The following is a 72,089-nucleotide window of genomic DNA, read 5'->3' as shown; positions in this document are numbered from 1 at the left end:
TGTTTTTTGGTGCTTGCATCATTTAGTGTTTATAATCTGAACTACTTTGGATCATTAGCTGGTTTTCAAAGTGCATGTAGCTTCACATTTCTCAAGTGATGTTGATTTCCGGAGTGCAAGTGCCTTCGTATTTTTTAAGTTAAATGTTCGCCCCTGGTAACTTGAATTCGTGGATCAACCACTGCACACAAATCATACACGAATGCCAGTACGAATGAAATGAAATGCAGGGACTTACGCTAGCTCGTTGTACAGGCTCACTGCAGCTCTGCTTGCGCTTGTGATGTTCCATGTACAAGTCCATGTTACCACTTGCTTGGATGTGCAGGCCTTGTGCTCCTTGCATCCCCCTCTGCATTTTTGACCCGGCGAATGGTTGATCAAATAAGAAGAATTGACCTTGATGTTGTACCGGAGGACAGATACTTACAAGGTTATACGGGTGTGCAGGATGTGTAGCAGATCCCGTAGCACCATCATGCTTCGCTAAAAAATGGATTTGCTTGTTTCAGATGATATCTCCAGAAGAAATAAGAGTTAAAGTCAGAGTTGCATAGGCGTGTAAGCTAAGAGAGCAGTGAACGGATATCCAAACATCGTCGGAACAGTGCACAAGGGAGTGATGTGTGGATACCTAGTTTGGGCCGGCATTTGGGCATGCTCGCCTAGCTAGAGTGCGGGTCACTTCAGAGCCGTTGAGGGTGATGCGCTGGCGTTGGCTGGCCGCGCACGGATGCAGATCTTGAGTGGCAGCGGAGCACTACGATGCGGTGGACGAGACCGTTGGTGAAGCCCCAACGGCCTCGGGGGGCAGAGGTGCGACGATGTGCTCGGTGAAGTAGCCCCGGTGAGCTGGGAGACAGCATCGGTGAAGCGCATCTGATGTGGTGGAACTCGGTGTCTGTGAGGCACGTCAGTTGCGGCGGCCGACGGTGTTGGTGGACCACCCGGTGCGGTGGACGAGGGCGTAGATGAGGTAGCCCCAGTGCGGCGGTGAAGCGCGACCGTCGTCTTCGTCGTCGTCGTCCGGCACAGAGGTGGGGAACGGTGGGGAAAGAGATGAGACGAGGGGCAATTTGAGGGATGGCGGCGAATTAGGGATTTGAGCAATCTGGGCGCGGAAGGGGACGGTGGAGAAGAGAGATTTTGCAAGGCTGGAATTGGGGCCGCCAGATATTTCAATCCGAAATGTGGAAGCGCGAACTTATATTGTCGTCGTCCTTTTTTTGGGGGGGAGGGGCTGGGTGGCTGGGTGCTACGCGTCCGCCCGACACACGCGACCACCCCGACAGGACTATGCTTCGGTGCCTTAAGGCACCTGCCTTTTTGTCCATGACATGTGGGCCCAACAAGTGGCTAGCCCACATGTCAGTCACCCAAGGGCAGTTGCATTTAAGGCACCGAAGCAGCGTCCACCCCGACATGACCCTGGTCTGCCTGGTGCGCCTACATTTGAGAATGCAAACGAATCTTTTTTCATTTACAAACAAATCTGTATGTATTACCATGCCCGTGTTTTCCTTGCAATAATTAGTCATTCGAAGCGAGATACTCCATCCGTTCACTTTTGTAAGTCGTTTCAGACAACTGTCAGGACCCCGACTCAATGCCACATCGATCTAGCATGTAACACCTCATATCACTTTGCGGCCTCACGCACGGTATTCCCACGGGTGTCGCCTTACCTTTGCCCGGAACCGTTTGCGCCTTTTGGCACACGTATATGACAGTGTCGCTAGCATCCATATGATAAGGAGCCCGGGCTGACATGGCTAGTCGTAAACCCAAAGCGGCACAGACTTACAGGGACAGGCATCCATGACCCAGCATCGAACGTGTTGGTCATCAGCGAGTGAATCCAGGCTGTAGCACTGGGCTAGCAGGACTCCGGTGAACCGGGCTGTAGCGGGCTAACAGGACTCCGGTATTCATCGCGTGACATTTCCCCGAAGGGACAGACACAGGAACGAAGAAGGACACATGCCGGCCAGCCTAAGTGTTCCGGAGCAGTAGCAAGCTACCATGGCTCAGTGAAACACTAGGAGACATTTCCCGGTAAGAGAGGCTACTAAAGATAAACAACTAGATGGTCAGATCCCACACATACCAAGCATTTCAATAACATACACACAATATGCTCGATATGTGCAAATACAACATGGCATCACAACATGACTCTACAAATCAAGTATTTATTCATTAGGCTCCGAGGAGCGAGATATTACAAACATAGGTCTCATGACCCAACATTCAGAGCATACCAATCAAAGCACAAGCGGAAGCTATCATGTCTGAGTACAGACATCTATAAATGAAAAAGGCTGAGAAGCCTGACTATCGATCAGATCCTGCCGAGGGCACAAGATCGTAGCTGAGGTATCAAGCTAAACGTCGAAGTCCACGTGGAACTACTAGTGAGACTGAAGTCTCTCTGCAAAAACATAAAATAGGCAAACGTGAGTACAAATGTACCCAGCAAGACTTACATCAGAACTAACTACATATGCATCATTTTCAACAAAGGGGTGGTGGGGTTTAACTGCAGCAAGCCAGCTTTGACTCGGTGGCTATCCTAAACTACGACTGCAAGCGACTCTTTTGAGGTGGCGCACACGAGTCCACATATTCACCATATCAATACACCACTATGGATCCGCTCCCGTCTCCCTACGAGAACGCCTTCCATAGCACTCACGCTTATCTTGCGTATTTTAGAGTATCCACTTTCACTTGTCTATGAACTGATATAAGCAACCCAGAAGTCCTTTTCCGCGGACACGGCTATTCGAATAGATTAGATTAACCCTGCAGGGGTGTACTTCTTCACACACGCTCTCACCACTTACCGCCGTTTACACGACATGTACTCGGCAACCTTCAAGCGGAAGCCCAACGTGGGTGTCGGCCACGACCTACCTAATCACCTAAGTCTCTAGTCCAGGTTTATCGCCTATTCGGGTTCCATCCATGAGGAGATCCGGCCGGAGTTTCGCTCACAGCCCCAAACGATGTGAACAGGGTTCCCGACACACCAAACGGGCGCCCGGTACACCGTGCCACGTGCCTACCGCATCACAGCCCACCCCTACGGTCAGCGCTGCCCACGGCCTCCAGCATACTACAAACACAAGAAACTACTTGCAACTCCTGGACAGAGGACAAGGGTGATCAAGAAGCCGAGAGGGTCCATTGGTTTCGGGCCCAATGCGTGGTAGTAGCTGAATCATGGATCACAAACACAGAACTCAGTTCCTGAGGACGGCTGCAATGAGACAACCCACCATGTACTCCTACATGGCCTCTCACCGCTACCTTTACCAAATCGTGTTCACACACTTAGCTCACACACAGTAGGACAGGTTCACACGCCTCTGATTCATCCCCGATGAATCAGACCTGACTCAACTCTAAGCAATAGCAGGCATGACAAACAAACATGAATGAGTAGGCACATCAGGGCTCAAACAACTCCTACTCATGCTAGTGGGTTTCATCTATTTACTGTGGAATGACAGGTCATGCAAAGGATAAAGGGGTTCAGCTACCGCAGCAAGTAACAGATGAATCGGTGTTGTCCTAATGCAGTAAAAGAGAGCAGGAGCGAGAGAGTAGGATTGTATCGGAATGAACAAGGGGGTTTTGCTTGCCTGGCACTTCTGAAGATAACATTGAGTCTTCATCAGTGTCAACGATCACATCATCGCCATCACGTCTATCGAGAGGGGACAAATACCGGCAACACAGAAAGGAACACAATCAATGCAATGCACAATATGATGCATGCTCATGACATGACAATATGAATGTGTTTTGAGCTAATGCAACTAGCAACAGATTAAATGAAGTTGGTTTGAATATAAGATTCAAATTCAAACTCCATATGTGATTATTCAAATGCCATTTAGTTGATTTGTGCTAAACAGCACCTATAAGTTGTTCTAACATGCATGAAAATGGTACAGATGGATTCCTTGAATTTTTCTGATAATTTTTCATATATAAATTATTTAATTTGGAGTTACGGTTAATTTTCTATGATTTTTAGAAGTTTTAGGCATTTTCTGGAATTTCCTGAATATTTAGAATTAAAATAATTCCAGAAAATGAATTATGGTGTCAGCACCACGTCACTGTGACGTCAGCAGTCAACAGACGCTGCTGGTGGTCAAACCTGACCAGTGGGGCCCACTGGTCAGTGACACACCGCTGGCATGAGTCACTGACGTGTGGGGCCAGTCAAAAGCCACGTCAGCAAGTCAAACTGACATCGAGGCCCACATGTCAGTGAGATAGAGAGCTAACAGGGGGTTATTTAACTTAACCCGTGTTTTTAACAGCAGCGGTCCCACATGTCATGCACAAGGGTTTAATTAACTGAGTGATTAGCACCTAACCTAATGCTCCACGTCAGCTAGTGACGCCGGCGACCCCGGCGACGGCGAGACCTCGCCGGAGTTGCTCGGGACGGCGCTACAGGCTGCGGTTGGGCACCCTGAGGGCACCAGGAGGGAGCCCGTGCTCCTGCGCATCCAGCGGAGGCAGCGGAAGGTCGCGGGGCGGCCGGGGCTGACGGCGGCGAGCTCGGCAGCGGCGGCCGGAGCTCGGGTTAGTTTGGGCTCGGCGTTAGGGTGCTCGGGAGGAGGAGCTGGTGGGATCTGCGTGCTCCTGGGAGGGCACCGAACGCGTTGACACACTCAGGCACGGGCTGTGGTGGCTAAAACGATGGAGGCATCATGGCCGGCGGCGATGAGCTCTCGGCTCCGGCGGAATCGAGCTAGCGGAGAGAAACAGAGGGGGGGCGAGCATAAGGGAAGATGCAGGAGCTCACATGGGGTCGGAAGAGAAGCTCGGCGGGCTCGGGGAGGCTTCTGCGCCGGCGAATTGACGGCGGCGATCTCCGGGCACCAGAGATAAGGACGACGATGCTCCGGTCGTTTTCGGCCTCCTCTGATCGCGTGCGTCGGTGGGTAGCTCCGCGGGGTCAGGGCGGAGCTCAGGCATGCGGAGAGGGGGCGAGGGGGGGGGTGGATGTGGCCGTGGTGTAGCTCATCGGAGTGGCCATGGCGGCTTCGGCCATGAGGGGAAAAGAGCAGGGGAGTGAGAGGGAGAGAGCAGGGAGGCAAGGGAGCGGACGAGGGGGTTCCAGGGGGGTGTCGTGGCATCCTCAGCCGATCCGGGGCGGGGCGGCAAGCAGGAGGTGGCTCGGGCGCGTGCGTGCGCGTGCTGGCGCGCCGTGGGCACACGCCCGTCCTTCTGTCCAGGGAGGAAGACGACGGGGAGGCTGTGGTGGTGGGCTGGGCCGCGCTGGGGGAGCCGGGCCGGGCAGGTAAGCAGGTAAGTAGCCCAGGTGGCCTCTCTCCCCCTTTTTTTCTATTTGTTTCTCTTTTCTATTTCTGTAGTTTTGTTTTTGATTTGTTTTAAAATATCAAATCATTTTATAAAATCCTGGAAATAATTATGGGTACTTTCTGAATTATTTCAGTGACCCTTATCAATTTCCAACATTTATTTGAGCATTTAAATTATTTATAGTATTTAAATGCCCAAAGTCAAATACAATATGATTTAATTCAAAAATCCAAAAATGACCTAAGAATATAATCATCATTTTTGGCAGAGGTTTCCACCTTAACCAGAAATCATGAACTTTTCTTAGGAACCTTTTGGGTTTATTGAAAAGATTTTAATTCACCCTAGTTGAGTTGATTTAATGCTAGGGTTTGAACATCCCCATTTCAATTTTAGGCAAAATTTAAACATGATGCAAACATGAAGTCTAGCCTAGTGCATACCAGAAGCTAGGGATGTGACAACAACTTAAAATGAACTGTTTTGCACATTGTCTGAAATGTCTTCAAGGTCTTATAAAAGTGAACAGAGGGAGTATTATAAATTAATTAATGAGGAGTTATTTGAAAAAAAAATCGAAACGGTACCCACGCTAACGTGGATTAGAGTGTGTCACATAATTAGTTATTTGAATTAGAGTGTGTGTCACGTAGTTAGTTATTTGAATTAGAGTGTGTGTCACGTAGCGATCTCCAATTCTAACGTGGATTTCGCATTTCACTATATCCATGCTACTTTTCTAATACAAATTCATATGTATATGATGAACACCATGGTAGTGAGAAAACTTTTGGATGGATTCAAACATATGACCTACAAAATAGCACAACAAATTGAGTCAATGTCAACTTTTCGAAACTTAGTATGGCACGAATTCGAAAGAATTACCCGTATGCCTGGTCCTCGGTTCAAATCTTACAATGTACACCGAATTGAAACATCGATATTAAGTCTCGTACTATGTACATTCAAATGTTGTTTTTAGCCCCCCCCCCCCGCACAAACGCTACATACTTCTTGTATCGGTCAATCTTCCTCTCCTAACCACCTTAGGAAGCTATCGGTTTCCAACACACGTTCATTCTTTCTCTCCATGTTTCGATCTATAAGTCTCTCAACTACACAACCCCTTTTTCCACCCTGTTACCAAATGTATTTACCTCACACACCAGCCATTGCACCCCATGTCGAGCTCTCTCTCTCTCTCTCTCTCTCTCTCCCCTCTCCCTCTCACCCTCGCACGCTAAATATATGCATTGCCTATCTAGCCCCCCAACCTCTCGTGCGCACGCATGCATGTTGTATATCTAGGTCACTCCCTCGAGACTGTCTCACTCTTTCTTCCGCACCGCGGGCCACACTCGCTCAATCTCGCTCTCTTTATATGAGTCTCGTTTAACCTTGTTTTTTTCACACACAAATGTATATCTCCCTGTTCGTGCCTCGATCGACATGCTCTATACTCTCTCACGCAGATTGTCTATCTAGGTCAGTCCATCCAAGCATGCTCACTCAATCTCTCTCTCTCTCTCTCTATATATATATATATATATATATATATATATATATATAATATGTCTCGATTGACCTCGCTCTTTCTCGGACAAAAATGATATATCACCATGTTTGAGCCCAATTTGACCTATTCACATTGTATACTCTCTCACGCACATCGTCTATCTAGGTCACTCTCTCCAACCCGTCTCACTCTTTCGATTGCACGAAGACCCTATGTGATCGGTTGACCTTGCTTCCTCCCACGCACAAAATATATATACACGTCTGTGACTGGATCATCTCCCAAGCTCTATCTTACAGCTCTCACCCTTGCCAAAAGCTCAATCGGACAATATCTCTCCGGAGCATATATATTTGTTCAATGAATGCCGGACCACACTCACTTTGTCTCTCTATCTATATGTCTCTCGATTGACCTCGCTTTCTCACACCGTATCTTCCACGCGTTGAAGCTACTACCTCTCCATCCCTCGCAAAGCCGGAGCTATTTACATTGCGAGGGGCTCTCCAACCTTGGATTAATTTGTGTAGGCATTTATTCTGGTCGGTTAGATTATATTTTCGTTGCATTCGGCCCACAACTACTCCAAGCACCGTTGCAACCCACGCAACTCCCCTAGTTGATTTCCCTCTGGCTCGGTCATCGCTCTCTCGCATGTCCTTTCTCGCCTTCAACGTTGCACCATGGTATTATTGAAAAAACTATGTTGTTCTCTTTAATTATTACAAATAATCTACAAAACTACACACCGATAGTCCACTTGGAATGGAACAAATTTCGACCCACACATAAAAGTGCTACAAACTACACACCGAGGGGCCCACATGTCATGAAACAAATTTGGACCCAAATACAAATTAAAAAATAAAGGACGAGGATCAAACATGCGACCGGGCCTTCAAGCCGCACGTCAATAGGCAACATACGTAGAACATCAATGTTTGTTGTACCCCCTTTGTTCACATAATGTTTTTATATTACCACAACCTAATTAATGGATAACATGTAATATTATTTTCAGTACTATTTGCCTTCACTTACTGGTGGGTTCCATGTGTGCCCTCTCTCTCTCCTCCCCTTCTGCGTTTAGATGCACGGGCAAACAGGAAGAACTCGCGGGCGTTGTTGCCATTGACCATATCTTGACGCGTTCACAAGTCACGACACTAGTTTCACGTACTAGCAGCACTAGTCAGTGTGTATGTGCAATGCACGTTAATTTGGAAGTATATTAAGTGCATGCGGATATTAACTACTAGGATATTATTTACGTGTTGTCATGTGATTAGCACTATTTTTGGCATGAAATTAACTGCACGCTAAACATGTTGAGTGCTCGACGTTGAAGCAGTCTAGGTCATTGGATGACAAGGAATACGTGTGCCTTGATGACGTTTTATATTTAATTTGATACGGCTCTAGCAGAACATTCAATCGATCAAACCATACATTTCGTTCAGTCTGACTCCGACTTTAAATTTTACGACGATCGATATAAAATAAATGGAAATGATAAACGTTCATATTTTAAGCATGGCAATCCGAACGTTTTGCATGGCAAATTTAGATTACGCGGAGGCGGCGGGGGCGTCTCGCGGTGGGAAGCGGCTCCTCTGTCGTTCTCTGTGTGTTGTCAGGCCACTAACCGACGGCGACGGTGGCGTCTTGCGCGTTGTTGGCGTACTCCTGGACGTTGGCCTAGCTTCAAGGAAGGCCAAAATGTTCTAGACTTCGGAGCGAGTCAACTAGCGGGAGGGTGCGACTGGCATTGGTGCAAGGAAGCGGTCGACGGCGGCCATCCATGCCGCTGAGGGGGGCACTGGCACCCGCGCGGGGACAGGCGCTGTCAACGGCGCGGCAGAGACATTCATGTGCACGGGCACCGGCACGGGCGCGCACGTCAGTGCATGCACAGGCGCATGCGCTGGTAGGTGCACGGGCACCGGCACGGGCGTGCACATCAGTGCACGCGCAAGCGCATGAACTAGCAGGTGCACGGACGCGTGAAAGTCGGCGGGGACCTCGTGGAATCCTGTGGCATCAAGCTCGGCGACAATGTGCGGCTCCCAGCTCATCAATGCCACAGGGATGGGCGCTGGAGCAGTCCGGGCGACGGGAGCCGGAACGGGAGCGGGGATAGGCGCGGCGTCTTCCCGCAAGGCTAGTTCAAGCTCGTCCCAAAGCGCCTTATGTTCTTGAGACTTCGGTTGGGTGTCTTCCTCATGAAACTGGAACACTAAGGGCACACCATCATGATGCGGCATGGCGTACGTTTAGGTCAGGCTAGTTGGAGGTAGACGACAGGAGAATCGGAGAGGAAGAGAGAGGATTGTAGCGATACCGGGTAGTGCGGGGTTGATTTTAAACTGCGGCGCCGATGACATTAAAAGTGGGAGCAGTTGGGACGACGGTGGGCGACGGAGCCTGGTCAAGGGGCTCACCTCCTGGCGAGTCTGCACAGCGGTCTACTCGCACGCCTCCCTGACAGCCGACGCAGCGGTCTGCTCGCACGCCTCCCGTCGACTCAGACGCTTGCTGGGACGGCACCTGCCGATGAGAAGCGGGGACTCATGGCGGCACGTAAACGCCCACGGTTTCAATAGTGAAAGCGTTCGCCTTAACGTGACAGGTCTTTGTTCCAAAATACCTTGGCTCTTCATTTGTGCAACTTGTAATAAGCAGCTTTTCTCGAATTGAAGAAAAAACTTACGAAGTAATATTTGTGCCATATCACGTGACCATGCTTAGTTTCAAGAATTTACGCTCACTTTTGGATTTTCTGAAATTTAAGATCCAGGATTCGAAACAATATCATAACCTGCATCATGCAATAAATTTTCAAGTCGTACATCTATCCTGTTGTATTTCTTAAGAAAGGATTTGGTTAAACATTTTGCTTAGTTAGACTTCAGAAAAGTTATATATGCAGAGTAAAAGGATAATCCCTCCGTACCAGTGCATTGCCTGATATATTAACTCAAGTACTAGGCACGAACAAACGGGGTCAATTCTGTGCTCATCTTGGTGTAGTTAGTAGTACTAGGCAATGCAGTTGACGGGTGACCTTGACGAGCGGCGACCGAGGGAATTGAACCATGCTCGGCACGGTAGGTAACGTTCTCTAGTTACTAAAGCATCCCTCTGTTGTTCATCGGTAGTCATTATGGACCGGGGACATGAGGGGAATTTCCTAGGGCTGGAATTCTGGCTGCCAGATATTTCGACTTGAAACACTGAGGCTCGACTCGTTGGGGTTGCCTAATGTTCTTACCACGCACGCCACCGAAGGACACGAGCCCATTTTTTTAGGATCAACACAAGCCAAGGTATGGCTGGTACGCCGTTGGGTCCTACCATTCGAGAATACGAAAGGAAGAACGAATCTATGTGTATTACAATACCCGTATTTTCATTGCAAATACTAATCTCAACGTGGTAATTGATTCATGACGAGTTGTTGAATTAGAGTGAGTTTGTGATATAGTGATCTCAACGCGGATTTCACATTTCATGGTATCCCTAGTAAGTTTTCCAATGCAAATTCAAATTTAAAAGATGAACAATATGGAGGTGAGAAAACTTTGTATGTATCAAGCATATGACCACACACAGACACACACGCACGAACACAACAACAATCCAATAAGTATAGTGCATCTATTTTTCCAAGCCATGCATGTATGACACGAATTCAAAAATACTCCTTCTATTCCTAAATATTAGTCTTTTAGAGAGTTCAACAAGTGACTACATACGAAGCAAAATGAGTGAATCTAGACTCTAAAATATATCTATATACATCTGTATGTGCCAGTCCATTTGAAGCCTTAAAATATGTCTATATACATCCGTATGTGCCAGTCCATTTGAAGCCTCTAAAAAGACTAATATTTAGGAACGAAGGGAGTAAAATGTAAGACATCCATGGTCCTCAGTTCAATATTTAAAATGAACATGAAACTGAAACATGAATATTAAGTCTAGTACTACAGTACATGCAAATGTTGTGTTTAGGCGGAGCTATGATTGTCGGGGGTCAACCCCTCGACCTTAGATAAAATTGTGGAGCTCTGTTTAGGGTTGTTTAGATTATATTTGTCCCCATCCTCCCAACCACCGATTGGTTGTGCACCCCCACCCCTCCTCCCCGGGAGAATATCATGTGCCCCCATACCTTAGATGCTATATGCCGATACGAGTTGCTTGGAGCTTGTAGATTTGAGATATAGCAGCTCACATGATGTGTCTTAATTTTTTTTGTAGGAAACCTTGATGAGTTTGAGAATTGCACAAAATTTGTACAAAAACTACTTAGATGCCCTTTGATCCCATATCCAACGACCTCGAAGCTCGTATCACCGTAGCATCTAAGATGAAGGAGGACATCATATTCTCCTGTATGTAAGAATATCATGTGCTACCACACCTTAGATGCTTTGGTGATACAAGCTCTTCGGAGGCGTTGGATTTGTGACCCAACATCTCCTCGGTGGTTCAAATGGTTTTTTTTGCAGAAAAGCCCCAAAAGAGTTCGGCCACTGCTTACAAGCACAAAGACTGCTCAGATGCCATTGGATCTTAGATCAAACGACCTCCAAGCTCGTATCACCGTAGCATCCAAGCTGCGATAGCAACTTATGTTTTCTCGCATGGGAGAGTATGAGGTGCTCCCGCACCGTAGATTCTATGGCGATACGAGTTCACTGAGATCTAACGGCCCACAGTAGCAGGTTTGAATGTTTTTGCAATATACAGCTGATAGAGTTTCGGAAATGCGTAGAAAGTACAAGTACTACACATGTGCCATCTGATCACTGATCATACGACCTAGATACTCATATCACCGTAGCGGGTAATTAAGCTACGGGGAACACCTAATATGAGCACGGGGGAGCCGTTGGATCAAAGATGCAGCGGCACACAAGAGGCCTGAATGTTTTATTTGCAAAAAAACCTTTGGAGAGTTTGGAAATTGCGCATAATTACAAAGACTACTCCCAAGCCATTGGATCTCACTTCCAACGGTGTAAAAACTCGTATCACCATAGTATCTAAGCTGCAGGGTGGATGTGATATTCTATGCCGCTGTCTTTTTTGTTTGTAAACTTGCAAAATACGTGTAACTCATGTCGTTACTTGTCTAACCGCGCAAAGTGTATGTTCAAAAAAACCATCCTATACTGAAATATCGGAACAACACACGGGGGTCCCACTTGTCATTAATCAAATTTGGACCTAAAACTAACAAATCTGAAATACAAGATTCGAACTGGCAACCTGGACTACAAAGCGTAAGTCGATAGCCTGAAAAAACGAACGGTTGTTGGCTTTGTCCCATAACTTGATTTTATACAGTACTTGCATTGAGTAGAGTAGAGGGAGTGCCTCGTCAACACGTGCATGACCGTTGTCTCACTTACTAGTGGGTCCCAGGTCTGTGATCTCAATCTCTCTTCTCTCCATCGTCTAACCTTTGCACAGGCACACACGAAGAGCGGCGCTAGCTTGCCGCGGTGTTATTACAACTAACAAAAGCTTGGAAAATAGAAAAATCGCCTAGAACAAGAGACGTTGTGGCTGGTTGAGACGGAGCTAACCACATCTATCCTCCGTGCCATGTTTGCATGATGAAGCTGTGTGGCTAGTCGGGTGTTTTCGACCGACTGGCTGGGTCCGGATGTCAAACCATAGGTACTACGTCTGATACAGTATATTTTTACACGCCCATTTTTCCTCCGTGCCGAGACGTGGCACACCCTACCGCGCGGTTTCGGGGTCCTAACATGGGACACCCTACCGTGCGTTTTCTGGGTCCTCCTCGGTCGTAGTGACGAAGCAAGTAAATGAGTCGTCAAATCACGAAAGACCACCTTTCCCGCCGAGTACATCAGTGAAGCACGGTGGCTAGCTAGCTGGGCTAGTTCAACCGATTAGCTAGGGCGCCGCCACATTTGTTTTTTCACCCCTTTTTTATCTACTTGCCGGCAGGTAAATTTAAATATCCACCGTGGCGTTGCTCTGGTGTTTGGGTGCGGCAGGATTTTTAATTTTTTGATTGACGGGAGCAGGCGCGGCAGGATTTTTAATTTTTTGATTGACGAGTGCAGGCGCGACAGCAATTAGTCACGATGACTCCGCCTATAAAAACCCACTGCTCCCTGATATGAGAAGTCGTCGACTGGTGTTTTACCATGGTGAAAACCAAAAGATTCCCCGCTCCTCGGCTGGCTCCCTCCGCCTTCCCGTAGATGGCATTGCCTTTCAGCTGTTTTGCCACCTTTGCTTCCTCTCCCCATTGCTTCTACCTGGTGCCATGGCGGCGCAGCAGATCGCGGAGTCCGAGGTGAGGCGCCTGACACCGGAGCTCCATGCCAAGGATGCGAAGCTCAGGGCCAAGGACGTGGAGCTCTGTGAGCTCAAGGAGGAGAGGAGTGCCATGCTCCTCCGTATGTGCGGGAGTTCACGGAGCTTCAAAAGCGGCAGGCGTCCACCACAAAGATGCTCGAGGCATCGGCGACGTTGCTGCAGAAAGCGGGAGATACGATAGGCCATCGGGGGAGCCGGCTGGAGCACGAGCGGGCCGATCGTGATGAGGTCCAGGATCCCCTCAGCCACTTGGTGAAGCAAGTTGCCACGCACGTGTTGTGGCTGCGCGATGCCTACCGTCGTGCCAGCGCGACGATGCCGGCCGTCGGGCTAAACCCGTTCGACCACCCGGTCGACTTCAACAAGCTGCGGCTTCCTGACCTAGTCTCCTTCTTCACCTATATCTCCGAGGAGTTGAGCCGTCTCCGCGCGATGGTGGGGACTGGGCTGGATAAGGAGGGGTTGCGGGCTACCGTCGCCATTGCCAGGCGAATCCTTTCAGAGCTCCGTCACCGGAATCCATTCGTGCCATTGGACGCCGTCTTTGACGAGCTAGCTCCCGTCGACCGGGAGCGGGCTCTGCGGGTGGTTGCACCCTGCATCACCAACATCATGCGCCTCGAGAAGCAGAGGGACGTTAGTGGTGTTTAGGCGCCCTCTGCATGGGCATGTCCATGTCTCGGCGCAACATGACCGTTGGATCAAACTTAGACGGTGCAGATCAGTCACTGTAGCACAAAGCATGTGGGTGTGTTCGGTTGCATTCTCATCTCAATATAGTTGTTTCCTCTTCGTGTATGTTTGTCAACCTACTAGTGTGGACTCATGCACCCTTCACGCACTCTACCAAACACCCAAAAGTGGGTCGAGAAGGGAACTTTTGCTCCCATCCCGTGCACCCTTCATACACCCTGTCTAACACTATCGGTGCTTCATATGGTTCATGTTTCGTGGAGTACTGTAGCACCGTACTCTCCGTGCGCTGTGGACCTAGTTCTGTTAACATTGATCTCACCGTTCATTCTCGACCGGACAGTTGAAAAAGCGGTACTATGTTATATATAGGAGTAGTTGACATGTGCACAACATCATTTGTTATCGTCATATCTTACTACACTAGCAATAAGATTGTGTAGTACTGACGTATGAACCACTGCACATGCCTAGTAGTAGGAGCACTGTGTATGTTCAAGTGGCTGCCGTGCTTCGCACTCCTCTGTTGTAAGAGTGGAAACGCTTGCTGTAATCATTTTTTTTCTTCAGAATGAAAAACAGTGGACACGTTCTACCGTGCAGATCCTCCTCTAGCCATGCACTAAATTACTCTCTTTCGCCGATGTGTGGGACAACCAGCACCTGGGTCCACCAGCCATGCACTAAATTACTCCATAGTAGAGTGACGGTAGACTACCCCGATCGAACAAATGCACTAATGCCCAATGAGCCCTCAAATCACAAAACCCCCCTCCTTTCCAGCAGTAAGTTGGACGGACGAAGCAACCATCATTTCACTCTTCTCTCTCAGCTTCCTCTCTTGAAGAAAACCCCCACTCGCTTTGCTTCTCCCTCATCTCGTTCCTCCTTTCACTCTTCTATCTCAGCTTCCTCTCTTGGATGAACGCCGGAGCACCGGCCGATGTGATGTCTATGGATCTGGCCAAAACCATTGAGGCTCATGGTACGAAGAAGCGCAAGCACCCCACCGAGAGTACTGCAGACAAGCTCAAAGCCATCGCCTTGTCCAAGGCCCCCTCTCTGCGATCCCTCATTAAGCAAGTCCAGGTAATGTCTCTTGTTGACGATCTTTTTCTCGATCTTGATCGTGTTTTTTCATCTAACACGCAGTACTAGTGCTGTTAGTACAACTTTCTGGGTGATCTTGCATGTGATTTTAGTGTGCCAAGTGACGGTTCTAAATTCCTCTTTTGACCAAAACATGCGAGAGGTTGACACTGATTTCTTATAGATTACTTTCAACTACTCCCTCTGTCCCAAATTTCTTGTCTTAGATTTGTCTAGATACGGATGTATCTAATACTAAAATGTGACTTGATACATCCTATCTAGACAAATCTAAGACAAGAATTTTGGGACAGAGGGAGTACTTTATGAACATCAATGCTACCTTTTAAGAGGGTATATTTGCCTCCGTAACTTGTGTTATGGATATTGCATGTAATCCCTCTGCTCTCATGCCTTTGAAGACATGTTCTAGTGTCTTTGTTCACTCATTTCTGTGCGTATATGTAGTCTTATATGGAGTATAATATTGAAAATCTTCTTACATTTCTGAACGGAGGTAGTAATAAAATATGTTTCTGTTTGAATTAGAACCAGGTCCGCGGTGGAGATGAAGTTCTCAAAGTCTTGACGTGTGAACTGGAAGACCTGATGATGAGTTCTACTACTGAACTATCCAGCTGCTGTGTCCTTGTCGCCACGTGTCCTGAACTAGTGTTTTCCTGTAGCATTGTTGTCAGGCGTGTTCTCGAGGCTGTACTTGACCACAATAATTTCCTGGCTGTGCCTTCGATTACGAAGGGTGTGGTTCTTGTAAAGCTTCCCAACAAATCTGATGCGGCATGTCTTCATCGTCATGTTTATGAGTGGAAAGACCACTCTGTTAGGTTCTCCAAGATTGACAAGATGGTGATGGTGCATGTAGACATCTCACACGAAGTCCATGGCCTAGTCAGTTATGCGGGGTTCATCCCATAGGTCGGTGGCAAGAAATAGTCTGTAGAGTTTAGTTAGTGCAACTTTGCTTGTCTGTAGTAAGTACTATTGTTCAGTACTTGATTTGTGTTTGTGAACCCTGTATTGTTTATTAGTACTGCCGCTTTTGGTGTGTGGTCAGTCCTGAGAACTGTCTATGTTAATGTCTGTCCACTCAATTCAGTCTGTACATTTTGAAGTATCCAGATCATATTTTTTGTGAGGACGGTTTATCAATTATGGTTACACTCCAATATCTGTATGCATTGTAGGGTTTATCGCACCCACCAGGATTTCGGTCCATACGATTTGTCACGACCTTTGGACTGTCCTTCTTGTGGGAGTAGGCGGGGCCCCTGCATGCCACGCGTAGTTGGACGATCAATCTTCTGTTTAGTACTTCAACATAGTGATTTCCTGGTAAGGATTCACTCGTGTCACATCAAGTAAATCTTATTGATTTACTGTCTAAATCTTATTGATTTAAGGTCATGTTTTCTTTCTTTTCCTGCAATTTTACGATGCAGGTTTTGCCATGTGACATTCATCACAAAATAAACTGTTTGGTTTGCTCTACGATGGCTATTTTTGCAGGTTTCACTTCTTATGTCGTGTCAGTAACGAAGGCACTGTCCATCACTTATATTACTGGAAAAAAATGGATCAATCTGTTGTCTGAGTACAAGCTGAATCCCTATGATGAACTGCAGTTTGGTTTAACAAAAACGCCACAATTAGTCCTTCTCGCGTTTAAAAGAAATGAAGAAAAAAACTGGATCACGGTCACAGATCCTAGTCAAGTTAGAAAGCTGATCATAGCAGACCAGGCATGATCGCCGCTGTCTCGCACAGATCGAGCACCGGCAGTTGCTCTAGCACTGACAGCGGCAGAAGCTCAGTCTGATCCACCTGAGGATTGGGCACCGACCGCGTTAGCGAATCAGTATGATCTACCAGAGGATCCGACATCGACACCGACACCTGCTCCAACACCGGCACCATCTCTACAAGGAGCACCATCTCCGGCAGCAGCAGCGGCTTCGGCACCTGCACCAACACTTGCACTTGCATCTGCTCCGGCCTGTGCAGTTGCACCGGCAACAGACTGGGCTACAGTTCGCACTTCATATACCAAAGTCCTTACAAAAACCGACATGTCCACCTTCTTGGTAAGCATTGGCCGCCCAACTGCTTCGTTCTTTTTTCTTTCCATGTTGTTTCACATGATTCACTATGTTGATCTAACTGTTTGGGTATGTCTTCTTATTTGCAAACAGAGAATTCTTAGAGCAACGAGGGAGTCGTTCAACAATCCAGGCGACCGCGGCCAAGTTTCTCTTACCATGTGCAGCCTTGGTGTGAATGAACCTGCTCAATATACCGTAAGTACAAAGGATGGTCGCATGATGATTGATGCTAAAGGATGGTCAAGGTTCAGATCTAAATCATATCTTGTGGTAGGGGATGATGTCAAAATCGAACTTTCTCGGCAAGGAGAGCTGGTCCAAATCATCTTTGAATTTCTTCAATAGCAGCACGCAACTACCGAACTGATCTATCCTCCGAGAGATTTTGATGTAATAATCTGGCATGGTGAAACAAGTGTCCTGTGTGTATAAGTAGTACGACATTATTATTTATCACATGGTATATCATTGACAGAATTGCAACTCTGATTGCTGGTTAGTAACTATCGTTCGATTTCATTCCAACAGCTGCCGTGCTTTATTCAATTTTGTGTATTCGACTTGCGACATCATCTAAAACCAGCGCCGTACCGATCGCTTGCAATATCAAAAGCGCTGAGGTAGAACACATGGCCCCCCAAACATGCAGGTTCAGCCTGCGGCCCATAGTCCAAAACTGTGAGCCTATCTGAGTATTATATTCTCAGTTGAACCCCCATAAAAAAAGCTGAACCCCCATAATGCCCGTGCGTTCAAAGGGAGTATATTTATTGGCAAGGTGAGCGTGTGATATAAAAGATTTGTATATTTCTTTACAGAGGGAGTATCTCTCTGTCAAAAATTATATTTATGTGTAACTAGTTACTCCTGTCTTTCTACTTCCTTCCGCTGATATGTGGGGCAACCGGCAACAGGGTCCACGTGCCATATGCACAAATTAGAGTGCACAACTTCACGGTAGACACACCCCGGTCGTAGCGCCGCAGTAATGCCCAATGAGCCTCAAATCACAACCCCCCCCCTTTCCAGCTAGTAGTAAGCTGGATGGACGAAGCGGCAATATTTCACTGGGCCTGAATCCCCTTCTCCCTCGTCTGCTTGTGTAGAGAAAACCCCCGCTCGGCGATTGCAAAGGGTTTTCTCATGGAGAACCAGGTACGAATTCTTCATCCATCCCCGATAAATCCAAGTCCCTTGGTCGCAGGTAATCCTAGGATGGCAGCCGCCGCCGTTGATGCATTTTTCTTCATACTAAATCTAGTGTGTTTCAGTTGCAGTGCCCAAAGTGCGAGTACCCTACAGATATCTGCGCCTTCGGTGAGACGCCACACTTGTTCCTTCTCATCCTAACACAACATTTCGAAACATGCATAGTATGTTCCTAGAATCCTCTTTTCTATCCGGGAGGGTGGGGTTTTTTTGAACATGTTGTGTTCTCATATTATTTTTCCTGCGGTGTATTATTTGCTCTGCCAGAACACATGTACTCAAGATGCTCGGCCTTGCCATAACTGAATAAACTAGTTTAATGGTCACAGTGAAGACAAGCCATGGATATTACTTCCGAGTTGGGTTCATGAACCAAGAAGATTGCTGCTTTTTTATGGCCGAACTTGGATAAACTTTCTCAAGTGTTACGGACTGAAAGTTGACGCACGAATGTTGATGGAAATAGTAGAAACTGGTCTCATCTTCACTGCGACCTTCCACCCCGACATCGTTCCAATTGTTCATCCATGTTAGTTTTGTATCTGGTTCTTGCTTGTTGCCTTGATTACTTCTTAATCCACCTATTCTGTCTAACTAATCACAATTTTACTTTAGAAGTAGCAACAAATCTCTCACGAAGATGCTACTTCTAACTAATATTTTCTTATAATTTGTGTCACGTGTAGGTTTTTTCAGAGTTAAGCAGTCTGCTCGTTTGTTACTCTGTAATAACTCGGCTGTTACTAATGGCACTGAAGTTGACTGGATCGACATCCACAAGTTCCTACACTTTATTGATCGTCTTGAGGTCCTTGTGGGGCGTTTCAATGGTCGAAGGCCATGTGGGATATGTGTGCCACTGCTGCACTCATTGAACAGGTCCAACTATGTCGAGAAACTTATGGTACGAGCTATTTTCTATTATAGATGTTGTTCATAAACTATTGCTTATACACAGTTTTACAGCTGTGGCCTTCTTGAAACAGGAACTGTCGAGTTCTATTGTTCCTATACAGATGCCTGACCATGGTCGGGTCAGACTTGCGCTTGGTCACAACATGATGTTTATGTCGACCTACTCAATTCCCCTTGGAGGTAAAAAGATACTCATTCATGGATGGTCTCAAATAATGAAGGCCCGTCCATCTTGGAGAATAGGACAGAAGATTATGTTCATGCTTTTCCATGGCTCTAAAGCGAATATCCTATTTATTGACCACGTTGCGAGATGAAGCCGCTTTTAGAAGGTTGTGGATGCGTGGGGTAGCGCTATTGGGGAACGTAGCAGAAATTCAAAATTTTCCTACGTGTCACCAAGATCTATCTATGGAGAAACCAGCAACGAGGGGAAGGAGAGTGCATCTACATACCCTTGTAGATTGCTAAGCGGAAGCGTTCAAGAGAACGGGGTTGAAGGAGTCGTACTCGTCGTGATCCAAATCACCGGAGATCCTAGTGCCGAACGGACGGCACCTCCGCGTTCAACACACGTACAGCCCGGTGACGTCTCCCATGCCTTGATCCAGCAAGGAGAGAGGGAGAGGTTGAGGAAGACTCCATCCAGCAGCAGCGCAACGGAGTGGTGGTGGTGGAGGAGCGTGGCAATCCTGCAGGGCTTCGCCAAGCACCTGCGCGAGAGGAGGAGGTGTCACGGGAGGGAGGGAGGCACCAGGGACTCAGGTGCAGCTGCCCTCCCTCCCCTCCACTATATATAGGGGAAAGGGAGAGGGGGGGCGTAGCCTTGGCCCTTCCTCCAAGGAAGGGTGCGGCCAGGGAGGAGTCCATCCTCCCTAAGGCACCTAGGAGGTGCCTTCCCCCTTTAGGACTCTCCCTTTCCCTTATCTCTTGGCGCATGGGCCTCTTGGGGGGGTGCACCAGCCCACCTGGGGCTGGTCCCCTCCCACACTTGGCCCATGCAGCCCTCCGAGGATGGTGGCCCCACTTGGTGGACCCCCGGGACCCTCCCGGTGGTCCCGATACATTACCGATAAAACCCGAAACTTTTTCGGTGACCAAAACAGGACTTCCCATATATAATTCTTTACCTCCGGACCATTCCGGAACTCCTCATGACGTCCGGGATCTCATCCGGCACTCCGAACAACATTCGGTAACCACATACAAACTTCCTTTATAACCCTAGCGTCATCGAACCTTAAGTGTGTAGACCCTACGGGTTCGGGAATCATGCAGACATGACCGAGACGTTCTCCGGTCAATAACCAACAGCAGGATCTGGATACCCATGTTGGCTCCCACATGTTCCATGATGATCTCATCGGATGAACCACGATGTCAAGGATTCAATCAATCCCGTATACAATTCCCTTTGTCTAGCGGTATTGTACTTGCCCGAGATTCGACCGTCGGTATGTCGATACCTTGTTCAATCTCATTACCAGCAAGTCTCTTTACTCGTTCCGTAACACATCATCCCGTGATCAACCCGTTGGTCACATTGTGCACATTATGATGATGTCCTACCGAGTGGGCCCAGAGACACCTCTCCGTTTACACGGAGTGACAAATCCCAGTCTCGATTCGTGCCAACCCAATGGACACTTTCGGAGATACCTGTAGTGCACCTTTATAGCCACCCAGTTACATTGTGACATTTGGTACACCCAAAGCATTCCTACGGTATCCGGGAGTTGCATAATCTCATGGTCTAAGGAAATGATACTTGACATTAGAAAAGCTTTAGCATACGAACTACACGATCTTTGTGCTAGGCTTAGGATTGGGTCTTGTCCATCACATCATTCTGCTAATGATGTGAGCCCGTTATCAATGACATCCAATGTCCATGGTCAGGAAACCGTAACCATCTATTGATCAACGAGCTAGTCAACTAGAGGCTTACTAGGGACATGGTGTTGTCTATGTATCCACACATGTATCTGAGTTTCCTTTGAATACAATTATAGCATGGATAATAAACGATTATCATGAACAAGGAAATATAATAATAATAATAACTAATTTATTATTGCCTCTAGGGCATATTTCCAACAGTCTCCCACTTACACTAGAGTCAATAATCTAGTTCACATCACTATGTGATTAACACTCACAGGTCACATCGTCATGTGACCAACATCCAAAGAGTTTACTAGTGTCGCTAAACTAGTTCACATCACCATGTGATTAAGACTCAATGAGTTCTGGGGTTTGATCATGTTTTGCTTGTGAGAGAGGTTTTAGTCAACGGGTCTGCAACATTCAGATCTGTATGTTCTTCGCAATTCTCTATGTCATATTGTAAATGTTGCTTCCACGCTCCACTTGGAGCTATTCCAAATGGTTGCTCCACTATACGTATCCGGTTTGCTACTCAGAGTCATTCGGATAGGTGTTAAAGCTTGCATCAACGTAACCCTTTACGTCGAACTCTTTATCACCTCCATAATCGAGAAACATGTCCTTATTTACTCCAAGGACAATTTTTGACCGCTGTCCAATGATCCCCATTTCTGGATCATTCTTGTACCCCTTGACTGACTCATGGCAAGGCACACTTCGGTGCGGTACACAGCATAGCATACTATAGACCCTACGTCTGAAGCATAGGGGACGACCTTCGTCCTTTGTCTCTCTTCTGCCGTGGTCGAGCTTTAACTCTTAACTTCATACCTTACAACTCAGGCAAGAACTCCTTCTTTGACTGATCCATCTTGAACACCTTCAAGATCATGTCAAGGTATGTGCTCATTTGAAAGTACTATTAAGCATTTTTTTATCTATCCTCATAGATCTTGATGCTCAATGTTCAAGTAGCTTAATCCAGGTCTTCCATTTAAAAACACTTTTCAAATAACCCTATATGCTTTCCAGAAATTCTACATCATTTTCGATCAACAATATGTCAACAACATATACTCATCAGAAATGCTATAGTGATCCCACTCACTTCTTTGGAAATACAAGTTTCTCACAAACTTTTGTATAAACCCAAAATCTTTGATTATCTCATGAAAGCGTACATTCCAACTCCGAGATGCTTACTCCAGTCCTTAGAAGGATTGCTGGAGTTTTGCATATTTGTTAGCGCTCTTCAGGATTGTCAAAACCTTCTGGTTGTATCACATACAACCTTTCCTCAAGAAAACGGTCGAGGAAACAATGGTTATTTGACATTCTATCTGCAAGATTTCATAAATAATGCAGTAACTGCTAATCCAATTCCAATAGACTTTTAGCATCGCTACGAGTGAGAAAGCCTCACCATAGTCAACTCCTTGAACTTGTCGGAAAACATCTTAACGACAAGTCGAGCTTTCTTAATGGTGATTCTTACCATCATTGTCTATCTTCCTTTTAAAATCCATCTGCACCCAATTGGCCTTACGGCCATCAAGTATTTCTTCCAAAGTCATGGATCCTTTCTCGGATTTTATGGCCTCGAGCCATTCGTCGGAATCCGGGCCCACCATCGCTTCTCCATAGCTCGTAGGTTCATTGTTGTCTAGAAACATGACCTCTAAGATAGGATTGCGTACCACTCTGAAGTAGTACGCATCCTTGTCACCCTACGAGGTACGGTAGTGACTTGATCCGAAACTTCATGATCACTATCATAAGCTTCTACTTCAATTGGTGTAGGCGCCACGGGAACAACTTCCTGCGCCCTGCTACACACTAGTTGAAGTGACGTTTCAATAACCTCATCAAGTCTCCACCATCCTCCCACTCAATTCTTTCGAGAGAAACTTTTCCTCGAGAAAGGACCCGGTTCTAGAAACAATTACTTTTGCTTCCGGATCTGAGATAGGAGGTATACCCAACCATTTTGGGTATCCTATGAAGATGTATTTATCCGTTTTGGGTTCGAGCTTATCACGATGAAACTTTTCCACATAAGCGTCGCATGCCCAAACTTTTGAGAAACGACAACTTAGGTTTCTCCAAACCATAGTTCAAACGGTGTCGTCTCAACAGAATTACGTGGTGCCCTATTAAAGTGAGTGCGGTTGTCTCTAATGCCTAACCCATGAACGATAGTGGTAATTCGATAAGAGACATCATGGTATGCACCACATCCAATAGGGTGCAACTATGAGGTTCGGACACACCATCACACTATGGTGTTCCAGGCGGTATTAATTGTGAAACAATTTCCACAATGTCTTAATTGTGTGCCAAAGCTCGTAACTCAGATACTCATCTCTATGATCATATCATAGACATTTTATCCTCTTGTCACGATGATCTTTAACTTCACTCTGAAATTATTTGAACCATTCAATAATTCAGACTTGTGTTTCATCAAGTAAATATACTCAACATCTAGTCGAATCATCTGTGAAGTAAGAACATAACAATATTCACTGCATTCCTCAGCACTCATTGGACTGCACACATCAAAATGTGTTACTTCCAACAAGTTGCTATCTTGTTCCATCTTACTGAAAACGAGGCTTTTCAGTCATCTTGCCTATGTGGTATGATTTGCATATCTCAAGTGATTCAAAATCATGTGAGTCCAAATGATCCATCTGCATGGAGTTTCTTCATGCGTATACACCAATAGACATGGTTTGCATGTCTCAAACTTTTCAAAAACGAGTGAGTCCAAAAATCCATCAACATGGAGCTTCATCATGCGTTTTACACCAACATGACTTACATGGCAGTGCCACAAGTAAGTGGTACTATCATTACTATCTTATATCCTTTTTGGCATGAAAATGTGTATTACTACGATCGAGATTCAATAAACCATTCCTTTTAGGTGCTAGACCATCGAAGGTATTATTCAAATAACAGAGTAACCATTATTCTCCTTAAATGAATAACCGTATTGCGACACACATAATCCAATCATGTCTATGCTCAACGCAAACACCAAATAACAATTATTTAGGTTTAACACCAATCTCGATGGTAGAGGGAGCGTGCGATGCTTGATCACATCAACCTTGGAAACACTTCCAACACGTATCGTCACCTCACCTTTAGCTAGTCTTCGTTTATTCCGTAGCTTTTATTTTGAGTTACTAACACTTAGCAACCGAACCGGTATCTAATACCCTGGTGCTACTAGGATTACTAGTAAAGTACACATTAACATAATGTATATCCAATATACTTCTATCGACCTTGCCAGCCTTCTTATCTACCAAGTATCTAGGGTAATTCTGCTCCAGTGGCTGTTCCCTTATTACAGAAGCACTTAGTCTCGGGTTTGGGTTCAACCTTGGGTTCTTCACTGGAGCAGCAATTGATTTGCCGTTTCATGAAGTGTCCCTTCTTGCCCTTGCCCTTCTTGAAACTAGTGGTTTCACCAACCATCAACAATTGATGCTCCTTCTTGATTTCTACTTTCGCGGTGTCAAACATCGTGAATACCTCAAGGATCATCATATCTATCCCTGATATGTTATAGTTCATCACGAAGCTCTAGCAGCTTGGTGGCAATGACTTTGGAGAAACATCACTATCTCATCTGGAAGATCAACTCCCACTCGATTCAAGTGATTGTTGCACTCAGACAACCTGAGCACAAGCTCAATGATTGAGCTTTTATCCCTTTAGTTTGCAGGCTAAGAAAATCGTCGGAGGTCTTATACCTCTTGACGTGGGCACGAGCCTGAAATCCCAATTTCAGCCCTCGAAACATCTCATATGTTCCGTGACGTTTCAAAAACGTCTTTGGTGCCTCAACTCTAAACCGTTTAACTGAACTATCACGTAGTTATCAAAACGTGTATCTCCGATGTTCGCAACATCAACAAACGACGATTGGGGTTCAGCGCACTAAGCGGTGCATTAAGGACATAAGCTTTCTACTGTCCGCATAATCGCTACTGCCAACTTTCAACTATATTTTCTCTAGGAACATATCTGAACATTGGAACTAAAGCGCGAGCTTACGACATAATTTGCAAAGATCTTTTGACTATGTTCAGGATAACTAAGTTCATCTTATGAACTCCCACTCAGATAGACATCCCTCTAGTCATCTAAGTGATTACATGATCCAAGTCAACTAGGCCGTGTCCGATCATCACGTGAGACGGACTAGTCATCATCGATGAACATCTTCATGTTGATCGTATCCTCCATACGACTCATGCTCGACCTTTCGGTCTCTTGTGTTCCGAGGCCATGTATGTACATGCTAGGCTCGTTAAGTTAACCTAAGTGTTTCGCGTGTGTAAATCTGGCTTACACCCATTGTATGTGAACGTAAGAATCTATCACACCCGATCATTACGTGGTGCTTCGAAACGACGAACTTTTGCAACAGTGCACAGTTAGGGGGGAACACTTTGTTGAAATTTTAATGAGGGATCATCTTATTTACTACCGTCGTTCTAAGCAAATAAGATGCATAAACATGATAAACATCACATGCAATCAAATAGTGACATGATATGGCCAATATCATTTTGCTCCTTTTGATATCCATCTTCGGGACTCCATGATCATCATCGTCACCGGCATGACACCATGATTTCCATCATCGTGTCTTCATGAAGTTGTCTCGCCAACTATTACTTCTACTACTATGGCTACCGGTTAGCAATAAAGTAAAGTAATTACATGGCGTTGTTTAATGACGCACAGGTCATACAATAAATAAAGACAACTCCTATGGCTCCTGCCGGTTGTCATACTCATCGACATGCAAGTCGTGATTACTATTACAAGAACATGATCAATCTCATACATCACATATATTCATCACATTCTTCTTGGCCATATCACATCACATAGCATACCCTACAAAAACAAGTTAGATGTCCTCTAATTGTTGTTTGCATGTTTTACGTGGCTGCTATGGGTTTCTAGCAAGAACGTTTCTTACCTACGCAAAACCACAACGTGATATGCCAATTGCTATTTACCCTTCATAAGGACCCTTTTCATCAAATCCGTTCCGACTAAAGTGGGAGAGATTGGCACCCGCTAGCCACCTTATGCACCAAGTGCATGTCAGTCGGTGGAACCTGTCTCATGTAAGAGTACGTGTAAGGTCGGTCCGGGCCGCTTCATCCCACAATACCGTCGAAACAAGATTGGACTAGTAATGGTAAGCATATTGAACAAAATCAATGCCCACAACTACTTTGTGTTCTACTCGTGCAAAGAATCTACGCAATAGACCTAGCTCATGATGCCAAAGAGGTTGAGGAAGACTCCATCCAGCAGCAGCACAACAGCGTGGTGGTGGTGGAGGAGTGTGGCAATCCTACAGGGCTTCGCCAAGCATCTACGGGAGAGGAGGAGGTGTCACGGGAGGGAGGGAGGCGCCAGGGACTCAGGTGCGGCTGCCCTCCCTCCCCTCCACTATATATAGGGGCAAGGGAGAGGGGGGCGCAGCATTGGCCCTTCCTCCGAGGAAGGGTGCGGCCAGGGACGAGTCCATCCTCCCTAAGGCACCTAGGAGGTGCCTTCCCCCTTTAGGACTCTCCCTTTCCCTTATCTCTTGGCGCATGGGCCTCTTGGGGGGCGTACCAGCCCACCTGGGGCTGGTACCCTCCCACACTTGGCCCATGCAGCCCTCCGAGGATGGTGGCTCCACTTGGTGGACCCCCGGGACCCTCCCGGTGGTCCCGGTACAATACCGATAAAACCCGAAACTTTTCCGGTGACCAAAACAGGACTTCCCATATATAATTCTTTACCTCCGGACCATTCCGGAACTCCTCGTGATGTCCGGGATCTCATCCGGGACTCCGAACAACATTCGGTAACCACATACAAACTTCCTTTATAACCCTAGCGTCATCGAACCTTAAGTGTGTAGACCCTACGGGTTCGGGAATCATGCAGACATGACCGAGACGTTCTCCGATCAATAACCAACAGCGGGATCTGGATACCCATGTTAACTCCCACATGTTCCACGATGATCTCATCGGATGAACCACGATGTCAAGGATTCAATCAATCCCGTATACAATTCCCTTTGTCTAGCGGTATTGTACTTGCCCGAGTTTCGATCGTCGGTATGCCGATACCTTGTTCAATCTCGTTACTGGCAAGTCTCTTTACTCATTTCGTAACACATCATCCCTTGATCAACCCCTTGGTCACATTGTGAACATTATGATGATGTCCTACCGAGTGGGCCTAGAGATACCTCTCCGTTTACACGGAGTGACAAATCCCAGTCTCGATTCGTGCCAACCCAACAGACACTTTCGGAGATACCTGTAGTTCACCTTTATATCCACCCAGTTACGTTGTGACGTTTGGTACACCCGAAGCATTCCTACGGTATCTAGGAGTTGCACAATCTCATGGTCTAAGGAAATGATACTTGACATTAGAAAAGCTTTAGCATACGAACTACACGATCTTTGTGCTAGGCTTAGGATTGGGTCTTGTCCATCACATCATTCTGCTAATGATGTGATCCCGTTATCAATGACATCCAATGTCCATGGTCAGGAAACCATAACCATCTATTGATCAACGAGCTAGTCAACTAGAGGCTTACTAGGGACATGGTGTTGTCTATGTATCCACACATCTATCTGAGTTTCCTTTCAATACAATTATAGCATGGATAATAAACGATTCTCATGAACAAGGAAATATAATAATAATAATAACTAATTTATTATTGCCTCTAGGGAATATTTCCAACAAGCGCCTGGGCCTTTTCCTGGGGCTTGGCGGCCTCACCCTTGGTTAACTGTAGGCAAAGTAGCACTGTTCTAGGCGTGCTTTGTATGGTTGAACCTGTATAAGTACTCATACTGCTTTCAGCTTTGGTTGTTAAGTGCCCCTGCTGGTTTCAATTAAGGTTGTTAAGTACTCCTGCTGCTTTTACAGTCTGTCGTGTTTCTTCAGTCCTGTCTTCCTCCAACCGCCAAAACCAAACCAGCACTGGCGGGGCCGCGTGCTTCCGCCTCCCACCGCTGGTTGTGCCTCAGCGCACGCATCGCCGCCCCACCGTCTCCTAAATCATTAACGCCGACGTCCTTCGCGCGCTTTGGTGCGCTCACCGCGGCGCCGCCCTCTCGTGTTGTCAACATGGTCAACAAACAACAGGAATCGGCAGAAGTACGTGGAGAGGATGACAGTAGGGTCCCACCACGTCAGCGTATGGAAAATGCTTCCTCTTAGTGTTTTCCTGACATCTGGGACCCACGACATTGTGAGCATATATAGTCAATAGACAAGAGAACAACACAAGATCAGCTGACACCTGGGACGTAGCTACTAGAGACATAGCAGGGTTTGAACTGGGTTGTGGCCCATCTAGCCTAGGCTTATACTTTTTGTTCACCATGTGACAAGCCCAGCTATTTTTTCTTTGTGAAAATGAGCCCAGTTTATTTTTTCTGAAGAATACCCAATCCAGGCCTACTTATTTTTCAAACACCCTGATGGGCTGCAACTCTTTCAAGATGCCTGCAAATCTTGAAAGTAATATGAAATGGGTTGTAAATATAAAAACAGATGACAAATTGGTAATTAGTTTATAATTTCTGATTTTTTTCACATTTTCATGTTCCTATTTCACTGGGCATTAACCTAATTTGAATATATCTTCAAAGTATTTTAAATCTGGCTTGACATTCCGGTATTAAAAATAGTTTGGAACCCACAGAAATATGCAAAATTGGCCCTGGCCAACCAAAAAAACCGACTGCAATAAATTATTAAAAAAAGAGGGAGTGGTCTGACTTATGGGACTGTTTAGTTGGCGCTTATGCAAGATTTTTTAGTTATTATATACGTCAAAAAATGATTCTAGCAGATGTAACCGTTGGATGTCAATCCAACGGCCGTCGTGTTTCTTCAATCTCTGAACTTCTTGCTCCAGCCGCCAAAACAGCGCCGGCGGGACCGCCTGCTCCCGCCTCCCATGGCCGGCTATGCTGCCGCGCAGGCCTCAGCGCCCCCTACTACTCCCACCACTGGCCAGGGCATCCCTCTACTCAACCACACCCCCTGTTATTCTGCGGTGACGGTAGCCTCACATCGCAGCCGAACCGGTGAACCCTCGTACTCCTCTCCGCGCGGGCTTCCACTATCGCGTCTTCCCCGGCTCCGCATCGTCCCCTTCCTAGGCCTCGCCGTCGTCCATCGTCGTGGTGCTCTCGGCGCGGCGTGGTCAATGTGGTCAATGACCAACTTCCATCAGAAGAGTACTGTACATGGAGAGGCTGACAGCTGGGTCCATGGCAGCCGCAAGGAAGTGCCTCCTTATTACGCGGAAAATAGTTATTCCTCCACCTGACAGTAGGGACCCACCGGACGGGCCACCAGTATTTCACAAAAAAACGTTTCCCCTTGACTGTGGGGACCCATAGGACGGGCCACCGTATTTCGCGAAAAAAATGTTCCCCCTGCTGTCAGCTCGGACCCACCGGAAGTGCCTCCTTATTACGCACAAAAAAATGAATACCCCCTTCTAGCTGGGACCCACCTTGGAGGGAGGCTGACTTGTGGGCCTACTAAGTTGACTAGGACGGAGGCCTTTGTCAACTTTAGTCAATATATGAACGATTCTAGCTCCAGTGACCGTACGATGTCCATCCAATGGCCGTAGTGCTTCTTCAACCTCTTGTCTTCTTGCTCCAGCCGCCCAAAGCAGCGCAGGTCGTGTCGCCTGCTCCTGCCACCCGTGTCCTGCTGTGATGTCGTGGAGGCCTCACCGCCCCCTACTACTCCCACCGCTAGCCAGGCCATCCCTCTACGCACCCACACCCCCTGTTATTCTGCAGCGACGGCAGCCTCACACCGCAGCCGAACGAGTGAACCCTCATACTCCTCTACGCGTGGGCATCCACTGTCGCGTCTTCCCCGGCTCCGTGTCATCCCCTTCCTAGGCCTCGCTGTCGTCCATTGCCCTGGTGCTCTCGGCGCGGCGTGATCAACGTGGTCAAGGAATGGCTTCCATCGGACGTGGACTGTACGTGGAGAGGCTGACAGCTGGGTCCACGGCCGCATCAAGGAAGTGCCTCCTTATTACACGCAAAATAATTATTCCTCCACCTGACAGCGGGGACCCACCGGATGGGCTACCGTATTTCGTGAAAAAACGTTTCCCCCTGTCTGCTGGGACCCACCGGCTACATCTTCACACGCAAGGAAGTGCGTAATAAAACGATTCGCCCCCCTGACTGCTGGGACCCACCAGCTACATCTTCGCACGCAAGGAAGTGCGTCCGGGCAAAAAAAACGATTCGCCCCCTGACTGCTGGGACCCACCAGCTACATCTTCGCACGCAAGGAAGTGCCTGACAGTCCGGACCCACCTGGTCAAAGCGTACGTAGCGTTGTCATTCTGGTCGCTAACATGTACGTACATATATACTCACTACAAGAAATATGCTATCTTGTGACCTCCACTATTAGTCACTGAAAGGTCATAGTTTTTCATTTGCGACCTTTTTGTGACCAAAAACAGAAGGTCAAAAGCTGAGGGTCGTAAACTGACTATAGCGACCTTCTCTGTGAGAAGGTCGTGGACGTTTATGACCAAAATATTCCTACTGTGGCGTTTTGGTCACTAGCAGCCTCCCCAGTCCACGTAGGCATCCAGCGTGGCAAGCTGATGTGGCACAAGATTCAGCCTGGTCCAATTCGATTTTCTACATGGGCCTAGCCCAACAATTTGGCCTATTTGTGTTTTTTTCTCATATTAATTTTGGCTAGGTAGATGGGCCAAGCCCAACAATTAAGCCTTCTCATTTTGGGGCCGTGGCCTTTTCTGCTAGAAAGTTTTCGTTTTTTGTAATATAAAAAGGTCCACTAGTCAAATGGGTCCCAGATGTCAGGTTCAGGTACGTGGGTCCCAGCTAGCTAGTTCATATTCTTCATATTTCAATTTAAGAGTAAATAAATAACTAGTATTTAAATTGGCACAAACAAAACACACACATAATACTCCAAATATTATCAGCCAGATTCAGTATAGAGCTCCTATTGTACAAATAACATATACTTTACAAGCTCTACACATAATAAGCTCTACAAGCTCTACACGTGATACATTTACAAGCTCTATACATATACAAGCTCTACAAGCTGCCCTGGTGTTAACCCTGGTGCTCTTCAATCTTCTTCAACATGGAGCTCCTTCGGTAGCGAGCACAAACTGGGCACCTGCATCATGACAGGAAGGCAATTTTAGATCATAAAAACGAATGTTCCAAGCACAGTTTAGAGAAAAGAACCAAGTAAATTTGCCCTCAATCATACAAACAAAGTTTAGAGAAACCAAACATGAACAAGCACTTATTATGCGGTTTTTAAAGTTTTTAATACATTTATTTTCTATTAGCAAACATGAACATGCTACTTCCTGATTCATGGCTGCATAATCCAGCTAGCTACACCAGTTTGCTCTCATGCAAAAATTAGAAAGAAAAAAAAGAACAACAAATAAATCAACACTGATTTCTCTAACACATACAATAACTTGCTGATATAACTTGTATAACTTGTATATTTGTCAACAGAAAACGGGATGCAAAATCATGTTTCAGTCCAGATCAATCTATCATGAGAAAACATGTATAACTCCCACTAGAATTTTTTAATGCAGTTGCGAATTATCCTGAAAACTTGTGCACTTAATGATGGTTAGATCCATCTTACAGAATAGTCAGCTTCCAATATAAGTTAGGTACAGAACAGAATGTATAAGCACGAAGTAAGATAGGCCATGCATCAAACACAGAAATAATTTTACTAGGTGGCGGCATAGTAAGTTGGTTTTTACTAGGTAGCGGCATAGTAAGTTGTGACATTTAAAAAAAACAGCAAGAAAACCAGTGGTGGCTGCTCCAACCCGCTGCTCTCCTCCTGGACACCGCCGCTTTAAATTTAGCTAGCAATCATCAGCAGCCAGTATAGAGTGAACTAGGACTTTGTTGTAGCTACAAAAACTGAAACAACACACACACATCATGGAATTTCATATCATAGCCAACAAATATTTTACCAGAACACATGGTGTTCTTCTCTGTATTTTAGAAACATGCAAACAAAGGTTTCAGTACAAACAAACAAGTGGAGTAGACAAATTATCAGCAAGAAATCAATGGCCAGATGAGCACCACCACAACAAATCGGCACTAACACTTGGTCATCGACGCGATGCCCAAGCAGGGAACCAGCTCGCACACGCAAGATGATGATTGCATACATAGAAATCATGTGCTGGCAGAAAAAATCCAAGCATGAGCTTGTCTTCTCTCTCTGTTTGGTAACTAACAACCTAAATAAAATAAAATAAAAAACATGACTTGTTCATACAAATCCCTCTAAAATTCCTTGGGACAAGTGCATCACATATTTGTCAACTTAGCAGCAGAAGTAGTGAGCACAGGAAGAGGGGGACGGAGATGGAGGAGCTACCTGCCGCGATCGCAATGGAAGCAGAGGAGCAGACCCCTCCTGCTCCTCCCCACAAGCAGGATAGGGCTGCCGGCTGGGCACGCCCCTACTCCTCCGCCTCCTCGAGCAGGAGACCCCCTTCCCCTACTGCTGCTTGGCGCGCCGCATCACTAGTCACCTCCTCATGCAAGAAGTACACAATAAATAGACAGACGGTCAGTGAGGTACATTTTCACAGCAACAGAAGCTTAGAATTAACAGAAATACACACTCAAATGAAGTCACTAAGATACTTAAGTCCACCACATGGTGTAGAATTATGTGGTATATAATTGCAACACATGAACCAAAAGAGGAATAACATCATCACCAAGAGTTTCTGATGATAAGCATAGCTCCCTACAAAAGAAAGAACTAAGGGCACAGTGACTAAAGCATGCAGACCACAATATTCAAAGCAGAAGCAAGCGGCAGTATGAGATACCTACTGGCAAAGTATAAAACCTGAATAATATAGTATAAATGAATCAAGAAAACAAGAACTGACAATGAGAACTACATACTAATGCACCAGATGATCAACATCAAGCACAAGCATGCAAACATGCATCTCATCCCAACCTAAAACTAGAAAAAGAACACCCTAACCACCACCAATTCTCTTCATAGTTGATGAGACGACATTTTCCGTACATAAATATGATGTAAAAAAGTAAGCAATATGATACTACTAATTTAGAGTGTGCAAATAGAAGGATTTTCTCCCCTCATGCTCTACCTACCCGCATCAGAGACTCACATTCTGAACGGTCACTGTCATCACACTAGTTTTCAGATTCTCGCACTTGCAACTAGCAGAAGAGTGAATTTCATACATCATCAATACAATAGAGCAGAACTAACCAACACAAATCACTACATCATATATGAGACAGACTACAAGAGGAATAGATCTGAAACTAGTAGTCATAACCCATCAATTTAGATTGAATGGGCACATCCTAATCTACACCATGGCTTGCTGACAACCCCACAAACAGGCTGCACAATAGCAGAATACACACGAACCGGATCGGAGTGTTACCTTTGTTGTGGCCATGGATGGCGTGGAGAAGAGGATGAGGACGGCCACCAGATGCCTGGAGCAGGAAGAACGAATGAACACCTGTACTGCAGAATGAATTGTGAGAAAATTTGTTAAGGGGGAGGACCGGAGCAGGGAGAGAGATTCATGGACGAGATCCGGGAGTACCTCAGCAGCCAAGTAGGAGCAGAGGACGACAGCAGTGCGACATCTCTTGTACAGCAGCGGAACATGAGCAAGAGGAGGTGAGGTGGGGTGTGGTACCACGGCGGTGAAGAAGGTCTTGTCGCTGACCTCGGAGAGCACGGTCATGGCCAGCGACTTGGTGAGCCCCTGCAGCAGGAAGGAACCAAGCGAAAAAACAAGGTCAATTCAGCAACCTCCACCCGCGTCGTGCAACGAGAAAGAGAAGAGAGAGGGGGAGGGAGGGCAGCTGACCCCGAGGCGGCGGCGGAGGGAGGCACCGATTCCGATCTAGGGGTGAGGAGAGGATGTGCGGGGACCTTGACGAAGAACTCGGAGACGGCGGGGACCTTGACGACGAACCCCGCGGCGGGATCCCAGACCTGGTGGGCGGGGATGGCCTTGGCGCCGGCGCCGGGGCGGGAGCGGCGCGTGGAGCAGGTCGCGGGTGTGCCCCCGCGGAGCGAGACCCTCCTGGCCGTGGTGGCGCGGCCCTCGGCGCCGCGGAGGTGGACGCGAAGAAGGGCAACCCCGCCGAGGAGGCAATGGCGAGGGCGGGTGAGGCGGATGCCTTGAGCGCGAATGTCGACGGCGGAGGAAGGGGACGATGGACGAGGGGGGCTCGGATTGGATCTGGAGAGAATGGGTGTGGCGGCTGGCGGAGGTAGGGGAGGGGATCGAGAGGAGCTCCTCCGGATCTGGAACGGGAGAGGCGGAGCATAGAGCGAGGGAAAGAAAGGAGGCGGGGGGTGTGGATGGAAAATGACCACAGCACAGAACTAGGGTTTCGGGGACACATCCATGTTTGGTGCGGGCAGTTGGATCTAGGGGATCCGACGGTGATTTGCCCATGATCCGCGTGAGAGGCCCCTGGACCAATCAGAACGCAGTATATAGTTATGATATTTTGACCATTTAAATTGGTCATAATCGACTAAAATTATGTGCTAAATCATTTTAGCTATTTTATTATGACCTGAAAATTTGAAAAAAAAAAACTTTTTATTGTGTCAGCAAATTTGACTATTGTTTTCAGGAATAATCATAAAATGAAATAAGATAAATATTTTTTAAAGAGTTATGAGAAATGAGTTCTTTTAAATCATTTTTTTCATTTTTTAAGTGTTCGAAATGAGCTTTTTAGTGAAGGACCTACCAAATAATTGTTGCAAAATTGTACCAAATCAATTTTCTAAAATACTAGGACATATTTAATGCACAATTGACCAAATGGTTGGGTGTAAAAAGTTTTGATCCACCTCTGGTGAAAAAGACAGATTCCCTCTGATTCAGCTGGAAGCGGGTCAAATTTGAACTGTAGCTGCCTCATAGTTTGCTATTTATTTTTTCCAAAAATCATTTCTGGGTACATAAGTACCTATTTAATCAGACAAACACCAAAAAAATTCCAAGATTCAACCACTAGATAGGAACGGTCATTCCCGTCGTTTTGACCGCATTTTGAAACGGGCATAAAAAATTCAAAAAAAATCAAAAAATTGGGAAACCTTTGCAGTGTGTCATTATATGTGGCCAAGTTCCCGATGAAAATAACAAACTTGTAATACGGCAATTATTTTAAAAAAGTGTTCTCAGAAACGAGCTATCACGTGTGGAGATCAATGGCTTTCAAGCCAAATGATCAATCTTATGGCCACATTCATGGCATAGTTTGTTCAAATGATCTCATATTGTGCACAAGGGTGCATCTTGGAATGGCAAACAATGTTGCCTAAGGAAGTTTTCATTTTCTTTGGACGAAAAAACCATTTTCCATTTTTCGAGTGCCTGAAAGGAGGTTTTTTTGTGAAGGACCTCCCAAATAATTGTTGCAAAATTGTACCAAATCAATTTTCTAAAATACTAGGACATATTTAATGCACAATTGACCAAATAGTTGGGTGTAAAAAGTTTTGATCCAACTCTCGTGAAAAAGACAAATTCCCGCTGATTCAGGTGGAAGCGGGTCAAATTTGAACTGTAGCTGCCTCATAGTTTGCTATTTATTTTTTCCAAAAATCATTTCTAGGTACATAAGTACCTATTTAATCAAAGAAACACCAAAACAATCCAAGATTCAACCACTAGATAGGAACGGTCATTCCCGTCGTTTTGACCGCATTTTGAAACGGGCATAAAAAATTCAAAAAAAATCAAAAAATTGGGAAACCTTCGCATTGTGTCATTATATGTGGCCAAGTTCCTGAGAAAAATAACAAACTTGTAATACGGCAATTATTTTAAAAAAGTGTTCTCGGAAACGAGCTATCACGTGTGGAGATCAATGGCTTTCAAGCCAAATGATCAATCTTATGGCCACATTCATGGCAAAGTTTGTTCAAATGATCTCATATTGTGCACAAGGGTGCATCTTGGAATGGCAAACAATGTTGCCTAAGGAAGCTTTCATTTTCTTTGGACGAAAAAACCATTTTCCATTTCTCGAGTGCCCGAAAGGAGGTTTTTTTGTGAAGGACCTCCCAAATAATTGTTGAAAAATTGTACCAAATCAATTTTCTAAAATACTAGGACATATTTAATGCACAATTGACCAAATGGTTGGGTGTAAAAAGTTTTGATCCACCTCTGGTGAAAAAGACGAATTCCCGCCGATTTAGTTGGAAGCGGGTCAAATTTGAACTGCAGCTGCCTCATAGTTCGCTATTTATTTTTTCCAAAAATCATTTCTAGGTACATAAGTACCTATTTAATCAGAGAAACACCAAAAAAATTCCAAGATTCAACCACTAGATAGGAACGGTCATTCCCGCCGTTTTGACCGCATTTTGAAACGGGCACAAAAAATTCAAAAAAATCAAAAAATTGGGAAACCTTCGCATTGTGTCATTATATGTGGCCAAGTTCCCGAGAAAAATAACAAACTTGTAATATGGTAATTATTTTAAAAAAGTGTTCTTAGAAACGAGCTATCACGTGTGGAGATCAATGGCTTTCAAGCCAAATGATCAATCTTATGGCCACATTCATGGCATAGTTTGTTCAAATGATCTCATATTGTGCACAAGGGTGCATATTGGAATGGCAAACAATGTTGCCTAAGGAATTTTTCATTTTCTTTGGACGAAAAAACCATTTTCCATTTTTCAAGTGCCCGAAATCAGGTTTTTTTGTGAAGGACCTCCCAAATAATTGTTGCAAAATTGGACCAAATCATTTTTATAAAATACCAGGCCATATTTAATTCACAATTGACCAAATGGTTGGGTGTAAAAAGTTTTGATCCACCTCTGGTGAAAAAGACAAATTCCCGCCGATTCAGTTGGAAGCGGGTCAAATTTGAACTACAACTGCCTCATATTTGCTATTTATTTTTTCCAAAAATCATTTCTAGGTACATAAGTACCTATTTAATTAGAGAAACACCAAAAAAATTCCAAGATTCAACCACTAGATAGGAACGGTCATTCCCGCCGTTTTGACCGCATTTTGAAACGGGCATAAAAAATTCAAAAAAAATCAAAAAATTGGAACACCTTCGCATTGTGTCATTATATGTGACCAAGTTTCCAGGAAAAATAATAAAATTGTAATACGGCAATTATTTTAAAAAAGTGTTCTCAGAAAGGAGCTATCACGTGTGAAGATCCATGGCTTTCAAGCCAAATGATCAATCTTATGGCCACATTCATGGCATAGTTTGTTCAAATGATCTCATATTGTGCACAAGGGTGCATATTGGAATGGCAAACAATGTTGCCTAAGGAAGTTTTCATTTTATTTGGACGAAAATACCATTTTCCATTTTTCGAGTGCCTGAAATGAGTTTTTTTTGTGAAGGACCTACCATATATTCGTTGCAAAATTGGACCTAATCAATTTTATAAAATACTAGGCCATATATAATGCACAATTGACAAAATGGTTGGGTGTTAGAAGTTTTGATCCACCTCTGGTGAAAAAGACAAATTCCCGTTGATTCAGCTGGAAGCGGGTCAAATTTGAACTGCAGGTGCCTCATAGTTTGCTATTTATTTTTTCCAAAAATCATTTCTAGGTAAATAAGTATCTATTTAATCATAAATACATGGTTCGATGGCGAGACATCGAGGTTTGGACGGTGGCTGAGGGCCCCAACTCTAGAGCGCATAAGCTCGCATGCCCGTCGCGTGGTCACCGCATGACCGTTGTGTTTACGTGCGTTCTGGGAGGCCTAGGCATGTCTAGTGGGTTGTTCACTCCCCAGGTAGATGCTAAGAAGAAAATTATAACATAAGATTCTCATGAGGAGACCGATCGATGCTTAAACATGAATAAGCAGCCAAGTGTTTGATTTGCGGTACGGGAAATGCACATGGCTAATGGGCATGAGTTTTGGCTGAGGATGATCAGTTACTAAGAAGACCGTCTTCACAAATTTTTAGGGAAATCAAGAATATATAAATAACACTTCCTTCACAAAGTGTTGCTCCGAACAGAATAGGAAAATTTATATTGTTGAGTTATTTTTGAACTAGGCAAGGAAGGTTTTTGACATATTTGATGAAGATATGATCCAAACAATTTATGATATTTTTTTGGGAATTTTTGGAATAACAGAAATATAGGTTGCTTCACAACCTAGGGCAAAATTTGATACATGGACATGACACATAGGCAAAACTGATGAGATGGCGCCTAGTCATCACAACCCACCACAATCTACAAGGTTATGACCATCTATTTTGGTCATTAACAACTACAAATAAGGCAGCGGACCAGCCCTATTTTCTTTGTGACCATTTGGTGTAAGGAAATTACGACCTTTCTAACCAAAATGGTCGCAATGGTTTAGGGTTTGGAGCCCCCAGAACAGCTTTTGACCAATTGGTCTCAAATGGTCATAGATCTATGACCAATTCTTCCACGGTCACTGACAGAAGGTCACTAGTTGACATATTTCTTGTAGTGACTGGTCGATGTAGAGGCGTGCACGTGTTGTAGTAGAGGCGCGTACGTGTTGTAGTAGAGGCGCGCACATAGCATGTACACGTACGTACAATGGCTAGGGTGCAAGAAATAAAATACAGCTACGTATGTGTACATACGGGCAGGGTCTCGAACGCCTACTCGCGCATACGTATGGCGAGGGCTCGTGTACATGACTGGGTCGGAATGGAAAAACATCGTCGTTGTCATGTTCATGTGGAGGCAACGGAATGTGTCGTGTTCATGGGGAGGCAACGGAATGCGTCGTGTTCATCGGGAGGCAACGGAACGCGTGGGAGCCAACCGGCTGGGTCAGAATGGAATGCGTGGTCGTGTTCATCTGGAGGGCTTGGACGGAATAGGCGATGGAAACGAGGCCTGCAGTACCGCAGAACAGAGGAAACGGCCTTGTGTTCGACCGGCCACGTTCGAAACAGGATCCTGTTCATCGGGAGGGGTCTGGCATACCGCAAAATGGAGGAAATGGACCTCCTATGATCGAAACAGGGGTCCTGTTGATCGGGACGGCTGTGGCGTACCGCAAAATGGACGAAACAGACCTCCTACGGTCGAAATGGGGGTCCTGTTGATCGGGAGGCGTCTGGCGTACCGCAAAACGGACGAAATGGACCTCCTACGGTCGAAACGGGGGTCCTATTATCAGGAGCGGTGTGGCGTACCGCAAAACGGGACTCCACGGGATACTGTTCATCTCCACCGTCGACCTCCTCCAGCCTCCACGGGCTACTGTCGACCTCCTCCATCCTCCACAGGCTCCTGTTCATCTAGCCTCCACCGCGCGCTACTCCACTGGCTACTGTGCAACCACCCCTCCACCGTCTACTATTCATCCAGCCCTCCACCCCACGGGGTCCTGTTCAACCACCCCTCGACGGGCACCCCTCCACCATCTACTATTCATCCAGCCCTCCACCACACCACGGGGTCCTGTTCACCAAGAGGCAACGCCACCGCTCACTGTTCATCCAAACACCCCTGCAATGCTCATTGTTCACCCCACAGGCAGCATCGATCGGCTTCAGTTAGCAGCAGTAGCGAAGGAATCGCTCGATCGGGTTCAGTTAATAGCCATCGATCAATCGCTCGGGTTCAGTAACGCGTAGCCTGCAGTGCAATCGCTCGGGTTCAGTTAGAGCCCAACGCCTCGCTCGGGTTCAGTTAGAGCCAACGCCTCGCACACGCGCGCGTACGTGTACGAGAGAAACGCGCATCGCTCGGCCCCCGACCTCCCACCATAACCGGCAACTCCCCGAAATTTTCCTCCCCCTCGCTTAGACCACGGTTTTTTCTGTCATGGACGGCCCAAAGAATGTCATGCAGCTGTGTCTCCGGCCCGCCCAGGACGAAAAGCCCATTTTCTGTCATGATTTTTTGTCATAGAAGTAGGAGCTTACCACATCTATGATGATACCGGGTTTTGTCACAATTATCGTCATAGAAGTGTCATATGTATGACAGAAAAAAATGCGTTCGACCCAAAATGTCATAGATGTGTCTTTTTTTTGTAGTGTCGACTGCTGCAAACTGCCACCAAAGTATGCAAGATCCGGATCAGCCAGGGAAAGAACGAAATAAATGCACAACATAACTCGACACACCATAAAGAAAAAGAAAACCCACCTAAAAACGCAGCATGCACACCCATCCCATGCCCCATCTCCTCACGACCTCACCAAAACCTTGCTCCTGCCCCTCTGATATGTCTACCGAGAAAATTCCCCCTGTCGTCCAAGCGCAAACCGTCGCGCTTACGCAGGAGCCCGTGCCGAGGAGTCCCTCGATCCAATGCTCACCCTCGTCGGTGTTGGCGGCACCGCACTCTCTCCGGAGCAAAATCCCTTTGTCGTCCAGCCCAAACCACCACACCGACGCAGTAGCCCAAGCCGCTCACGTGATGAGCACCGCCCATGCAAAGAGATGGCATAAGCCACGCTATCGAGAGGATTCCCTCTATCCAATCCTCGCCCCTGCTATCAGTGTCAAAACCGGCGGATCTCGAGTAGGGGGTCCTCAACTGTGCATCTAAGGCTAATGGTAACAGGAGGCGGGGGACACAATGTTTACCCAGGTTCGGGCCCTCTCTACGGGGGTAATACCCTACTTCCTGCTTGATTGATCTTGATGATATGAGTATTACAAGAGTGGATCTACCACGAGATCGTAGAGGCTAAACCCTAGAAGTTAGCCTATGATTATGATCGTTGTTGTCCTACGGACTAAACCCTCCGGATTATATAGGCACCAAAGGGGGCTAGGATTATGATGACCCACAAGTGTAGGGGATCTATCATAGTCCTTTCTATAAGTAAGAGTGTCGAACCCAACGAGGAGCAGAAGGAAATGATAAGCGGTTTTCAGTAAGGTTTTCTCTGCAAGCACTGAAATTGTAGGTGATAGATAGTTTTGTGATAAGATAAATAGTAACGAGCAACAAGCAAATAAAGTAAACAAAGTGCAGCAAGGTGGCCCAATCCTTTATGTATCAAAGGATAACCCTGGACAATTTCTAATAATGAGAAAGGAGCTCCCGAGGACACATTGGGAATTATCGTCAACCTAGTTTTCATCACGTTCATATGATTCGCGTTCGGTACTTTGATAATTTGATATGTGGATGGACCGGTACTTGGGTACTGCGCTAACTTGGACAAGCATCCCACTTATGATTAACCCCTATTGCAAGCATCCACAACTACAAAAGAAGTATTAAGGTAAACCTAACCACAGCATTAAACATATGGATCCATATCAGCCCCTAACGAAGCAACGCATAAACTAGGGTTTAAGCTACTGTCACTCTAGCAACCCATCATCTACTTATTACTTCCCCATGCCTTCCTCTAGGCCCAAATAATGGTGAAGTGCCATGTAGTCCATGTTCACATAAGACCACTAGAGGAAAAGACAACATACATCTCATCAAAATATCGAACGAATACCAAATTCACATGACTACTAATAGCAAGACTTCACCCATGTCCTCAGGAACAAACGTAACTACTCACAAAGCATATTAATGTTCATAATCATAGGAGTAATAATATGCATAAAGGATCTGAACATATGATCTTCCACCAAGTAAACCAATTAGTATCAACTACAAGGAGTAATCAACACTACTAGCAACCCACAGGTACCAATTTGTGGTTTTGATACAAGATTGGATACAAGAGATGAACTAGGATTTTGAGAGGAGATGGTGCTGGTGAAGATGTTGATGGAGATTGACCCCCTCTCGATGAGAGGATTGTTGGTGATGACGTTGGTGATGATTTCCCCCTCCCGGAGGGAAGTGTCCCCGGCAGAACAGCTCCGCCAGAGCCCTAGATTGATTCCGCCAAGGTTCTGCCTCGTGGCGGCGGAGTTTCATCCTGTAAGCTTGCCCACGAACTTTCCAGGGTAAAAGTGATGATATAGCAGAAGATGGACGCCGGAGGCCCACCAGGGGGCCCAGGAGATAGGGGGCGCGCCCTTTAGGGGCGCGCGCCCCCTGTCTCCTAGACAGGGTGTGGGCCCGTGGCCTATTTCTTTTGCTCATAAATTCTTATTAAATCCAAAAAGTTGTTTCGTGGAGTCTCAGGACTTTTGGAGTTGTGCAAAATAGGTTTCCAACGTTTGGTCCTTTTCCAGCCAAAATTCCAGCTGCCGGCATCCCCCTCTTCATGGTAAACCTTGTAAAGTAAGAGAGAATAGCCATAAGTATTGAGATATAATGTGTAATAACAGCCCATAGTGCAATAAATATTGATATAAAAGCATGATGCAAAATGGACGTATCAACTCCCCCAAGCTTAGACCTCGCTTGTCCTCAAGCGGAAGCCGAAATCGAAAAATATGTCCACATGTTTGGAGATAGAGGTGTCGATGAAAATAAAATACGGACATGAGGGCATCATGATCATTCTAATAATAGCAACATATATAGATTTTGTCATATGATTTCCTATGCTCAAGTAACAAGCAATTCACAATGTCAAGTATGGTTCAAAAACTTCATTGGGAACTAACAAACTATAATCTCAGTCATTGAAGCAATTGCAATTTATCGTAACATCAGAAAGAGTCAATAATAGAGCTTTTGAGGAAGCTCACATACTCAACTATCTCGTAGTCTCCTACAATTGCTAACACTCATGCAGTACTTGTGGTTATAGAATTTCAGCCAGACACTGAGAAAGATAGGGGCTTATGGTATTGCCTCCCAACGTATTCACCTTTAGGTGATGTCAACAATAATAGCCCATGCTAACTTACATCCAATTGGATATATATATATATATCATGATCTTTCAAACACGAGGAGCTTGCCAAAGGATAAAATGAAAAAGGGAAAGGTGAGGATCATGTTGACTCAAGCATAAAGTAAAAAACATAAAGTAAAAGATAGGCCCTTCACAGAGGGAAGTAGAGGTTGTCATGCGCGTTTAGGGTTGATGCATGAAATCTTAATGCAAAAGAACGTCACTTTATATTGCCCCTTGTGTGTGGACCTTTATTATGTAGTCCATCGCTTTTATTACTTCCACAACAAGTTCGTACAAAGCTTATTTTCTCTACACTAATAAGTTATACATATTTAGAGAGCAATTTTTATTGCTTGCACCGATGACAACTTACTTGAAGGATCTTACTCAATCCATAGGTAGGTATGGTGGACTCTCATGGCAAAACTGGGTTAAGGATATTTGGAAGCACAAGTAGTATTTCTACTTGTTGCAAGGAATTTGGCTAGCATGAGGGGGAAAGGCAAGCTCAACATGTCTGGAAGGTCAATGAGAATATACTTTAACTGAGATGTCGGAAAACATAAACCATTACGTTGTCTTCCTTGTCTAGCATCAACTCTTTTAGCATGTCATACTTAATGGGTGCTTCACAATCATAAAATATGTCCAAGATAATATATCTATATGTGAACCCCTCTTTCCTTATCACGTCATATTAATTGCAACAATGACCAAGGCTACGTTCATCAACTCTCAACAATTTTTATGCCTCATACTTTCTATGTGTGAAGTTATGACTATCCATAAGATCAATATGAACTCTTTTATTCTTTCTACTTTCTCAACATCATAGCAACATAGCAAAGCCCTTGACTCAACACTAATCTTTATTATAGATAGCACACGGACTCGATTACATAAATAGATCACAATGCAAAACTCAAAACTACTTGATATCAAAACTTCAAACTACTAGATAAAGATACTACTAAAAGGATCGAACTAAATAAGGCAGTAAAGATAGGAGTGTGATGGTGATATGATACCGGGGCACCTCCCCCAAGCTTGGCAGTTGCCAAGGGGAGTGCTCATACCCATGTGATTATTTCCCCAGAGGTGGTGAAGTAGGAGTTGTTGCATTTTTCTCCCTCAAATCTTCATTCTCGAGCTCAAGTTTCATTATCTTTTTGCATAGTGCTGCCTTGCTGTCCTGCAAAAACGTGGTGGGATAGATTGGACCTTAGGAAGGCTTGACTTCTTGAACTCCACATGCATATCACCAGGTTGAGGTAGTGGATCTTCCTCTTCATCGGAGCTTGTCTCCTCCTTCCTTTTTGGATCATAGTCTTCTTCTTCCTCTGTGGTCCAGCCATAATGTTCCACATCCCCATATACTTTTGGGTTTGTGATATAATCAGCCATGTAGCTCTCCCCCTCCGAGTCTTTGGACGACATCTCGTTCCAAATTTGCAACAGGAACAACTCGAAACTGAAACAGAGGATATTTGCGTGATACGGTGGTCAAAACCTTCGGGAGTATATATAATGAATTTTTACCGATCAAAATACGTAACATACAAGAAAATGGAGTCGGGGAGGCACACGAGGTGCCCACAAGACAGGGCACGCCCTACAGGGGGGCGCCCTCCACTCTCGTGGGAGCCTCGTGTCCCTTTTGGACTACTTCGTTCTTCCTAAAATTCTTAAATAATCCAAAACTGATAAAAATTTCCATTAGAGTTGTTTTGGAGTCGGTTTACTTACCGTACCACATACCTATACCTTTTTGGAGTCTGGAACATTCTGGAAAGTGTCTCTTATGTATTCCTCAGGCACCAGAACATTCTGGAAAGTGTCTCTTATGTATTCCTCTGGTTTCAATAATTTTAGTTTCAACATTCATAGGATTGCCTGAAATATAGTGTTTAATTCTTTGACCGTTAACCACCCTTGGACTTGTGCCTTCGAAGTTGTTCATTTTTATAGCACCAGAACGATAGACCTCCTCGATAACGTAGGGACCTTCCCATTTTGAGAGAAGTTTTCCTGCAAAAAATCTTAAACGAGAGTTGAATAATAACACATAATCTCCTACGTTAAACTCACGCTTCTGTATCCTCTTATCATGCCAACGTTTGACTTTTTATTTGAAAAGCTTGGCGTTCTCATAGGCTTGGGTTCTCCATTCATCAAGTGAGCTAATGTCAAACAACCTCTTCTCACCGGCAAGTTTGAAGTCATAGTTGAGCTCTTTGATAGCCCAATATGCTTTATGTTCAAGTTCAAGAGGTAAATGACACGCTTTTCCATAAACCATCTTATAAGGAGACATACCCATAGGATTTTTGTATGCAGTTCTATAGGCCCATAATGCATCATCAAGTTTTTGGGACCAATTCTTTCTAGATCTATTCACAGTCTTTTGCAAAGTTAATTTGAGCTCTCTATTGCTCAACTCTACTTGACCACTAGACTGGTTTCCAACTTTTGCTCCTTTTCCAGCCAGAATTCCAGCTGCCGGCATCCCCCCTCTTCATGGTAAACCTTGTAAAGTAAGAGAGAATATCCATAAGTATTGAGATATAATGTGTAATAACAGCCCATAGTGCAATAAATATTGATATAAAAGCATGATGCAAAATGGACGTATCAGATTACACAGAGTCGATTATAGAGAAACGAATCTTCATATCCTAACCGCCAAGCTTGCCTTCCACGCAAAGGAGAGTCCCATCCTGACACGGGACGAAGTCTTCTATCTTGTATCTTCATAGCCCAACAGTCCGGCATATGCATATAGTCCGGCTGTCCGAGGACTCCTTAATCCAGGACTCCCTCAGTAGCCCCTGAACCAGGCTTCAATGACGATGAGTCCGGCGCGCAGATTGTCTTCGGCATTGCAAGGCGGGTTCTTCTCCGAATACTCCAAAGTAGATCTTGAACATAAGAATCATGTCCGGCTCTGCAAAATAAATTCCATATACCACCGTGGAGAGCATAATGTTTTCACGAGTCCAATCCGCTGACAGCTTTTGCAACACGACATTACATCATCGTTCGGCCATTATTTCGAATCGTTTTTCCAACCTGGTGCTCCACGCTTCGTGAGGCGGTTTTATTGGCACGTCTTGTCGAAGCAGAGATCACGTCCCCTTATTGCGCGATTCTCATCAACACGGGCGTGGGTAACCCAACTGTCCCATTGGTATGATTCCTTGGGAATAGGCATGTTTTAAGGCCACGTGGGGGACGTTTGATATTCATTATCTTTATAAGGAGGCCGAGACCCGCCTTTCCCCTCTATGCTACTCCCCTTCTCCTCTCACCTCGAGTTCCAACACCCAAGGTTTAACAAGTCGCTTCGAACCTCAAGCCATGTCCGGATCTAGCTTTCAAGGCCGGTGGACGGCTTCTTCTGTCACCGAGGAGGATATCACGAAGCTCAGGGAGGCGAGGTATTGGACCGCGGAGATCCTTCACAGGCTTCCTGCACAAGGGCATGTCATCCCTACTCCTAGACCTAATGAGAGGGTCGTATTTATCCCTCACTTCCTCCGGGGGCTAGGTCTCTCCCTTCATCCCTTCGTTCGAGGGCTCATGTTTTACTACGGACTAGATTTTCATGATCTAGCTCCGGACTCCTTCCTTCACATCTCATCATTCATTATTGTATGTGAGGCTTTCCTTAGTATCTCTCCACACTTTGGCTTATGGCTCAAGACCTTCAATGTAAATCCGAAGATAATAGATGGGAGACACGCGGAGTGTGGAGGTGCTTTAATAAGCAAATCGGCTGATATCGTCTGGCCAAAGGGTTCCTTCACTACAGCTTCCGGCTTATGGCAATGGGAGTGGTTTTATATCACGGAGCCTCATGGTACAAAGTGGGTGGCTTCACCTGCCTTCCGATCCGACCCTCCGCCACAGCTTGCATCGTGGATCAACAAGGGGCTGGATTGTGGATCGCTAGATGAAGTTCAAATGCTGCAAAGCCGCATTCGAGACCTTATTAAGAAGGATATTGATCTCATCAAGGTAATCCAAGTTATGTTATTCCGTCGGGTCTTGCCCTGCCAGCGCCGATCTCTCCGCATGTGGGAGTTTAATCCGGAAGGACCGCGAACCATCCAGCGCTTCTTCGGCACAACACCCGAAGGGATGTACCAATTATTCTTCGGGTCACGAAAAAGATGTCCGGACACCACCGAGGATGCAGGCCTCGACTTTAACCATCTGGATTCCCCGATAAGTACTCAATTTCCGAACACGTTTTTAGTTTAAGTTTCTCATAACAAAACTGAGAAAACCATACTCTTCCAGGGCTGGGTAAAGAAGGCGGAGAGGATCAGGTGTTCGGCCCCTCTTCCCGAAAACTCAGCGGACCCAGTGTTAACCAGGATGCTGGCTCCGGCACCCTATCTAGTGTCATTGAGGGAAGAAAAGGAGAGGAGTAGAGAGGCTCAAAGTGGCCTTCATACCGGAGGCGCATCACACACCGTATCCAGGGAATTCGGAACTCCCATGTCGGAGGATGAACACGGAGGAGAGTCTGACATTTCCTCCCCCCACGGGAAGAAGAGAGCCGCCCCTGAAGACCATAAGGTAGAGGCCTCCAAGCGAGGGAAGAAATCCCCGATATCGCCGCACAGTGCCCACAAGGGGGGCAGCCTTTAGCCAAACTCTAAGTGAACAAAGGTGCATTAATAAGCATACCCCGTTCTTTTCTTGTTTGTGAGGGTATTATCTAGAAAGTATGTTTTGCAGTTCGGCCTATAGCCTCCCTCAACAATCTTCGTCCTCGGGGGATCTTCTTCCGGAGATGATGGAGAGTGAAACGCCGCCTCATACTTCCCCGCCCCACAAGGCGGACGACCCCGAAGTGTCATCCCGGAGGATTTCTCCCGATACGCGAAGGAGGACAAGGCCAGAGGATGACTCTTAGGCCGACCGAGCTCCGGGGTATTCGGCTCTTAGAGATACCAACAACAAAAACCTCGGACTATCCGATATATCGCCTGACACATGGATGGGTCTTCTGCGGCAAGCGCCTATCTTGGAGGAACATCGTACCTTAATGGGTACAGTGATTGAGAGAATTTCGTCCGCAAAAAGCGGATTGAATGAAGCCTTTACGAGCCTGCTAAGAGGCTTTGAGGTACGCAATGTGTATGGTATATAGATAGTATCCCCTGAGACTCTGGTTGCCCTCCGAATGGGGCGATCATAGGATCGAGATATAAATAATCTCAGGTAATAATTTTGCTAATTTGTACACAGGCGGCTGCAGCCCCGGCCACTGCCCGGGCTGCCAAATTTGCCAAACTGAAGCGGCAACTCAATGTAGTGGATGATGACATCACGCTCGTGAACAAGCGGCTTGACGAGGCGCATGGTATATCTTTCGGGCGGTCAGTGGGTATAAATAGGAGCATGATGTTGGAATTTATAATATGCTTGACTGAAGATGGTGCTGCTGCTGTGGAGACCCTTCGGGTTGAGCTTGCCCGAGCCAAAGAGCAACCCAGGATAAGCAATGCAGCTGTTGAGAAGGCAGTTGGTGAATTAAAAGCCAAACAGGCTGCTCATCGCCCGAGTAAGGAGTGCTACGTCTTGAGCTTGCGTTGGTTTTCCTTGAAGAGGAAAGGGTGATGCAACAAAGTAGCGTAAGTATTTCCCTCTGTTTTTGAGAAGCAAGGTATCAATCCAGTAGGAGGCTCCTCAAAAGTCCCATGCACCTACACAAACAAACAAGAACCTCGCACCCAACGCAATAAAGGGGTTGTCAACCCCTTCACGGCCACTTGCGAAAGTGAGATTTGATAGAGATAATATGATAAGATAAATATTTTTGGTATTTTTATGATATAGATTGGAAAAGTAAAGATGCAAATAAAAGTAGATGGTAAACTTATATGAAAAAAGATAGACCCGGGGGCCATAGGTTTCACTAGTGGCTTCTCTCAAGATAGCATAAATATTACGGTGGGTGAACAAATTACTGTCGAGAAATTGATAGAAAAGCGCATAGTTATGAGATTATCTAGGCATGATCATGTATATAGGCATTACGTCCATGACAAGTAGACCGACTCCTGCCTGCATCTACTACTATTACTCCACACATCGACCGACTCCTGCCTGCATCTAGAGTATTGAGTTCATAAAGAACAGAGTAATGCAATAAGAAAGATGACATGATGTAGAGGGATAAACTCATGCAATATGATATAAACCCCATCTTTTTATCCTCGATGGCAACAATACAATACATGCCTTGCTGCCCCTGCTATCACTGGGAAAGCACACCGCAAGATTGAACCCAAAGCTAAGCACTTCTCCCATTACAAGAAAGATCAATCTAGTAGGACAAACCAAACTGATAATTTGAACAGACTTGCAAAGATAACTTAATCACACATAAAAGAATTCAGAGGAGATTCAAATATTTCTCATAGATAAACTTGATCATAAACCCACAATTCATCGGGTCTCGACAAACACACTGCAAAAAGAGTTACATCGAATAGATCTCCAAGAAGATCGAGGAGAACTTTGTATTGAGATTCAAAGAGAGAGAAGAAGCCATCTAGCTAATAACAATGGACCCGATGGTCTGTGGTAAACTACTCACAACTCATTGGAAGGGCCTTGGAGATAATGTAGAGGCCCTCCGTGGTCGATTACCCCTCTGGCGGAGCGCCGACAAAGGCTCCAAGATGGGATCTCGCGGATACAGAAGGTTACGATGGTGGAAATAGTTTTTCGTGGTGCTCCTCGATGTTTTTGGGCTACATGGGTATATATAGGAGGAAGAAGTAGGTTGGTGGACGCTCGAGGTGCCCATGAGGGTGGGGGTGCGCCCACCTCCAGGTCCGCCTCCTCTATTGCTTGACGTCCACTCCAAGTCCCCTGGATCACGTTTGTTCCAAAAAGATCGCTCCCAAAGGTTTCATTCCGTTTGGACTCCGTATAATATTCCTTTCCTTCGAAACACTGAAATAGGCAAAAAACAGCAATTTGGGCTGGGCCTCCGGTTAGTAGGTTAGTCCCAAAAATGATATAAAAGTGTAAAGTAAAGCCCATAAACTTCCAAAACGGGTAATATAATAGCATGGAACAATAAAAAATTATAGATACGTTGGAGACGTATCAAGCATCCCCAAGCTTAATTCCTGCTCGTCCTCGAGTAGGTAAATGATAAAAACAGAATTTTTGATGTGGACTGCTACCTAGCATAATTCTCAATGTAATTTTCTTTATTGTGGCATGAATGTTCAGATCCAAATGATTCAAAATAAAAGTTCATATTGACATAAGAAATAGTAATACTTCAAGCATACTAACTAAGCAATCATGTCTTCTCAAAATAACATGGCTAAAGAAAGTTCATCCCTACAAAATCATATAGTTTGGTCATGCTTCCATTTTCGTCACACAAGAATGCTCTCATCTTGCACACCCTCGATGAAAAGCCAAGCAATTGTTTCATACCTTAGTAATCTCAAACTTTTTTCTACTTTCATGCAATACATGAGCGTGAGCCATGGATATAGCACTATGGGTGGAATAGAATATGATGATGGAGGTTGTGTGGAGAAGACAAAAAGGAAGAAAGTCTCACATTAACGAGGGTAATCAACGGGCTATGGAGATGCCCATCAATTGATGTCAATATGAGGAGTAGGGATTGCCATGAAAGGGATGCACTAGAGCTATAAATGTATGAAAGCTCAACAAAAGAAACTAGGAGGGTGTGCATCCAACTTGCTTGCTCACGGAGACCTAGGGCATTTTGAGGAAGCCCATCGTAGGAATATACAAGCCAAGTTCTATAATGAAAAAATCCCACTAATATATGAAAGTGACAACAAATGAGACTCTCTATATGAAGTACATGGTGCTACTTTGAAGCACAAGTGTGGAAAGGATAGTAACATTGCCCCCTTTTTTTATTTTCTTTTGTTTTCTCTTTTTTTTGGGCCTTTCTTTTTTTCTTTTGGCCTTTATTTTTTTCTTTGGCCTTTTTTTGGGGACAATGCTCTAATAATGATGATCATCACACTTCTATTTATTTACAACTCGTGAATTACAACTCAAAAACTAGAACAAGATAGGACTCTATATGAATGCCTCCGGCGGTGTACCGGGATGGGCAATGAATCAAGAGTGACATGTATGACAAATTATGCATGGTGGCCTTGCCACAAATACGATGTCAACTACATGATCATGCAAGGCAATATGACAATGATGATGCGTGACATGATGATGAAAGGAACAGTGGAAAGTTGCATGGCAATATATCTCGGAATGGCTATGGAAATGCCAGAATAGGTAGGTATGGTGGCTGTTTTGAGGAAGATATAAGGAGGTTTATGTGTGATAGAGCGTATCATATCTCGGGGTTTGGATGCACCGGCGAGGAAAGGGCAATGCACGGTACCGAAGAGGCTAGCAATGATGGAAGGGTAAGAGTGTATATAATCCATGGACTCAACATTAGTCATAAAGAACTCATATACTTATTGCAAAAATCTACAAGTCATCAAAAACCAAGCACTACGCGCATTCTCCTAGGGGGATAGATTGGTAGGAAAAGACCATCGCTCGTCCCCGATCTCCACTCATAAGGATGACAATCTAAGAACACCTCATATTTCAAATTTGTTACACAACGGTTACCATACGTGCATGCTACGGGACTCGCCAACTTCAACACAAGCATTCTTTAAATTCACAATTACCCAACTAGCATGACTCTAATATCACCACCTCCATATCTCAAAACAATTATCAAGTATCAAATTGACCATAGCATCCAATTCACTTCCTATGATAGTTTTTATTATACCCAACTTGGATGCCCATCATTCTAGGGCCAATTTTATAACCATAGAAAATACCATGCTGTTCTAAAAGACTCTCAAAATAATATAAGTGAAGCATGAGAGATCAACAATTTCTACAAAATTAATCCACCGCCGTGCTCCAAAAGATATAAGTGAAGCACTAGAGCAAAACTATCTAGCTCAAAAGATATAAGTGAAGCACATAGAGTATTCTAATAAATTCTAATCAAGTGGGATTCTCCCAAAAGGTGTGTACAGCAAGGATGATTGTGGTAAACTAAAAATCAAAGACTAATATAATACAAGACGCTCCAAGCGAAACACATATCATGTGGCGAATAAAAATATAGCCCCAAAAAGTTACCGATAGACGAAGACGAAAGAGGGGATGCCTTCCGGGGCATCCCCAAGCTTAGGCTTTTGGTTATCCTTGAATATCTTGGGGTGCCATGGGAATCCCCAAGCTTAGGCTCTTTCCACTCCTTATCCCATAGTCCATCAAATCTTTACCCAAAACTTGAAAACTTCACAACAGAAAACTCAACAGGAAATCTCATAAGCTCCATTAGTGCAAGAAAGAAAAACCACCACATAAGGTACTGTAATGAACTCATTCTTTATTTATATTGGTGTTAAACCTATTGTATTCCAACTTCTATATGGTTCATACCCCCCAATACTAGCCATAGATGCATCAAAATAAGCAAACAACACAAGAAAAACAGAATCTGTCAAAAACAGAACAGTCTGTAGAAATCTGCAACTCTCTAATACTTCTCGAACTCTCAAAATCCTACCAAAATAGGAAGTCCTGGGTAATTTATCTATTGATTTACATCAAAAATAATAAATGCAAAAACACCTTTCTGTGAACTACTAAAATTATTTTCGTGCGCGCAAAGTTTCTGTTTTTCAGCAGAATCAAATTAACTATCACCGTAGGTTATCCTATAGGTTCTACTTGGCACAAACACTAATTAAAACATGAAAACACATCTAAACAGAAGCCAGATGAAATATTTATTACAAAACAGAAGCAAAAAAGCAAAAAAAATTGGGTTGCCTCCCAACTAGCGCTATCGTTTAACGCCCCTAGCTAGGCATAAAAGCGAGGATAGATCTAAGTAGTGCCATCTTGGGCACTCAATTCATAAGTAGCTCGCATGATAGATTCATAAGGTAATTTAACTTTCTTTCTTGGAAAGTGTTCCATGTCTTTCCTTAATGGAAATTGGAATCTAATATTCCCTTCCTTCATATCAATAATTGCACCAATCGCTCTAAGGAAAGGTCTACCAAGAATAATAGGACATGAAAGATTGCAATCTATGTCAAGAATGATAAAATCTACGGGCACATAATTCCTATTTGCAACAATAATAACATCATTGGTCCTTCCCGTAGGTTTCTTAATGGTGGAATCCGCAAGGTGCAAATTTAAAGAGCAGTTATCAAGATCATGGAAACCTAGAATATCACATAAAGTTTTCGGAATTGTGGAAACACTAGAACCCAAATCACACAAAGCGTAACACTCATGATCTTTAATTTTAATCTTTATAGTAGGTTCCCACTCATCATAAAGTTTTCTAGGTATAGAAACTTCCAAATTAAGTTTTTCCTCATAAGATTGCATCAAGGCATCAACAATATGTTTGGTAAAAGTTTTATTTTGACTATAAGCATGAGGAGAATTCAACACGGATTGCAACAAGGAAATACAATCTACTAAAGAACAATTATCATAATAAAATTCCTTGAAATCCAAGATAGTGGGTTCAATGCTATTTAAAGTCTTGACCTCTCCAATCCCACTTTTACCAAATTAAGCATCAAGATCTAAAAACTCTGAATCATTGGGATGCCTATTAACTAAAGTTGACTCATCTCCAGTCCCATAATTATTAAGATTCATATTGCAAAACAAGGATTTAATAGGGGACACATCAATAACTTTTAGATCTTCATCACTATTTTCATGGAAACTAGAAGAACACGCTTTTACAAAGCAATCTTTCTTAGCACGTAGTCTAGCGGTTCTTTCTTTGCACTCATCAATGGAAATTCTCATAGCTTTGAGAGACTCATTGATATCATGCTTAGGAGGAGTAGATCTAAGTTTCAAAGAATCAACATCAAGCGAAAGTCTATCAATGTTCCTAGTCAAATCATCAACTTTAAGCAATTTCTCTTCAAGCAAAGCATTACAATTCTTTTGAGAGATCATAAATTCTTTAACACTATTCTCAAAATCAGAGGGCATCTCATTAAAATTACCATAAGAATTATTGTAGGAATTTCCATAATTATTAGAGGAATTACTAGGGAACGGTCTAGGATTAAAGAACGGTGTAGAGGGATAAACGCATGCAATATGATATAAACCCCATCTTTTTATCCTCGATGGCAACAATACAATATGTGCCTTGCTGCCCCTGCTGTCACTGGGAAAGGACATTGCAAGATTGAACCCAAAGATAAGCACTTCTCCCATTGCAAGAAAGATCAATCTAGTAGGCCAAACCAAACTGATAATTTTAAGAGACTTGCAAAGATAACTTAATCACACATAAAAGAATTCAGAGGAGATTCAAATATTTCTCATAGATAAACTTGACCATAAACCCACAATTCATCACATCTCGACAAACACACCGCAAAAAGAGTTACATCGAATAGATCTCCAAGAAGATCGAGGAGAAATTTGTATTGAGATTCAAAGAGAGAGAAGAATCCATCTAGCTAATAACTACAGACTCGAAGATCTGTGGTAAACTACTCACAACTCATCGGAAGGGCCTTTGAGATGATGTAGAGGCCCTCCATGGTCGATTCCCCCTCCGGTGGAGCGCCTGCGAAGGCTCCAAGATGGGCTATCGCAGATACAGAAGGTTACAGTGGTGGAAATAGTTTTTCGTGGTGCTCCTCGATGTTTTCGGGGTACATGGGTATATATAGGAGAAAGAAGTAGGCCGGTGGACGCTCGAGGGGCCCACGAGGGTGGGGGCGTGCCCACCTCCAGGGGGCGTGCCGTGCACCCTCGTGGCTGCCTCCTCTGTTGCTTGAAGCCCACTCCAAGTCCCCTGGATCACATTTGTTCCAAAAAGATCGCTCCCAAATGTTTCATTCCGTTTGATATTCCTTTCCTTCGAAACACTGAAATATGCAAAAAAACAGCAATTTGGGCTGGGCCTTCGGTTAGTAGGTTAGTCCCAAAAAATGATATAAAATTGTAAAGTAAAGCCCATAAACATCCAAAACGGGTAATATAATAGCATGGAACAATCAAAAATTATAGATATGTTGGAGACATATCAAGCATCCCCAAGCTTAAATCCTGCTCGTCCTTGAGTACGTAAATGATAAAAATAGAATTTTTGATGTGGAATGCTACCTAGCATAATTCTCAATGTAATTTTCTTTATTGTGGCATGAATGTTCAGATCCAAATGATTCAAAATAAAAGTTCATATTGACATAAGAAATAGTAATACTTCAAGCATACTAACTAAGCAATCATGTCTTCTCAAAATAACATGGCTAAAGAAAGTTCATCCCTACAAAATCATATAGTTTGGTCATGCTTCCATTTTCATCACACAAGAATGCTCTCATCTTGCACACCCCTGATGACAAGCCAAGCAATTGTTTCATACTTTAGTAATCTCAAACTTTTTTCAACTTCCACGAAATACATGAGCGTGAGCCATGGATATAGCACCATGGGTGGAATAGAATATGATGATGGAGGTTGTGTGCAGAAGACAAAAAGGAATAAAGTCTCACATTGATGAGGATAATCAACGGGCTATGGATATGCCCATCAATTGATGTCAATATGAGGAGTAGGGATTGCCATGCAACGGATGCACTAGAGCTATAAATGTATGAAAGCTCAACAAAAGAAACTAGGTGGGTGTGCATCCAACTTGCTTGCTCACGAAGACCTAGGGCATTTTGAGCAAGCCCATCGTAGGAATATACGAGCCAAGTTCTATAATGAAAAATTCCCACTAGTATATCAAAGTGACAACAAATGAGACTCTCTATATGAAGAACATGGTGCTACTTTGAAGCACAAGTGTTGAAAAGGATAGTAACATTGCCCCCTTTTTTCTTTTTTTTCTTCTGGTTTGGGCCTTTCTTTTTTTTATTTTGGCCTTTTTTTCTTGGCCTTTTGGGGGGGGGCAATGCTCTAATAATGATGATCATCACACTTCTATTTATTTACAACTCATGAATTACAACTCAAAACTAGAGCAATATATGACTCTATATGAATGCCTCCGGCGGTGTACCGGGATGAGCCTATGGCACTATCTCCTGCACACAATCCGATGACAGATTTAGGCCATGTTCATCGTGGCGGCTGATAACCCACAAGTATAGGGGATCGCAATAGTTCTCGAGGGTAGAGTATTCAACCCAAATTTATTGATTCGACACAAGGGGAGCCAAAGAATATTCTCAAGTATTAGCAGTTGAGTTGTCAATTCAACCACACCTAGATAACTTAGTGTCTGTAGCAAGGTATTTAGTAGCAAAGTTGTATGGAAGTAACGGTAACAGAGGTAAAAGTAATAGTAGCAATTTTGTAGTAATTGTAACAGTAGCAACGGTAAAGTAAATAAGCAAAGCACAATATGTGAAAAGCTCGTAGGCATTGGATCAGTGATGGATAATTATGTTGGATGCGATTCCTCATGTAATAGTTATAAAATAGGTTGACACAGAACTAGCTCCAGTTCATCATTGTAATGTAGGCATGTATTCCGAATATAGTCATACGTGCTTATGGAAAAGAACTTGCATGACATATTTTCTCCTACCCTCCCGTGGCAGTCGGGTCCTAGTGGAAACTAAGGGATATTAAGGCATCCTTTTAATAGAGTACTGGACCAAAGCATTAACACATAGTAAATACATGAACTCCTCAAACTACGGTCATCACCGAGAAGTATCCCGATTATTGTCACTTTGGGGTTGTCGGATCATAACACATAATAGGTGACTATAGACATGCAAGATAGGATCAAGAACTCACATATATTCATGAAACCATAATAGGTTCAGATCTGAAATCATGGCACTCGGGCCCTAGTGACAAGCATTAAGCATAGCAAAGTCATAGCAACATCAATCTCAGAACATAGTGGATACTAGGGATCAAACCCTAACAAAACTAACTTGATTACATGGTAAATCTCATCCAACCCTTCACCGTCCAGCAAGCCTACGATGGAATTACTCACGCATTGCAGTGAGCATCATGAAATTGGTGATGGAGGATGGTTGATGATGACGATGGCGACGAATCCCCCTCTCCATAGCCCCGAACGGACTCCAGATCAGCCCTCCCGAGAGAGATTAGGGCTTGGTGGCGGCTCCGTATCGTAAAATGCGATGAAACTTTTTCTCTATTTTTTCTCCGCGAAAGCAAATATATGGAGTTGGAGTTGGAGTTGAGGTCGGTGTGCGTCTAGGGGGCCCACGAGGCAGGGGGCGCGCCTAGGGGGAGGGAGCGCGCCCCCACCCTCGTGGACAGGGTGTGGGCCCCCTGGCCTTGATTCTTTCGCCAGTATTTTTTATATTTTCCAAACATAATCTCTGTGGATTTTCAGGTCATTCCAAGAACTTTTGTTTCTGCACAAAAATAACACCATGGCAGTTCTGCTGAAAACAACGTCAGTCTGGGTTAGTTTCATTCAAATCATGCAAGTTAGAGTCCAAAAAAGGGCAAAAGTGTTTGGAAAAGTAGATACGACGGAGACATATCAACTCCCCCAAGCTTAAACCTTTGTTTGTCCTGAAGCAATTTAGTTGACAAACTGAAAGTGATAAAGAAAAACTTTTACAAACTCTGTTTGCTCTTGTTGTTGCAAATATGTAAAGCCAGCATTCAAGTTTTCAGCAAAGATTATGAACTCACCATATTCACAATAACACTTAGGTCTCATGTTTACTCATATCAATGACATAATCAACTAGCGAGCAATAATAATAAATCTCGGATGACAACACTTTCTCAAAACAATCATAATATGATATAACAAGATGGTATCTCGCTAGCCCTTTCTGAGACTGCAAAACATAAATGCAGAGCACCTTTAAAGATCAAGGACTGACTAAACATTGTAATTCATGGTAAAAGAGATCCAGTCATAGTCATACCCAATATAAACTAATAGTAATACATGCAAATGATAGCGGTGCTCTCCAGCGAGTGCTTTTTAATAAGAGGGTGATGACTCAACATAAATGTAAATAGATAGGCCCTTCGCAGAGGGAAGTAGAGATTTGTAGAGGTGCTAGAGCTCGATTTTGAAATAGAGATAAATAACATTTTTTGCGGTATACTTTCACTGTCAACATAACAAATATGAGATCTCGATATCTTCCATGCTACACACATTATAGGCGGTTCCCAAACAGAATGGTAAAGTTTATACTCCCCCACCACCAACAAGCATCAATCCATGGCTTGCCCGAAACAACGGTTGCTCCAACTAGCAACAATCCTGGGGGAGTCTTGTTTAATTATTTTGATTTGAGTTGATCTTTTGATCATGGGACTGGGCATCCCTGTTACCAGCCATTTTCTTGTGAATGAGGAGCGGAGTCCACTCCTCTTGAGAATAACCCACCTAACATGGAAGATACAGACAACCCCAGTTGATACATGAGTTGCTCGAGCATAAAAAAAAGAATTTCATTTGAAGGTTTGGAGTTTGGCACATACAAATCTACTTGGAACAGTAGGTAAATACCACATATAGGAAGGTATGGTGGACTCATATGGAATAACTTTGGGGTTTATGGAGTTTGGATGCACAAGCAGTATTCACGCTTAGTACAGGTGAAGGCTAGCAAGAGACTAGGAAGCGACCAACTGAGAGAGCGACAACGGTCATGAACATGCATTAAAATTAATCAACACTGAGTGCAAGCATGAGTAGGATATAATACACCATGAACATAAATATCGTGAAGGCTATGTTGATTTTTTTTCAATTACATGCGTGAACATGTGCCAAGTCAAGTCACTCGAATGATTCAAAGGAGGATACCACCCTATCATACCACATCACAACCATTTTAATAGCATGTTGGCATGCAAGGTAAACCAATATAAGCTCCTAGCTAATTAAGCATGGCATAAGCAACTATAATCTCTAATTGTCATTGAAAACATATTTATTCATAATAGGCTCAATCAGGAATGATGAACTAATCATATTTGCAAAAATAGGAGAGGTCGAGTTCATACCAGCTTCTCTCACAATCAGTCCATCATATACCGTCATTATTGCATTTCACTTGCACGTCCGAACGGTGTGTATAATAATAATAGTGCACGTGCATTGGACTAAGCTGTAATTTGCAAGCATTCAATTCAAGGGAGAAGACAAGGTAATACGGGATCTTGGTTAAATCAACAATCATCCATATTAGAGCCACTAAACATTTTCCTTATGGTCTTCTCCTCTCGACCCCCAAAGGAAAGAAAAGAAATAAAACTATTTACACGGGAAAGCTCCCAACAAGAAAAAGAAGACGAGAAACCCTTTTGGGTTTTCTTTTAGTTGCTACTACAAGCATGGAAATTAAACTAACTAATTTTTTTGGTTTTTCTTAAGGTTTATCAAACACACAAGAAGAAAGCTATAAAAAGAATTTAAACTAGCATGGATAGTACAATGAAAAAGTATGAGCACAGACAACTAGAATAGTGTGTGTGAACATGAATAATGTAATGTCGGTGAGAAATACGTACTCCCCCAAGCTTAGGCTTTTGGCCTAAGTTGGTCTATGGCCATGGATAGCCTGACTGATATACAAAGCTATAACTGGGGTCGTACTGAGATGCGGCAGCCATTGCCTCCTAAGCTGCGGCATGGCGGCGAGCTGCCTCCGTCCTCCTCTCTTACTCGGTTGCCTCCTCCCTGATTACAACATATCTTCTTTTTTCCTGATAATCAAAAAGGGCAGGAGCAGGGAGAGTAACATGGACAGCGCTACATCTGTCAAAGATTAGTCGATACTAGAGGAATTGTTCATTCCTCACAAGAAAATGATGACTGACCATAGTGTTATATTGTAAATAAGCGGGAGGCAACTCCCTATCACTCTCATGTGGAGGTAAACCAAGATAATTAGCAACACAGGTCGCATAAATCCCTCCAAACAAATCTCCAACTAAACCATTATTATGCAACCTACGTGCAATAATTGCCCCCAAGTTGTAATCTTTATTACCTAATATAGCACTCGTGAGGACACAAAGATCAGAACACACATGTGACATGCTTCATCTTTACCGTTAATGCATCTACCAATGAAGAGAGCAAAATAATGTATAGCCGGAAAATGAATGCCCCCTATGGTAGCTTGCGTTATATCTCTAGATTCTCCCACAGTGATACTAGCAAGACAGTCTTTATATTTAGATTTACGGGGTTCATTAACACTACCTCACTGTGGGAGTTTCCAAGCAGTAGTAAAATCTTCTAGGTCCACGATATATGATTGATCATAAATATCAAACAGGACACTTTGAGAATTACGCGAAGATGAAAATTTAAATCTTCTCACGAATGAATCAGTCAAATAGTAGTACCGAGGACACTTATCTTGCATGAAATCCTCAAGATCGGCATTACGCACATATGCATCAAATTCATCCTTGATGCCTACATTGACCATAAACTCTTCTGATGGCCATTCACAAGGTCGCACATCAGCTTCCCTTGGTGGTTCATCGTCTTGCTCATGCATAGCGCGCCTTGGTCCTTTCTTTCTTGAAGAACCACCTTGGTACATTTTCCTAGACATATTTCTTCCTCTGAAAAATTTCAGAAATTTTTAGTAACTCGAAATAAAAGTGAATCAAACTGAACAAAACTGATAGCAACTACTCCCACAAGTGCCTAGAGCCTATATCATGCATTAGAATTACTTGGGACCATATAAATTTGACATGCAAGCTCAAGAACAGGGTCACCTAGGTAGCAAAAATTTGCAACGAATAAAGCATTAGAACAAAAACTAACTGGACCATTGGAGGAGTCATATACCAAGGAACAATCTCCCAAAGCAGTTTTGTGAATGGAGCTTTGAGGAAGGAGATCGAAAATCACAACAAAATGAGCTAGAACTCGTGCTTGAGCTGGATGGGGTTTTTTTGGGAGGAAGATGAAGTGTGTGGGTGCAGGAATAATTGGAGGGTGGCCATCATGGGCCCATGAGGCAGGGGCGCGCCCCGTAGGGGTGGGCGCGCCCTCGACCCTCATGGCCAGGTGCTTGCCCCCCTGAAATGTTCTCAGTGCCTAAAATCCTCAAATATTCTAGAAAAAGTCATACTAAATTGGCAGGGCATTGGGAGAACTTTTATTTTGGAGATATTTTTTATTGCATGGATAATTCAGAAAATAGACAGAAAATACTATATTTGCTTTATTTATTCTAAATAACAAAAGGTAAAAAGAGGGTACAGAAGGTTGTGCCTTCTAACTTCATCCATCTCATGATCATCAAAAGGAATCCACTAACAAGGTTGATCAAGTCTTGTTAACAAACTCATTCCGAATAACATGGAACCGGAGAAATTTCGAATAACACTAGGTTACCTCAACAGGGATATGAACATCCCCAATAATAAGAATATCATATTTCTTCTTGACAGTAGGACGATGAAATTCAAAACCTCCAATAATAATAGTTGGACTTTTTCCAATAGAATAGATGCTATGAACTTGAGGTTGTTTCCTCGGAAAGTTGTACCGCATGCTCATTACCATTAACATGAAAAGTGACATTGCCTTTGTTGCAATCAATAACAGCCCTTGTAGTATTCAAAAAGGGTCTACCAAGGATAATCGACATACTATCGTCCTCAGGAATATCAAGAATAACAAAGTCCATTAAGATAGTGACATTTGCAACCACAACAGGCACATCCTCACAAATACCGATAGGTATAGCAGTTGATTTATCGGCCATTTGCAAAGATATTTCAGTAGGTGTCAACTTATTCAATTCAAGTCTATGATATAAAGAGAGAGGCATAACACTAACACCGGCTCCAAGATCACATAAAGCAGTTTTAACATAGTTCCTTTTAATGGAGCATGGTATAGTTGGTACTCTGAGATCTCCAAGTTTCTTAGGTATTCCACCCTTAAAAGTGTAGTTAGCAAGCATGGTGGAAATTTCAGCTTCCGGTATCTTTCTTTTATTTGTGATGATATCCTTCATGTATTTAGCGTAAGGGTTTACTTTAAGCATATCAGTTAAGCGCATACATAAGAAGATAGGTCTAATCATTTCAGCAAAGCGCTCAAAATCTTCATCATCCATTTTCTTGGATGGTTTAGGAAGAAAAGGCATGGGTTTCTGAACCCATGGTTCTCTTTATTCACCGTGCTTCCTAGCAACAAAATCTCTCTTATCACAACATTGATTCTTTGATTGTGGGTTATCATAATCAACAGCAGGTTCAATCTCTACATCATTATTATTGCTAGGTTGAGCATCAACATGAACATTATCATTAACATTATCACTAGGTTCATGTTCATCACTAGATTGTGTTTCAGTATCAGAAATAGAAATATCATTAGGATTCTCATGTGTGTCTACAACAGGTTCACTAGAAGCATGCAAAGTCCTATCATTTTTCTTTTTCTTCTTTTTAGAAGGACTAGGTGCATCTAAATTATTTCTCTAAGAATCGTGCTCAATTCTCTTAGGGTGGCCTTCAGGATACAAAGGTTCCGGAGTCATTTTACCAGTTCTAGTAGCCACTCTAACAGCAAAATCATGTTTATTGTTTACTTCATCGAGTAAATCACTTTGAGCTTTAAGTACTTGTTCTGCTTGAGTGGTAACCATAGAAGCATATTTACTAATGAGTTTAAGTTCACCTTTAACTCTAGCCATATAATCACTCAAGCATCCAATCATGTAAGCATTACTCTTTAATTCTCTACCAATATAAGCATTGAATTTTTCTTGTCTAGCCATAAAGTCATCAAAATCATCTAAACATTGGCTAGGAAACTTAGTAGACGGGATTTCAACTTTATCATATCTATAGAGAGAATTTACCCTTACTACCTGTGTCGGGTTATCAAGACCATGTGTTTCTTCAATAGGTGGTATATTAAGACCATGTATTTCTTCAACATGGAGTAAATTCTTAACATCTTCAGCTTTAATACCTTTTTCTTTCATAGATTTCTTTGCCTCTTGCATATATTCAGGACTGAGAAATAGAACACCTCTCTTCTTCGGAGTGGGTTTAGGAATTGGCTCAGGAGTTGGCTCAATTGGCTCAGGAATTGGCTCAGGAAGAGTCCAATTATTTTCATTAGTCAACGTATTATTCAATATCAATTCAACTTGGTCGACTGTTCTTTTCCTGAAAACACAACCATCACAACTATCCAAGTGGTCCTTGGAAGCATCAGTTAGTCCATTATAAAAGATATCAAGTATTTCATTTTTCTTAAGAGGATGATCAGGCAAAACATTAAGTAATCGGAGAAGCCTCCCCCAAGCTTGTGGGAGACTCTCTTCTTCAATTTGCACAAAATTATATATTTCCCTCAAGGCACCTTGTTTCTTATGAGCAGGGAATATTTAGCAGAGAAGTAATAAATCATGTCCTGGGGACTACGCACACAACCAGGATCAAGAGAATTAGACCAAGTTTTAGCATCACCCTTTAATGAGAAAGGAAATATCTTAAGGATATAATAATAGTGAGACTTCTCATCATTAGTGAACAGGGTGGCTATATCATTTAACTTAGTAAGATGTGCCACAACAGTTTTAGATTCATAGCCATAAAAGGATCAGATTCAACCAAAGTAATTATCTCAGGGTCGACAAAGAATCCATCATCCTTATCAGTAACAAAGATAGGTGAAGTAGCAAAAGCAGGGTCATATTTCATTCTAGAATTTAGAGATTTCTGTTTCCATTTAGCTAATAACTTCTTAAGATCAGATCTATCATTGCAAGCAAGAATAGCTCTAGTAGTTTCTTCATCCATAACATAACCCTCTAGAACAACAGGCAATTCATACTTAGGGGGAGAACCTTCATCATCACTATCTTCAATAATATCATCATCAATAATTTCATTCTCTCTAACCCTAGCAAGTTGTTCATCAAGAAATTCACCTAATGGCAAACTAGTATCAAGCACAGAAGTAGTTTCACCATAAGTATCATGCATAGCAGAAGTGGCATCATCAATAACATGCGACATATCAGAATTCATAGCAGTAGCAGGTTTAGGTCGCAACCTTCCTCAAAACAGAAGGAGAATCTAGTGCAGTGTTAGATGGCAGTTCCTTGCCTCCCCTCGTAGTTGAGGGAAAAATCTTAGTTCTTTCATCTTTCAAGATCCTCATAGTGATCAGCAAATATAAATCCCAAGTGACTCAAAGAATAGAGCTATGCTCCGTGGCAACGGCGCTAGAAAATAGTCTTGATAACCCATAAGTATAGGGGATCGCAACAGTTTTCAAGGGTAGAGTATTCAACCCAAATTTATTGATTCGACACAAGGGGAGCCAAAGAATATTAGCAGTTGACTTGTCAATTCAACCACACCTGGATAACTTAGTGTCTTCAGCAAAGTATTTAGTAGCAAAGTAGTATGGAAGTAACATAATAGAGGTAAAAGTAACGGTAGCAATTTTGTAGTAATTGTAACAGTAGCAACGGTAAAGTAAATAAGCAAAGCACTATATGTCAAAAGCTTCTAGGCATTGGATCAGTGATGGATAATTATGTCGGATGTGATTCCTCATGTAATAGTTATAACATAGGGTGACACAGAACTAGCTCCAGTTCATCAATGTAATGTAGGCATGTATTCCGAATATAGTCATACGTGCTTATGGAAAAGAACTTCCATGCCATCTTTTGTCCTACCCTCCCGTGGCAGCGGGGTCCTAGTGGAAACTAAGGGATATTAAGGCCTCCTTTTAATAGTGTACCGGACCAAAGCATTAACACATAGTGAATACATGAACTCCTCAAACTACGGTCATCACCGAGAAGTATCCCGAATATTGTCACTTCGGGGTTGTCGGATCATAACACATAATAGGTGACTATGGACTTGCAATATAGGATCAAGAAATCACATATATTCATGAAAACATAATAGGTTCAGATCTGAAATCATGGCACTCGGGCCCTAGTGACAAGCATTAAGCATAGCAAAGTCATAGCAACATCAATCTCAGAACATAGTGGATACTAGGGATCAAACCCTAACAAAACTAACTTGATTACATTGTAAATCTCATCCAACCCATCACCGTCCAGCAAGCCTACGATGGAATTACTCACGCACGGCGGTGAGCATCATGAAATTGGTGATGGAGGATGGTTGATGACGATGACGGCGACGAATCCCCCTCTCCGGAGCCCCGAACGGACTCCAGATCAGCCTTCCCGAGAGAGATTAGGGCTTGGCGGCGGCTCCGTATCGTAAAACGCGATGAAACTTTTTCTTTGATTTTTTTCTCCGTGAAAGCAAATATATAGAGTTGGAGTTGAGGTCGGTGGACGTCTAGGGGGCCAACGAGGCAGGGAGGCGCGCATAGGGGGAGGGGGCGCGCCCCCACCCTCGTGGACAGGGTGTGGCCCCCCTGGCCTTGATTCTTTAGCTAGTAATTTTTTATATTTTCCAAAAATAATCTCCGTGGATTTTCAGGTCATTCCGAGAACTTTTGTTTCTGCACAAAAATAACACCATGGCAGTTCTGCTGAAAACATCGTTAGTCCGGGTTAGTTTCATTCAAATCATGCAAGTTAGAGTCCAAAACAAGGGCAAAAGTGTTTGGAAAAGTTGATACGACAGAGACATATCAGCGGAAGGGCGCGGCTGTCATGGGCTCGAATCCGTCGAAGATGAAGTCTTCGCGGATGTCGGCATTGTAGTTCAAGCTTCCAAACCCGACCTGATGGCCAGGGGCGTAGCTCTATGATCTGCTCCAGATGGCCAAGCGAGTTGGCCCGCAGTGCGAAGCTGCCGAATATGAAAACCTGTTTGGGGAGAAAAACTTTACCCTAGACAGTGTTGTTGTAGATGATTGAAGGAGCCATCAAGCCTTACGGTGATGACACAGTGGAACTCTCAATGAAAGCACCAATGTCGGTGTCAAAATCGGCAGATCTCGGGTAGGGGGTCCCAAACTGTGCGTCTAAGGCTAATGGTAACAAGAGGCGGGGGACACAATGTTTACCCAGGTTCGGGCCCTCTCGATGGAGGTAATACCCTACTTCCTGCTTGATTGATCTTGATGATATGAGTATTACAAGAGTGTATCTATCACGAGATCGTAGATGCTAAACCCTAGAAGCTATCCTATGATTATGATCGTTGTTGTCCTACAGACTAAACCCTCCGGTTTATATAGACACCGAAGGGGGCTAGGGTTACACAGAGTCGGTTACAGAGAAAGGAATCTTCATATCCTAACCGCCGAGCTTACCTTCCATGCAAAGGAGAGTCCCATCCGGACACGGGACGAAGTCTTCTATCTTGTATCTTCATAGCCCAACAGTCCGGCATATGCATATGGTCCTGCTGTCCGAGGACCCCTTAATCCAGGACTCCCTCACCCGCCCTCGACAATGTTGACGACCCCGCCTATTTGCATGGGTTCAATTACTCGATCTCGGTCATCCGGCTAATCTTCAGTGAATATGTCACCGGTGCGGACGCGCATCAAACAACAATAGTGTGGGCTCATCTCTAGCTCGTATGAGCCTTTCCTCGACGCTATCATGCCGCTGCTGTGTTGCTGCCGAAGCCGCATGAACACCGGCGTCACATGTATCCCTACCCCGTCCTGGCTCGACATGGCCATCGACACTAGCAAGCTCCGTTGACCGGAACCACCCTTCGAGCAGCATGGTTGTTATTTCCATTGCTTCATGTTGCTATTGTTGTATGAATGAAATGACCTATTGTTGTTGTAAGAATAGAAGTGAGCTGCTCATTTTTGAATAAAATTGACTTGTTTGCAGATTCGTATGTGTGGAGAAGGGAGGTAGAATTGACCTTGTGTACTGACTATTGTATGGATGTCGATGAACATCATCGGTCAAAGGGTAATGTCAGATGTTGTGGAGGCGACACACTCGGCCAATGTGTATCTCCAAGTGTACTCCTTGATGAGGCCATCCACCTTCATGTACATTGCTGGTTTCGCAAAGAATCTGGACTGGGTTGATTTGGTTCAGTTCTATTTGATTTGATAGTTGTGGTAATGTTAAACTCCCAGATGCAACATTTGTTTGGCAGGTCTTTTACTCCCATGTAATTGCTTAGATTGAAGTAGGAGAGGAAGAAACAAGACGTCATTGCATGAGAATGTAAGTGCATCTTTTCTGGTGTGCCGAGCTTCAATTGTTTGGTTTTGATATCTACCAACTTATAAATTGGCTACTGTTCAAGGCAAGTTCCGTCTATGTAAGATATTTTAAGAACACCTAAATTCTTGTTTTTTTGTTCTTCTGCGGGACACATCCTTGTGGAGTATAAGACATTTTTATAACTATGCCTATAACTCAAGATCTCAATGCATAAACTTATTGTTTTGTGGCACTGTGAGCACATTTTTCTCTTCGTGACCAATATATCTCAAGCTATATGAAATTTGATTAAGAACATGGGGATACTTTTTTGAAGTCATAATGATAAATAGGTATATCTACAATTCAAGTTTGAGTTGCATTTATTTGGTTTAGATATACATTGTATAGGGAAGAAGGTATCATACTATTTTGTGGGATGAGCACTTTAAGCAGGAGGGGTGCTAGGGCCACAAGAGGGCTTATTGTGGTTTCGTCGATAACACTAAGACGACTAGCAAGGTTGGGTCAGCGTTGGTGGCCCGTGGCAATGCACGAGCACTCAACTAGTGTATATAGCATGGAAGATAGTGAGATCTCTTGGTTGTTATGTTGAAAATGAAAGCATACCGCTCAAAATTATATTTATCTCTGTTTTAAAGCTTCGAGCTCCGGCACCTCTGCAAATCCCTGCTTCCCACTGCGAAGGGCCTATCTATTTACTTTTATTGTTGAGTCATCATCCTCTCATAAATAGCACCAATTAGAGAGCACCACAATCGTTCATATGCTTTGTTATTAATTGATGTTGAGTATGACTGTGCTTGGATCTCTTTTGCCATGAATTATAATGCCTAGTCAGTCGTTGGGTCTTCAGAGGTGCTCTGCATTTATGTTTTGCGGTCGCAGCAAGGGCTAGCAAGATACTCCCTCCGTCCGGAAATACTTGTCGAAGGAATGAACGTATCGAGACGTATTTTAGTGTTAGATACATCCATGTTTAGTCATTTTTACGACAAGTATTTCCGGACGGAGGGAGTATCATTTTCTCATATTATATCATGATTGTTTCGAATAAGTGTTGTCATCCAAGATATATTATTATTGCTTGTTAGTTGATTATGTCATTGGTATGAGGAAACATGAGACCTAAGTGTTATTGTGAATATGGTTAGTTCATAATCTTTGCTCAAAACCTGAACATCAGTTAGACATATTTACAACAACAAGATCAAATAGAGTTTGTAAAAGTTTTTCTTTATCACTTTCGATTTGTCAAATGAATTGCTTGAGGACAAGTAATGGGTTAAGCTTTGGGGAGTTGATACGTCTCCATTATATCTACTTTTCCAAACTATTTTACCCTTGTTTTGGACTCTAATTTGCATGATTTGAATGGAACTAACCCGGACTGACGTAGTTTTCAGCAGAATTGCCAGGGTGTTATTTTTGTGCAGAATTGCCAAGAATATTTTTAGAATTTTAAAAAATATTGGCGCAAGAATTATCCAGAGGGGGGCACCCAAAGGCCACAAGCCCTAGGGGCACGCCCACCCCCCTGGTTGCGCCCTTCAGGCTTGTGGGCCCCCTGGAGCCCCTCCGACCTCAACTCCAACTCCATATAACCCTATTCGGGGAGAAAAAATTGGAGAGAAGAATTCATCACATTTTACAATACGGAGCCGCCGCTGCCTCCTGTTCTTCATCGGGAGGGATGATCTAAAGTCTGTTCGAGGCTCCGAAGAGATGGATTCGTCGCCATCAATGTAAGTGCATCTAGTGCCCCTTAGTCATTTTGGTGTATTGAAGACTTATAGGTTAAGGGACTGGTGTGTTTGTAAGTGTACACAGGTCTATAAGTCTATGAGGAGTTTGATATTTATAGAGAAAGTCGACCCCTAAAAATGAAGATCTTCGACTGAAGACTTTGGACTTCTGAAGACTTTCTGAAGACTTTGAAAGTGAAAAAATTGGTGTGGACCTGAAGACTTGGAATTCATTCGAGGAACATTAAGTGTGAAGACTTTTGTTTTCGTAGTGTCTTTTCCTCTTTCTTGAGTCATAGGAAACACCGTACTGTTAAAGGGGGTCAAGGAAATACTAAGGAAAATTTTTCATGTGATGCTCAACTCAAAATCCTACACCTACCAACCCCTTCGAGTGAAGCCATTGGAAATCTCATATAGTTCAGTCAGTTTCTTCAGTGACAGAGACGAAGTTCTTCTAGTCGCTGAGGAATTTGTTCTGACTGAGGATTTAGGAATTTGCCAGTGCGGATTGCCTACACAGTGAGGAACATGATAGCCCTAAGGAATTTGAGAGTCAAAATTCTGACTGTTGCTGTGTTATGCGCCAGCTGTCCCAAAATATCTACCCACCTAATGATCATTTCATTGAAGGGTATTTATGTCTTATCATGTCGGGCTGCTCCCTAGGCTATAAATAGCCACCCCCTACAACCACTAGGTGGTTGGCTGCTCCGAGAGAAACTGACACTTGTCATTTGAGAGCATCCCATCCTCCGAGGACTTTGAGTGAAAATCGTCAAGTGAGGAAAACCCAAACCCAAACACCTTCAAACCCAAAGTGATTGAGCATCACTGAAGAGATTGATCCTGCATGGATCCGACGCTTGTTACCTTTGAAGACTATGCTTCTTCCATACAGTTAGGCGTCATGGTCTAGAGCATCCAAGAGGAATTGTGGATCGCCGAGTGACCTAGTCTGTGAAGGTTTGGAAGTCACCTAAAGACTTACCACGAGTGATTGGGCGATGTTTGTGTGACCTTAGCTCAAGGAGAATACGGTGAGGACTGTGTGTCCGGGACTGTGTGTCCTCAGGTTTAAATACCTAGCCGCTCCAACCAGATGTACAACTAGGACAACAGTTGGAACTGGTATACCAAATCATTGTCTTCACCAAGCTTACTGGTTCTATTTCCTCAACTCTTTCATTTCCTCATAACTGTGTTGTTTGCTTGTTCATATCTGTTTGAAGACTTTGACTGAAGACTTTCTCAATTTCCTTAGTTCAATTTCTTCAGTCTGTCCGTCTTCATCCTATGTTATCTTGTGTTTACGCTTTCTGTACTCTGTGCTTGTCTTCATTTCATCATGATGACTATGCTTGTGTTCTGTTATGTTTACTTTTGAGTACTTATTCCGCTGCAAGTAGTTCTTCGCTAAGGAATTTCCTCACCAGCAAATTCCTCAATGAAGAATTCATATAAATCGCCTATTCACCCCCCCCTCTAGTCGATATAACGCACTTTCAATTGGTATTAGAGCAAAGTACTCCCTTGTTCTGTGTGATTTCGGTTTAACCACCTGGAATTTTAGTTATGTCTACTGCAGGTATGATCAAGGTCTCTGCTGGGTGTCCTACCTTCGATGGAATAGACTATCCCTACTGGAAGAATAAGATGTGAATGCATCTTGAGGCAATTGATAACGATCTCTGGTATGTTGTGGAAAATGGTGTTCCCTCAGTCACACCTTCTCTGAACGCTAATGATGGGATGAGATTCAAGCAACTCGATTCTCAAGTGAAGAACATCATATGTGGCCATCTGAGCAAAGGGAAGTATGGAAGAGTGAATGAAGGAGTCTCAACTCAACGTGACTCTCGTGTTGACGTTCTTCGCAATCTCTTCAACCGCTTCAAAAGACTCGACAACGAAAATGTTCAACAAACCTTCGATCGCCTCACTAACATCTCAAATGAGCTTCAAGCACTTGGAGCCACTGACATCACCGACCATGAGGTGGTGGAGAAATTGCTGAGATCGCTTGATTCTTCATTTGACACTCTGGCACTGATGATTCAAAAGCGTGCTGATTACAAGTCACTTGATCCCGCTGATATCCTCAAGAGACTAAACACTCATGAGTTCCAGCTTGCTGAGAAGAGAGATCTCTATGGTTCGAGCTATGGCAGACCACGTGCTCTGAAGGCCAAGGCAGTATCTAAGTCTGAAGATGCAGACTCTGGCAGCAGCCTTGGTGATCCTGATGAACTGAGCCAGGAACTAGCACTGCTCATGAAGAAATTTTGGAAGTTCTCAAGACGTGGTCGCTTTGGAAAATCCTCAAGGAGTAATGATTCCTTATCCAGTGACTACAAGAAGAGGCTATGCCACAAATGCAAGAAACCTGGTCACTACATTCAAGATTGTCCTTAGTGGGATAAGGAATTAAAGAAGAAGAAGTACAAGGATTACAGTTCTGATGATGCAAAGAAGAAGAAGAAATCTTCAAAGTCTTCATCATCAAAATCCTCAAAATCTTCATTTCACAAGAAGAGCAGCTCCAAGAAGGATCGGGCATTCATTGGCAAGGAAATGTACTCTGAGGCTGAATCTGAGGAACATGATGAAGAGGAGGCATCTGAGGAGTCTGAGTCTGGTGTGGAGAGCCTAGCTCTCGCTACTGCATTTGTCAGCAAGTCTATCTTCAACTCTGAAGAAGATGGCATCACCAACAAGGCTGATGAAGGCAATGATGACTATGCTCCCACCTATTGCTTCATGGAAAAGGGTGCCAAGGTAACGAAATACCCCTCCTCTGAATCTAGTGAGGATGAATCTGATGAAAACCTCAAGCCCAGCTACTCTAAACTTGCTAAGATTGATGTGAAACAACAAAAGGCTATTGAAAAGGTTCAAAACATGCTAGACAAAAGTGATGATATGTTGGGTGAAGAAATGGATCGAACTAAAACCTTGACTGAAAATCTTCAGAGACTTCAGTCTCGTTTTGACAACCTTC

Source organism: Triticum dicoccoides, chromosome 6B, assembly GCF_002162155.2.
Source record: "Triticum dicoccoides isolate Atlit2015 ecotype Zavitan chromosome 6B, WEW_v2.0, whole genome shotgun sequence".
Classification (NCBI taxonomy): Eukaryota; Viridiplantae; Streptophyta; class Magnoliopsida; order Poales; family Poaceae; genus Triticum; species Triticum dicoccoides.
Note: the sequence above shows the minus strand (reverse complement) of the source record.